The sequence below is a fragment of the Mya arenaria genome, chromosome 8 (assembly GCF_026914265.1).
Source record: "Mya arenaria isolate MELC-2E11 chromosome 8, ASM2691426v1".
NCBI lineage: Eukaryota > Metazoa > Mollusca > Bivalvia > Myida > Myidae > Mya > Mya arenaria.
In genome coordinates, this window is record NC_069129.1 from 52,314,408 (window position 1) to 52,384,335 (window position 69,928).

General features: G+C 34.3%; 5 protein-coding genes and 1 long non-coding RNA gene across 7 annotated transcripts in view; 5 read left to right on the forward strand and 1 right to left on the reverse strand.

Annotated features, from left to right (window-relative positions):
• The window catches only part of LOC128245001 (GPI ethanolamine phosphate transferase 1-like), a 28,569-nt gene extending 21,183 nt beyond the window's left edge, over positions 1–7,386 (reverse strand). Inside the window, exons 1-6 of the mRNA XM_052963186.1 lie at positions 7,301–7,386; positions 3,650–3,879; positions 2,775–2,896; positions 1,511–1,609; positions 913–1,019; positions 43–167 (exon numbers count right to left, since the gene is read on the reverse strand). Coding sequence (XP_052819146.1) covers positions 43–167; positions 913–1,019; positions 1,511–1,609; positions 2,775–2,896; positions 3,650–3,876 — 680 coding nt within the window. The 5' untranslated portion in view covers positions 3,877–3,879; positions 7,301–7,386. The remainder of the gene's footprint in view (positions 1–42; positions 168–912; positions 1,020–1,510; positions 1,610–2,774; positions 2,897–3,649; positions 3,880–7,300) is intronic.
• Positions 7,387–14,561: 7,175 nt separating this feature from the next.
• LOC128245146 (trypsin beta-like) lies at positions 14,562–17,832 on the forward strand. The gene is made up of 6 exons (XM_052963389.1): positions 14,562–14,619; positions 14,874–15,081; positions 15,411–15,504; positions 16,007–16,172; positions 16,451–16,599; positions 17,622–17,832. Exons 1-6 carry the CDS (start codon positions 14,580–14,582, stop codon positions 17,784–17,786), a joined length of 822 nt encoding a protein of 273 aa, XP_052819349.1. The 5' UTR covers positions 14,562–14,579; the 3' UTR covers positions 17,787–17,832.
• A 19,472-nt stretch (positions 17,833–37,304) lies between these two features.
• LOC128242460 (uncharacterized) lies at positions 37,305–38,389 on the forward strand. The gene is made up of 3 exons (XR_008262619.1): positions 37,305–37,439; positions 37,678–37,805; positions 37,987–38,389. It is a non-coding gene; the product is annotated as an uncharacterized LOC128242460 (long non-coding RNA).
• A 3,541-nt stretch (positions 38,390–41,930) lies between these two features.
• On the forward strand, positions 41,931–44,309 carry LOC128244703 (uncharacterized). Its single transcript, XM_052962745.1, has 2 exons — positions 41,931–42,317; positions 43,780–44,309. The coding sequence occupies exons 1-2, from the start codon at positions 42,105–42,107 to the stop codon at positions 44,194–44,196; spliced, it is 630 nt and encodes a 209-aa protein (XP_052818705.1). The 5' UTR covers positions 41,931–42,104; the 3' UTR covers positions 44,197–44,309.
• Positions 44,310–46,767: 2,458 nt separating this feature from the next.
• LOC128244915 (uncharacterized) lies at positions 46,768–56,202 on the forward strand. 2 transcript variants are annotated; one of them, XM_052963055.1, is made up of 5 exons: positions 46,768–46,965; positions 52,732–52,908; positions 53,585–53,692; positions 54,626–54,858; positions 55,225–56,202. In XM_052963055.1, the coding sequence occupies exons 2-5, from the start codon at positions 52,765–52,767 to the stop codon at positions 55,628–55,630; spliced, it is 891 nt and encodes a 296-aa protein (XP_052819015.1). In that variant the 5' UTR covers positions 46,768–46,965; positions 52,732–52,764; the 3' UTR covers positions 55,631–56,202. The 2 variants fall into 2 exon arrangements, with proteins under 2 accessions (XP_052819015.1, XP_052819016.1); XM_052963056.1 differs by lacking the exon at positions 53,585–53,692.
• Positions 56,203–68,199: 11,997 nt separating this feature from the next.
• The window catches only part of LOC128245019 (uncharacterized), a 10,180-nt gene continuing 8,451 nt past the window's right edge, over positions 68,200–69,928 (forward strand). The window contains exon 1 of the mRNA XM_052963214.1: positions 68,200–68,352. The gene's annotated coding sequence lies outside the window, so the exon portion shown is untranslated. The remainder of the gene's footprint in view (positions 68,353–69,928) is intronic.

A 69,928-nucleotide genomic window follows, 5' to 3' on the forward strand; every position in this document is an offset into this window, starting at 1 on the left:
GTGAAAAACATCTTACTGATATCAGAATCTAAATGCACCTACTCAGAGTGTGGTTTCATGGAATGTCCGTTGGTGTCCAGGCCAAGCAGGTGAAGGAAGAACACGACCTTATCCTTGTTAAGTCTAGCTGTCATATCTGGGTCCTTCATACTATCCCTCATAAACTCCTACAAATTAAAAACGGCAGATAAATAATTTTATAATAATAAATCAGATAAAATGTACAATTGCAGAACTCTTTATTTAAAAAGATTTCTCTGTAACTTTAAACCTATGTGTATTGAAGACATTATCCTGCTTAAAATCAGGTCAGATGGGTTCTTTTTTTTTTTAATTCATTTCGTTATTTAGGATATATTCATTATTTAATATAATAAAATCCTAACATAGAGTACCGGGTATGTTTGTACTAATTGTTGAAATAAAGTCCCGAAAAAGAGACATGATGTTGGTTTTTATTTGGCCATCACCACATACTAATGCCCTAAAAGTGTATAATTTAAAAAATAATTATTAACAAAGTTTATTGGCAATTGGCAATGTTGCCTTGAGCCATTTACAAACAGTATTATTTTAAGGCCAAGACATATCATTTACCTAACTATCCAGTACACAGGTATGTACATATAATAATGAAAACAAATTTTTTATCATTGAAAACTTAATTATACCAAAATCATGAGCAATATAAATAATCCTTACATGTATTTTACCCAACTAGATGGAGTTGTATAAAAAGGCACATAAGGAAAATGGCAATCCTGACTGCCTACAGATGGACCATTTGCATGTGAAATGTTGGTATCCACTGGTACACTTTTACATGCTGCTTCAAACTCATGTAATATTTACGAAATAAAAGTCACCGTATTGCCAAAGATGTGTGTATACTAGCAAGTGTCATTTGTGTACCTGAAACTCGTCAAATACCCAGGTGTCGAGTCCGGAACTGTCCCCACGTGCAAAATCCTCAAAGTGGGCAGGATAGCATTTTGTAAACACATGGTCTCCTGTCGCACCTTGACATTGCCATATTAATTGATTAAATCATAGTTTTGAAACAGATTCCTCTAAGAAGACTTATCTAACATTATTCGAAAAAAAAAAATTCTGTTGAAATAGAACTCCTAATCTTGGCTAATGACTTATTATTTATAACTGACATACAGGTAATGATGAATAGAAAACATTTTGCTAACTCAAGCTGAAATATTAAATATGGTTAATTCAAATATCACTCTTGAAAGCCTGGCAACTTATGCACTATACATCTACGTTAACTTGAATGTTATAAATATTACACAAAATAAAATGTTCTTCTGCAAAAAGCAACATTTTTATTCCCTTCAAGACTGTAGCATAGACAGGGCATATGATATTTACTGGCATACATTTGTAAACCTTACAATTAAACTCTAAATATGATATAGAAACTTTTAACTTAAGTAAATTTAAATAGGGAATAATAATATTGAAAAATCTGAGCTTCCTCCTTAGTTAAAAAGCTCACCTTTAGAGAACATCGGGAGAATATCGGGCGATCCCCAGGACCAAGTGTAGCGGCTCTCGTTAAACAGGGAATCAAACTCTACCGGGTTTTCCTTCCAGCCTGAAATACCACACAGGTGTTTAAACCATCACTGATAATTTGTGTAAGCATTGCAAAAACATGGGTTTACAATAAACTTTGGTGTAACAAATATGGATAGGGTTTAAGCTCAACAGTTATGGATTTGTGCTGCACCCTGTCCTTTTATTGTAGCACAACTCTGTCCTCATTGAAGTCAGCATGTACCAACTTCTGCCTTCATAGAATCAATACTTACTAATGAAAGTTTTATTTTGTTTTTAATCAAACTAATGTCATTATAAATGCATACAAACTTAACATATTTGCAATTGAAACCTAATAAAACTCCAAATAAATACATTTCTTAACTTCTGTCAAATTCGTAATGTTGAAGTGTACACAGCTCGAACAAATGTGCCCTATTTTTCCTTAGCTACCTGTACCTTTTTTTCTGCAGCACCCTGTCCTTTTTAAATCCTGGCTTAACCCTTACCGGACCAACATTTTATAATGAGGCCTTAATAAGCCAAATATTTTTTTTTAAAGTTTGTCAATTTCAGAGCATTTCATAATCAATTTGAAAATTTAGTAGGAAAATGCTAAAATATGACTGAAAGTACTAAAATTAAAAAAATAATGAAAGTACAGTTGGTTTATATAGAGAATATGTTAGATTGAAAGACAGCTGGAAGTCGGTTTCCTGAGAGTACAAAAACCCAGTACTGCATCCTTTTTGAAAGGCTACGTCAATGTTCCCCTGGTGGGGATCCAACTTACAACCTCTGGGTTGAAAGGCAGCCACCAATATCACTAGACTGCTTTCACCCACAAGGTCAATAATTGCCTATTAAGATTAATAGTAAGTTAAGCTTTGTAGTCAATTAACTAAAGAATCCACTTCAACAGTGATCAAAATTAGCACAAGCCTGCACACCCAAAACCAGCCCAGGTTTGTTAAAAATAAGCACTTTGTCATAAGTCTATAAATTCAGACCTCGGGATTATATTATAATCTCATTATCAACTTAGAGTATTTACACTTATTCAAGAAAATCTTAATTGTGATGACTGCATCAACAGACAAAGATGTCATTCCAAATTGTTTGCTATTGAAAATAATGAGACATACATGAAACATGTGTTCATTCAAATAATTAAAAACTTTCCTTCAATGACTTCCAACTGTGAGTAAAAAGAATCCAACCTTTAGCGACTGCACTGACGTCTTCGTAGAAGCCTGCAATGAGAGCCACATGACCTGGCCTAGACTCAGTCGGCACTCGCGTGTGTGATACCCCCCATGATCCTGACTTCTCAATCATACTCCTGCAAATACATTCCATTTAAGCATTAGGTGTTATTCTAGTACCATAACTTCAGCTCTTAAAATTTGAAAGCTATATTTAATTGCATTTAGAAAGGAATCAAAGGCTTAATTAGCAACAAAGTATTACTCTTATTTAATTATGAGAAAGCCTTTTTGAGAACTAAGGTCTTTATCTGAATACATTAAGGGGAATATAACAAGGATACAGTCTTCTCAATAATAACCAGATACTGGTCAAATGGACTATTCAATGGCAAATGGGCTGGTTCAATTTTAGAAATATAAGTGCATTTTAAGTAAAAATAAGTATTAACTGGTCAGTTACTTTACTATTTCAGATGGTTCAAAACCCCATATAAAACAAAGGGATTAATACATATGTCGGTGGTTCATTTCACTACTATTCCCCAGTCCTATACTCATTGTTTTTCCTGTAGACTGATTATTCCTAAACAATTGCAGAGTTGGAATCCACACTTTTTACGTAAAAAAAATGTGCATGAAGAAATGCTTTGGACCCTCAGATTTTTGCACAGGACCCAAGCTTGTGAAATATGTAAGGTTGAGGAATGCAAGCCAGCATATCTCAAAATGAACCACTGTTATGGTTAGATAATTATGATTTGTTTTTACCAACAACTGCACTTTGTGAGTCTTCCTACTCTTGCAATTTTCTTTAAATGATATGCATTTATAGATGACCTACATGTAGTTCAATTCACACTTCATGTAAATGTGTAAATACTGTTTACCTTAGATAAGGAATCCTTGTGTTTCCATCTTTGTCCAGCTCAAACATCTTATCAGCTCTGAGGCCGTCAGCAGAGAACAGCACCAGTCTTTTAGCCAGGGGTGGGGTTGTGGAGTGGTGGGGGGTCATCCCGTGAACAACGGGGGATGTGAAATAGATGTCAAAGATGGAGTAGAAAAATATTGTGTGGATGACAATACCCACAACAAGCACCTGCCATGTCCTCATGATCTAAAAATTATGTAAAAATGTCTGATAAGAATTACATGATGAAACGCAAGAATATCTTAAGACTGGTTACTGGACTTACCGAAATACGATTATTTACCGAAAGACGGATAAAATTACCGAAAGACGCATGAAAGTTACCGAAAGACGCCTTCTAATGCATTTAATTTATTGTTTTATATTAATATTATACAAATACATTTAACCAAACCACATTTTAGAGAAAAATATTTAAATAGAATGATGTAATAGGCAGTTGAAAATTCAGTGTTCGAGATCGAATTCCGCGTGCGGACTCGCCAACCGAAAGACAGATAAAAGCTTCCAAAATAAACAATTATTTCAATTAATGATGATCTCCTAATATTCATATAACTAAAACACTCATAAAAATGAAAAAGTTAATGAACATATTTACTTATTGTTCATTTGAATAAAGGCAATAAGTCAGTGAAATAGTTGTCTCCCTTCACCAACCGAAAGACGATTTAACGCAGATAAAAATAACTTATTAGTTGTTGTATTATGAAAATGATTATGAATTTGGATTCAAATAATAGCATTTATATTCTTATGGAAATGTTAGATCAATAAACAGCATTTGAAAGTATTTTGGAATATATTTGAAACATTACCTTTGAAATAGGTCGAAAATGTCGCTAAAATCATTTTCTTTTAAACAACTTAGATCTACAGTATAGTTTAGGGCTTTCAAATTATAATATTGTTTTATATGAAAATTGAAAAAAGAAGTTTTTAAACAGCGAAGTTCTCATATTCAGGTAAATTAGCTTACTTACGGACAATATTAACCAGACCACACCAAATACACAAAATCAGGCGATGTTTAAAACAACATAATTATCACCCGGTATATGACACCCCACAAAGTAGCGGCACGTTTTTTGGGGGACAGTTTGGTATAATTGGAAGTGTGTTAATTTGGGTAAACCCTTTACGTGTTGAGTAAAAACCATAATAATTACGCATTAAAGGACCGCAGTACGTGTACATTTATTATTTTGTGATTTTCACACAAATTGACGGCTTCATTTGAATTACGATTCATAAATAACAATCGCGAGTATTAAAGAAGTCCAAATTAATAGAACTTTTCACTCTGAAATCATTAATGATGGATGAGTTTCCTTGTGCTATATGTGCTGTTGACTGTAGTAGTGATCAATGCATACATTGTTCTAATTGTAGAAATTGGGGTCATGCTTAATGTTCTGAATTGTCCGAGCAAGACCTTAAGTATACTATACTTCTTCTAAACAAGACCCAACCTACAAAAAGAGGGTGACATGGTTAGGTGAGGGGGGGATAAGCAGCTCACTGGCAGTAGTTGAATACTTAGGTAAGTTCCCAGGTCTAGCTCCCTACACAAATTCTAAAGACCCCAAGTCTGAGTATCTGCATACCCCAGACTTTGTTCTTGAGGAGGTCAAAGCAACAAAAGGTCAAGAGAAACCCCACCAACTGTATAACAAACTCAAGAACAAGTATGATGAGGTCACCCGTCCGTCTGGTCTGCAACAAATCTATGACATTAACAGACGCCAAACAAAAGCTGTCACAGTATGTGACGAATGCCCCCGATTGTGACATTGACCTATGAACAAGGTCAGTACATGAAAAGTCGATCTTGCCTTTACATGTCAAATACATATGGCAAGTTATTTTAAATTGCCTCTGAACATAAAAAATACAACCCATAGTTGACAACCGACACTGCTATGTCCTTATATATGCAGCATTCCATTGTGAATAAACACCCAAGTGTGACCATGACCTTTGAGATAGGGACACGGGTCTGTCATGCGACAAGTCGTCTTGGTATGTGGAACACATGTGGCAAGTTATTTTAAAATCTGTCCATACAAGGGAAAGTTACAGCCCGGACACGACAACTTATACTCTATGTCCTTATATGCAGCACTCTGTTGTGAATAAAGACTAAGTGTGACCTTGACCTTAGAGGTAGGGACACGGGTCTTGCACGCGACATATTGTCTTGGTATGTGGAACACATGTGGCAAGTTATTTTAAAATCTGTCCATATAAGGGAAAGTTACAGCCCGGACACGAGTTATTGAGCCGGACACACGGACGGACGGACGGACGGTGCGATTTTAATATGCTCACCTTCGGGGGCATAAAAAGCAATGAGAATACTCTATCAGGTCACCCCACCAAGGTTGCAGACCAATTTCAAGTGCTGGACAACTTAGTTTCCCAAGGGGTCACCCATTTGTAATGTCCATAGTTAGAATTAGTTCCGGCCCGCCCGTCATCATCTTGTACACTGACGAACAGATGACTGACTTAAACAATCTATGTATGTCTGGACAAACATTCCTTTACATTGACAAGACCTTCATGCTTTGTAAAATGCACGTGACAGTTACTTGTTACAAGCAACTGTCCGTCAATCGCCGAGACGCACTGGTGATCCCCCAATTTTCTTAGGCCCCATGTTCATACACGACCACAGTGATTATGAAACATACAGTCAACTTTTCCATCACCTGAAGCTCAAGTTAGGCGTCAGTTCCGACAAATAAATCGTATTTCGGTTGATGATGGGAGATAACTCTATTTGACTAAAAAAGGGAAATTCTTTTATAAAATGCATTAGAAGGCGTCTTTCGGTAACTTTCATGCGTCTTTCGGTAATTTTATCCGTCTTTCGGTAAATAATCATATTTCGGTAAGTCCAGTAACCCTCTTAAGAAACAGCTTTAATTTATAAATACTTGTTCCAATATTGTACCTCTTTAAATGCTATGCTTTTATTTCCAGGTCACCAGGTCTTTATGTTTTGATAGATATGTTAATAAAATAGTTATGTATGTTGGAAAAATGCTCAGTGAGCTTATGTTTCTTGTTAGCATATACCTGACTTTAAATAAAGATTTTTGTATCTTGACTGTTGTAAATAACAATCACCATATATCTAAACAGTAAAATACCATTTCCAAATGTCAGTACGATGTGATAAAGTACAGGTCATTTTGATTCAACAAGCCTAAATTCTGACATTATTACTTCGCTCATGAAATTTTAACAAGGCTGGCTAGATACAATCCATAATTCATACACTGAGCAAGCCTGCCATTTCACCAGTGCAAGGCTTGTAGGCCTATGAAAACTTTGACCACTGTCAGTGACTCAAGTTTGACATGAGACGGAGTGTGTGACTCCCTCTGAATAGTGGGTGTTAAAACTGACGTGAATCATCTCTATTTGATTCAACCAACTATAAAAATACCAATGCATATAATGTTAAGAATTGTCAATTTATGATAGCCGGTACATGTATGTGTTATCCATCGTATATCAGGATTGCATATATCTTAATAATTATTTGACAGTAGTAGTAGACGGACAGGATATAGAAAATATAGTATTATCGACATACAATTATATGCTTTTCGCAAAATATCGCCGATTAAAACTGAAGTATGTCCTTAGTTTCTTGTACACTGGTGATTTGTTATTTGTTCGTGTGTGTACGAAACTGCGAGTAGATACAATATTTATAACAGACGTTTTCATTGGTTGATGAAGATGCCTTTTATTTAGTGAAAACGGACAAATGAATCCGGTCAAGCAGTAAAAAAAATGTCCCTGCAATATATAAAAATTGAAAATACATTTGTATAATTAACAGGGCGCGGATCCAGCATTCGATGTAAGAGGGGGGCGTAACTAAGGGGCATAACTTTTTTTAGAAGTTTTATCAATTTCTAGTCGGAAATAGGGGGGTGCGGGGTGATACAGGAATCCAGTGGATTTCACGTGAAATCCACTCAAAACGTGAAATCCACTCAGAACTCAGTTATTTTAATTAATAATTTAAAAAAATATATTAACACTAGAAAGTGCCTCATGAAAGGTTTATATTTCAAATTTTATTGAAATTGGTCAAAAAAAAGAAGTTAGAGCAATTTTTCATTTTTTTCCAAAATTAGATCGGAAATCCAGATTCCGATAAGTGAAATCCACTCATAACTCATTAATTTTAATAAATAATTTTCTGTTTTTGTATATTTATTAGAAAGTGCCTCATAAAGGGTTTATATTTCAAATTTTATTGAAATTGGTCAAAAAATGAAGAAGTTAGAGCAATTTTTCGAAAATAGATCGGAAATCGAGGTGAAATCCAGTTTTCGAGAAGTGAAATCCACTCATAACTCATTAATTTTAATAAATAATTTTCTGTTTTTGTATATTTATTAGAAAGTGCCTCATAAAGGGTTTATATTTCAAATTTTATTGAAATTGGTCAAAAAATAAAGAAGTTAGAGCAATTTTTCATTTTTTTCCAAAAATAGATCGGAAATCGGGGTGAAATCCAGATTCCGATAAGTGAAATCCACTCATAACTCATTAATTTTAATAAGTAATTTTCTGTTTTTGTATATTTATTAGAAAGTGCCTCATAAAGGGTTTATATTTCAAATTTTATTGAAATTGGTCAAAAATGAAGAAGTTAGAGCAATTTTTCGAAAATAGATAGGAAATTGAGGTGAAATCCAGTTTTCGAGAAGTGAAATCCACTCATAACTCATTAATTTTAATAAATATTTTTTTGTTTTTGTATATTTATTAGAAAGTGCCACATAAAGGGTTTATATTTCAAATTTTATTGAAATTGGTCAAAAAGTGAAGAAGTAAGAGCAATTTTTCGAAAATAGATCGGAAATCGAGGTGAAATCCAGTTTTCGAAAAGTGAAATCCACTCTTAACTCAGTTTTATTAATAAGTAATTTTTATTTTTTGTATACATTTTGGAAAGTGCCTCATGAAGGGTATATATTTCAAATTTTATTGAAATATATCAAGAAATGAAAAAGTTAACGCAATTTTTCGGAAATCGAAGTGAAATCCACATTTTGACAAGTGAAATCCACTTTTTCAGACGTGAAATCCACTCACAACTCATTTATTTTTAACAAATTAATTTTTCTGTAGAACAAATAATTGAAAGGGCTTCATAATGGGTTTATATTTCAAATTTTATCCAAATTGATCCAAAAATAAGAAAGTTGTAGACCTAATTTGAAAAAAAGGGCGGAAATCGAAGTGAAATCCACATTTTGACAAGTGAAATCCACTTTTTCAGACGTGAAATCCACTCAAAACTCATTTATTTTTAACAAGTAATTTTCCAAAAATAAGAAAGTTGTAGTCCTATTTTGAAAAAAGATCGGAAATCGAAGTGAAATCCACATTTTGACAAGTTAAATCCACTTTTTGAGACGTGAAATTTACTCATAACTCATTTATTGTTAAAAAATTATTTTTTTGTTGAACAAATAATTGAAAAGGCTACATAAAGGGTTTATATTTCAAATTTTATTCAAATTGATCCAAAAATAAGAAAGTTGAAGTTATATTCTGAGGGCGTTTTGTTGTGTATGCATAATTGTTTAATTTTTTTTCATGATAAACACAATATCCATACACATCCAGGCCATACCACGTGGAGGCGCTCTCAATCATGGCCCTTTTTACTTTCGAATTTTGAAAATATTAAAAATTTAATAAATAATCCGAAAATTGTTTTGTATTATTTTTTTATGCCAGACATTTATTTATGGTTATTTATACATGTACATTGGTTGATATACGTAATCCTAAAAAAATAAACAAACAAATACAACAGAACAAAGTTACACCAAGTGAAATCATATGTTTAACTTGGTTTACAATAATGAGAGATAATGAAAAGGTATGTTCACAACAGTTAACGAAAATAATTACACAAAATAAACAATAGCAAAATATGAAAAAATATACACAGGTAAACAGAAAGGGGAAACTTCAAAGACAAATTTCTAAGCAAAAAAGTTTCAACGCACAGAGAAAACGCATCAATAATCTTGTTCGAAAAAGTGTACAATGCATTGAAATGAAGGACATAAGAGTTCATAAGGACTACCAAAATGACATGGTGCACTACAACAACAAAGGACACATTAAATACTTTCACGCCATCAGGAAACATATTACGTAATTTCACAGATTAATACGAGCTAAAAGCAATTATTGTGATGTTAGTTATAAATATGCTTATTGTTGTAGTAATAGTAGTAGTAGTTCGCAAATGTGCTTATAAAAACACGTAGTTATTAATTTATTGTTGTTATATAGTTGTTATTTATGTTTTCAAATGTGCTTCATTCATTCATTTAAAGATGTAGTAATATCTATTCATGAGTGTTAATGTACTTTTAAACTTATTATGAAATATAGTTTTGAAATGAATAAATATTGCATTAACTCATATAAAACGTCTCCGTTTTCAATAATAAGCATATTATAAAATATGCTAAGTATATATTACACTTACCGATTCAGTGCTGCTGTGTAGTTGTACTCATCCCCGACACAAGCATACTTTATACAACTTGAGATGACGTTGGTCCCAAGACTTAAGCTCAAGCTTGCCCATTTGACAACATGTATACGATGGCACCACAACTTACAATTATCACAATAAATTGAGTCAAGTGCACATGCCTCAAGGCAGACACTACACGGAAAGGTTCCCATTTTATGAACAAATACAGCAGAAATATACAGAAACAATTAATTATCCTTTTAAATATCCAAATATAATAAAACATATCCAAATATAATAAAACAAAATACACAGAAACAATTTATTATCCGTTTAAATATCAAATAATACGTATATCCAACACTACATGTTCAATTTTAAATATATTTATCAAACTTCTTCATTTTTGGACCAATTCCATTTAAATTTTAAATATAAACCGATGAAAATGCCTTTTCAATTATTTGTTCAACAAAAATTTTTTTTTTTAAAAATAAATGAGTTATGAGTGGATTTCACGTCTGAAAAAGTGGATTTCACTTGTCAAAATGTGGATTTCACCTCGATTACCGATCTTTTTTTCAAAATAGGTCTACAACTTTCTTATTTTTGGATCAATTTGGATAAAATTTGAAATATAAACCCATTATGAAGCCCTTTCAATTATTTGTTCTACAGAAAAATTAATTTGTTAAAAATAAATGAGATGTGAGTGGATTTCACGTCTGAAAAAGTGGATTTCACTTGTCAAAATGTGGATTTCACTTCGATTTCCGAAAAATTGCGTTAACTTTTTCATTTCTTGATATATTTCAATAAAATTTGAAATATATACCCTTCATGAGGCACTTTCCAAAATGTATACAAAAAATAAAAATTACTAATTAATAAAACTGAGATAAGAGTGGATTTCACTTCTCGAAAACTGGATTTCACCTCGATTTCCGATCTATTTTTGAAAAATTGCTCTAACTTCTTCATTTTTTGACCAATTTCAATAAAATTTGAAATATAAACCCTTTATGTGGCACTTTCTAATAAATATACAAAAAACAGAAAATTATTTATTAAAATTAATGAGTTATGAGTGGATTTCACTTCTCGAAAACTGGATTTCACCTCGATTTCCGATCTATTTTCGAAAAATTGCTCTAACTTCTTCATTTTTGACCAATTTCAATAAAATTTGAAATATAAACCCTTTATGAGGCACTTTCTAATAAATATACAAAAACAGAAAATTACTTATTAAAATTAATGAGTTATGAGTGGATTTCACTTATCGGAATCTGGATTTCACCCCGATTTCCGATCTATTTTTGGAAAAAAATGAAAAATTGCTCTAACTTCTTTATTTTTTGACCAATTTCAATAAAATTTGAAATATAAACCCTTTATGAGGCACTTTCTAATAAATATACAAAAACAGAAAATTATTTATTAAAATTAATGAGTTATGAGTGGATTTCACTTCTCGAAAACTGGATTTCACCTCAGTTTCCTATCTATTTTCGAAAAATTGCTCTAACTTCTTCATTTTTTTGACCAATTTCAATAAAATTTGAAATATAAACCCTTTATGAGGCACTTTCTAATAAATTTACAAAAACAGAAAATTACTTATTAAAATTAATGAGTTATGAGTGGATTTCACTTATCGGAATCTGGATTTCACCTCGATTTCCGATCTATTTTTGGAAAAAAAATGAAAAATTGCTCTAACTTCTTTATTTTTTGACCAATTTCAATAAAATTTGAAATATAAACCCTTCATGGGGCACTTTCTAATATGTATACAAAAAAAATAAATTATTAATTAAAATAACTGAGTTCTGAGTGGATTTCACGTTTTGAGTGGATTTCACGTGAAATCCACTGGATTCCTGTATCACCCCGCACCTGAAATAGGGCATTTGGGGCGAACTTAACATTTTTTCTACTATAGTGTAATAAAAAGCTTGGACGACTTAAAAGGTGATGGGGTGCTGGATGAACCCCTCCAAGTTTCGCTAGTATTAACCCCTCTAAGTTAATTTATATGTATTGGAGAATGTTCCATTTGAATATTTAACGTTTAATTAATAAAAACATCTAATGAACAGTATGCTATAAATGTATCTTTTTGGAAGATCGTGTACTATTTTAGTGAATGCCATCTAAAAAAATCTTAGATGATGAACAGTTATTCATTCTTTTATTATCTAAAGACTAGGACCAATAATATAATCCTACGCCCAGCAAAAGAGGACATTGTCATTATAAGTTTTTCGCTCTGCTGGCTACAGACAGCTCGCTATTATATGTTATTATCGATTGTTTCCTATACTGAATGCTGTTTCAGAAATGCTAAGATATATAATGAATGAATTGTTATTTTAGTGTATGATTGTTAAATATCTGTCTAAAATATTGCGTTATTTAAAAAGTTTACTTCTTTATTACCCCCTCCCTACCCGTTGAATTTACTAAAGACTTAATTTCTTTTAAATGGTAACGTTAATTTTTTGATAGAACAACCATAGTATTTACGAAACGAACTTATTTTGGGTACTTTAGCAACATATCTTTCAATGGGTATTTCTCAGTTACCCTGTATTAGTGCAACAAATAAACACTAATGAAAATATATTTAATTGTATCTAGCATTACGGCTACACAAATGAACCAGTTGTTTAAAATGACATTTTTCACTTCATTATAATCATTCTAACAATGATAGGAACGCTACTTAATCGTATCATTAATGCTGTGACTTACATAAACATGGCATTTTTGAAGAAATAGTATTCATTATTTATGTAAGGTGAATAATTATTGCGCACATGATTGTTTAAATAGTTCAACATTATATGAATACATAGAAACAGACACCAAGAAATAACCATCAAACGAATCAAATGTGATTTGTAACTTTTTAAATCATAGTAATAAGTCAAAGAACGAAACTGACATGATGTCGGTTTTGGAGTAATTCTGCTTGCACTAAAGGCTTCGAGGGCTGTGTGAAAATTACATGTGTTCATCGGCGTGATTTATGATTTGTGCAGTGGAAACTCACTAAACCGGATCTCCACAAAACCGGAATCCTCGGGATACCGGACTTTTTTCATAGTCCCGGTTTTCCCCTTCTATTTTCAATGTAAAATAATCCCTACAAAACCGCAACCTCGGAATTCCAGAAACTGACAAAAAATCGAGAAAATTTGTTAGTTGTCAACGTAATTTTACCTCACATAACCGGACGTGTATTTGTTCAAACATGTCAAAATGATTTTGTGTATTAGGAATTCGCGAATCGCGTGTCACTTTGTCACTTTGTTTTGACAGCCGGTGCGTCGTTAAATATTGCACCTGTGATGTTGTGTTAACTCGATAATCAATAATGATGATTGCGCTGTGGATTGACTGCCACGCGATAATCAAACGATAATTAAACTTGTAAAAATAACATTGATTGAAACATTAATTTGTTTGTTGCAGAAAATTAAGAACTAGAAACGGTTATTAAGTGATCATTTTGGAGGGTTGTTTTATCTAAAGACTTCTATGATTGAATCAAATTAGAGCGGTGCGTTAATTAAACTATCAAACATACTTAACAAGCATTAAATTACGCGAGTTGTTTTATTTTAAGACTTGGAAAAAAAGATGATTATAAAAACGCAGAAATGTTTAATAATGTTTATCACTTTTGCATGTGCTTTAATCATGTCTCAACCTCCGTCTAAACGTAAAGGTTAACTCAGTTAATATTTTGAGTAAACTTACTCCGTACATCAAATCCTCACTAAACAGGAATCCTCACTAAACCGGAAATTTTGCCCAGTCCGAACCTTGTCCGGTTTAGTGAGTTTCCACTGTACAAACATTTTTTTCAGTGGTTTATAATACTGCGCCTTGTTCGTATTTAACGGTTGTTCTTGTTATTGCTATCGCCACATTTTAGTCTACTAACTAAAATTAAAAGAAATGTACCTGGTTAATTAAGTCGTTACCGATAAAACATTACTCAGGTTTACAATAAGTCAAACAAAAACACCAATGTGATCGTTTCGTTTGATTTTGTCTCTTATCGTGACTTTTTTTATTATTATTGCTTTATTTCTTTTGTTAAACGTCATAAATATTCTTTGAAGGGATTCTTTAAAACTGGCAATGGCCATATAACGGTTTAAATTCCATACACGGTCGTTCAAGGGCCATATATCAGCCATATCCATGTCCACTCATGACGCTTGACTACTGTCCAGCTGTCCTGTTTCCGACCGCCACTTGACACGCGACCGTCACCGACAGGGTATAAAAGTTCCGACCCGCTGGTAAGCATCATGTATTTGGACTTCTTGTGACCATGGCTGTTCTAAAACTGACTGTCTTCGCTGTACTGATTGGTGAGGTTTTTGTTTCATTTCAGGTTTTATCCAAGATTTGATAAATCGGTTGTGATAAACCGCGTATAGAAGATTTTAAAGATAAACAATTACATTTTTATATTTTAAGTTATTATATGTGTTGTATAAGGAATAAATCTATCTCGCCTTATTTAATATATTTTATTAAGCCAAATTCTAACAAGATTGTATTCGTATTTTGGGTATCAGTTAAAGCGCACTGGTTGTTATATTTCTTTGTCCACCCCTTACAGGAGCGGCGCTGGGTTCCACTCTGTATGTGAGCCGCCCTCTCTCCAAAGACGGTCCGTCGGGCGGATCGCGGATAATCAACGGGATGGAGGCTACCCCGGGAGAGTTCCCACACCAGGTTACACTCCTGAATAACGGCTACCACTCGTGTGGTGGATCCGTCATTGCCAACGACTGGGTCCTCACCGCCGCCCATTGCGTCGACGGACAGTGAGTAGAGTTGACTAACATCATCATTTAAAGTAAATTGTCCAAATCATTTGTTTTAAATACATTTTAGTAATAATAATATGCACCAGTTTAAGGAAGTTATATCATTTTGTTTCTTTATGAGAAGCAAAGGTGTAGAAATAGAGGTGGGGGGGGGGGGGGAGGGTGAAACGTGCGGGATGTAATGATCAAAGAATTATTGGCAATATCTTATATCTAATCATTAAATAAAGTTTGCCATTGTTTTTGATTGAAAAGCCAAAAGCAAAGCGGCGGAACTATAGGAAATCGAAAAAAAACAATGTCATGACTACCTGCGTTTATTCCAGGGCTTTGTCCTCCCTGGCCGTTGTGGTGGACCTACACGACTTCAACAACCCCGGCAGTAGCTACATCTGGTTCGATATTGCACAGATCATTATGGTAAGAGATACGTGTTCTAATCAAACGGAAATCTGAACCTTGAATTATTGAAGCCTGTGTTTGAGTCATGCAATGTTTTTTGTTTTTCAACTTGACATGAATGCGCTCGTAGTGTGTTCACTCATCGTAATATTGGCACACTTTGTTCTTTTATCGTAGCTATGGTTCAATTTGTTTTCGCATTGTTATAATGGTACACTTCCGTAAAATCTGTTCTCTCATCGTAGTATTGGTACAACTTGTTCTCTCATATTAATATTGGTACAATTTGTTTTCGAATCGTAATAATGTTACATTTTGTTTTTTCATCGTATTATTTGCTTCGCATTTTGTTTTCGCATCGCAATAATGGTACACTTTGTTCCGCCATTGTGTCTTTGGACAATTTTACTGAGTCTCCGTTTTAAAATACATACTATTTAAAAGCTAGTGAAATCTCATTAGCAACGCATGTTTCAATCGTAAAATGCGACCAGACATTTTTTGAACCGTTTTCTTCTAGCATAACAGTTACAACAAGGGGCCCGGTGGTTTCCCTAACGACATGGCTCTGCTGCGTCTGTCCAGATCCACACAGCCGGATATCACGAAAAACATCATCGAGTTGGCACCGGGAGGGACGTCGTTCGCCGGCGAGAGATGCACCATTTCCGGCTGGGGAACCACAGGTATAAACGCATTGAGTCTCCTTCGGGCTTGAGACGTTAATTTATTATACAAATTTATTTTATACTAGCCGTCTGAATTTGAATTTACGTGTTAAAAAAGTAATTTGATATACCATCATTAAAAGCTATTTTTTTTGCTTGAGTATATGATATTAAAACTAATTTACGTTCGAGCAGTGGTAACTATAAAAAAAATCATTCACTTCAATGTATAGTGTACTACAAGCATTTGTATTCGAAGCATTTGATTAAACGAGTAAGCTTTCTGCTTTCCGTAGAAACCGGAACCGGCGCGTCCATTCTGATGAAAACTGACGTCAACGTCCTCACGAAGGCGCAGTGCACTGTATACTGGGGCTCAAGCATCCTCGACCAGCACGTGTGCATCTGGGGTCAGGACACCGCTCAGGGATCTGGCTCGTGCAACGTAAGCTTTCCTTAAATTCCACCGGATGAAACATCATATAGGCGCAGTTGTTCTTGTAGCAACACTCTCTAAGACAAAGTCATGAATCGGGTAACCGGGATGTTTTCCCCTTTTTAATATATAGCTAAATTGTTTCATCTGTATTTATTTTTTCTCGCTGGAGATTCCATTTAGCTGGCTTACTAGTCAGCAGTGTCCAAATTATATAAATATCAGATCCCATGGGGGAATCATTTAATGTTAAACCATTTAAGTGATGTCAACTGCGACGTCAGTGGCTGATCTAGCGGGGAGAGAGGTAGGGCACAAGGGCCCGTGCGCCCCCCCCCCCAAAAAAAAAGGGCCGGCAAATGAACCCTTAAAACATCTAATTCAACCTTAAAGTTGCATTTTTACTGATACGATTGTTTTTATATATCGGAAAGGATGAATAAATATCGAAAACAATGGTTCTTATGAAGGATACCATGTTTTACTTTAAAGAAAGGTGTGGAAAACATGATATTTATACCTTACGAGACGGTTGTGGAACAGTGCTAATATTTTAGGGCCCACCAGTCATTTAATACCTGTGTGTTTTCTGCTATTAAATACACGGATAAATTCGTGTTATCAGTAATTAATACTTTTCATAAATGCATTATTAAGTAAGTAGTTAAAGGTTTCTCCCTCAATATCTATGTTTGATATACATGTTTATGTATTGATTTTAATCACGAGTATCACCTTAAATCGATACCTTGACAATTTAAACGCTGATATAAACGGATATTCAACATTATTACATACGCCCAGGCGCTTGATAAAGCAAGAAATTTATTTTGAAACTGCACGCGTGGGTAGTATAAAAACATCACAAACTGACTATAGGTAATTTCATTAAATCAAAGTCAAGTGAGATACAATAGTTTATTATAACAACTACCCAAGTGTTTTTCAAACACAAAAGGTTAACAGTGAGCTTCTTATGATATTACTCTGATTATAATCACTATTGGTATGTAATGATATACTTCTTGTAGGGGGACAGCGGCGGCCCGCTCGTCTGCCGGGGTTTCCTGGCCGGTGTCACATCATGGGGACGCAGTGGTTGTCACGACAACGGTTTCGTCACATCCCCCAGCGTCTACGCGAGTGTTAGCTACTTCCGGTCCTGGGTAAACAGCAACTGCGGCGGCTGCCTCTAGATGTGTTCTTGTATTTTATTATTTGAAATAAAACTCTACGCATTCACCTCTGTTGTTTTGAACCTGTAAACGAAGTGAATAGTAGCAGACTTATAGCTGCAGCCTTTGTATCTTATTCGACATTCTTTTTAAGATGACAAACGCTTACAACGTTTCATATAAGTAAACATATCTTTGACGGTCATCTTGTATGGCTGACATGGTTATCTTCAAGACTTGTATGGTTAACATGGTTATCTTGTATGGTTAACATGGTTATCTTGTATGGTTAACAAATGTATCTTGTATGATTAACATCGGTACTCCATCGCTCTTGGTTCCGTTTTCTGGTTTACTAGTACTTGTGTCCACTTGAGAAGCCATGTGAAGCGGGAGGCGGACAAAATACCCCCTCCCAAATACCTCCCGCTCATTTTTGTATAGGTGGACATAATCCCTACATCAATTTTTTACTCATACTAAAATCAGTGGGAGGGGTTTTGTCCGGGGGGATTTTGTCCTACGCACGACAGCTACCCCTGTAGGATCGAACCCACAACCTCTTGGGTGACAGGCGGTCATCAATACCACTAGACAACGCTCACCCACTTATGCCTATTACGAAACAGATCGAAAGTTGTGTGTTCAATTGTTTGTAATATTTCTACGCATAGATTCTGTTTTAAGCTATTATTGTTTTGGCGATTATTTTGTATCATTAACTTTTGAATGTCTCTACGATCACTTAGCGGTATTCAACTGACTTCATTCCAAAGTTTTTGATTTGAAACTGTTCGTGTTAAACTGGTTACAACTCTTCCTTCTTCATACTACATTTTTACTAAACATTTTTTTTTTCAATTAAACCATATGAAGCAAAGGACGAATAAAACCACGCCATGAAAGTTGCTGCTGCTGTTTTGTGATGATATTGTTATAAATAACACGCCGTGACAAAATATTCTATTTCTACCAATTTTGAATTGGCATAAAATTTCCACCTCCAATAATAATGATGATGATGATGAAAAAATGTTGGCTTTATTTAATTTGATACAAAAAATGTTGAAGTTTAAATTGTAACATTAAATGTTATTGTATTTGTTAACTGGATCAATACTTGTGACCATAAAGTGACACGTGCTGTAAAAACAATGGTGATAGGGGCCCATCTCTGTCGATTAAGGGCCTACCTCTGTCAGTTAAGGGACCATCAGCCCCAGGTGTGAATGGGCAATGTTGTCAATTAACTACCTGCCAATTAGGGCCTATGTCACACATTGCGCCACTAAGGCTGACACTTTGCCATATTTCAGAAAGTGTAAAAGAACATTTTCATTGGTTTAGCGGTAGAATGCAATTTTGAATATTTTTTGGTCACTTATTATTAATACATTTAAATGTTTGTTTGAATCATTCAATCAACAGTTTTGACTGTGACCTTTTCTGTGTTTCTAGCACCGGAATTACGTATAAAAGACAAGGTGAATTGTAAGTTACAATTATTATTATAAGGATTATTGATTATCATTGTTATTGATGTTTTAGTCATTAATGTCATTATTATTATTTTTATATTAATATTTAAACTGATTTTATTCAAATCGTATCTTTTGTTGCTTAGAAATAATCTGTTGGTAATAGCAAAGTTGAGTCGATAAGCATATTTAACTTCTTACGCTTTTGCAAGAGCCATTAAGAGCTATTAAGACCATTATTAAAACGGCGACTAAGAGCTACTCAGAAGTTTTGCAAGAGCTGCTAATGATTTTTTAAAAGAACCAAGAGCTGTTCATAGAGCTTCTAGCACTAAATTGAAGACAGGCTGTTTTATATGGTCCCTAATTTTGTTAGAATTTGACTGCCATGAATGAGATTTTAACAGCTACTCATAACTACTAAACGCAGTAATTGAACAAATTTTGAGAAAATTTAATAATTATCAAGGGAGGGAACTCTTTCTCAGCGCCGAATGTTTGATTGTCCGCCCTTCTTTATTTTGGCGCCTTTCTCACTTGTTCTCTAGTTTAATCCGGTTCGGACGTGTGTTTTCTATATTTTATTTATATTTGAAGTTATTTTTTTCATATGAAAAACAGTAATGGAAATACAAAGACACTAGGAGCTATTGTTAGAATTTGACCACATTATCTACACAATTTCATCTTTACAAAATAAGTTGGACAAATGTAATATCTATTATATACTGCGTATATACCCGTCAGGAAAATATAGTTTGTACAATGATTTTTCTTCAACCAGAAAGGACATACATGTAGTAGCAATTAGCCATTTATTATTTCTTGTAAGGTTTATATTTGTGTGTTGGTCCCTTAGTGTGTGTATACTACGTGATTAATCACCTCATAGATGCTACGTCGGAAGGCAATATTTTGTTTCAAATGAATAGTTTAATAACTTATTTATTAAATATAACAATTTATTTAAATGATACAAGGCGCAATCTACGCCGCATACAGAGGCCCGCCTTCGGTCTTTTACTCGATTCTGATTTAAAGTTTCTTAAAGAAATATCTTTTTCATGGATATCTATTTAATTATGCCATCAAAATAATTCAGATATTGCCATACGTTATTCCATTACATAATTATACTTAAAAGTGCGAATTAATTATCTCCCAGTAGTAGTTAAACGTTCTTAGTAGTTAGCACGCTGCAGACGACAATGTTAATTCACGACATGAATCGGATGTTATCAAACTGTTTTGTGTGTTCATTTTCGTTTCCATTCTGAAATCGAAAGTAGAATACTTTAAAAAGAAGAGGGATTTTCGATTCCGTATATGCTGCAACCACTTCATGGATCCAACTCCGATCACTACCATTAACAATCGTTGATTTCCTGTAGGCTTTTAGCCCCAATATCACAAAATACTGTTAAGACTAAATCTCTATCGTATCTCGAAAAACTGCATACCATACACGTAAATAAAATTTAAAATCTTTCTCTTTTTAAAAAGTAGATTCTCGTTAGTTAGGTTGATGAAAAACGGTGGTCAATATACTTTATTATACTTCATATTTTAATAATTACTCATGTACATTCTTTAGAATTATTCTAAGGCATATTAAGCCATGGGGCTTATCAACAAAACATATACAAGGATGCTCTTTTAAAATGAAAGAAGTTTCTATAACTTTGAATCATGCAGCACTCTCAGTGAAACACTCATATACATCAAATGAATAACAAAGTACATCAATTTTGATTGATAAACCTTTACCTACTAACAAAATAATGATTCTGATAACAAGGTTGTAAAAGTTGTCAACGTGTATTTATTAGCGGAATGCGCAAAAATATTAAATGATTGGTGAATGCTAAAAAAATACTGTGGTCAACTATCGTCTCATGGGGTAGAACTATCCTGTTTATGCTCATTTCGTTCAAATTAAACTTGGTATTCTTCATCAGAACCATTGTTTTCGACATTCATTCATCCTTCTTGGAATATTAAAACAATGGTAATGGTTGTGGTTTAGGGCAGTGGTTAGCCCACTCGCTTCTCACCTAGGCGACCCGGGTTCGATTCCCGGCCTGGGCGCATGTGAGTTTGGTTTGTGGTCACCAAGCTGGACAAGTAGGTTTTCTCCGGTTTCCCCCACAACACAAGACCACACTCTCGCGTAACATCGTGCCAACGAGAGTGATTAATATAATGTTGTAATAACTTGTTTCACAATCGTTGTAAAATAGATATGTTTAAACTAAAACAATTGTAATACTTGTGGTAAATCTTATTTGGGAGTAAGAGTGCATCTTTGAAATATATCTCTTTTTAAAAGTAAATTCTCTTGTAAATTATGTTGATGAAGAATGGCGATAAATATACCTTATTACACTTCATTATTTTTTAAATAATAACTCAAGTACATTATATAGAATTATTTTCTAAAGAATATTAAGCAATGGTTTCTTATCAACAAAATATAAACTAGAATGCTCTTTTGAAAATAAATATTTTTTTTTTATAAATTGAGTTGAGATTGAAAAATGACTCGTGTATTTTCGTGATTTTGTGACATCCTTTAACGAAAACAAAATTCTCCGGCGACTTATATGCCCTCCTATCGTCAGAAGTCATTGCACTTTTTCAGTATTTTCGTTGTAAAAATAAGACGGTGTTTTTTTTTGGCTTTTTTGTGCTATAAGACATGAAAAACCTAAAATTTCGGCAACCATTTACAGATTATACTGTATATTTATCGATCATTTATTCAAGACAGTGCTACTGGTAAAATTGCACTTTAAAGTTACAAACTGTTAGAATTTAATTAATAAGTTTCCCCGATAGTTTTTTTATTACCATTCTATTTACCATTACAGTCTGGTATTAAATGTCTGTAAGAATGCATCGCCTCCTTTTGTTTACCACTAATCCTTGTGTTTCCTAGTAATAAATATATGACACATCGACATCAGGACTAAATATATAAATATTTTACCATTCATACATACAGGATTAGAGAACAATACCAGGGAACGCTACGTAATATGAATGACATAGACACGTCCATCAGGTTTTGTTATATATATCTGTCTTAAAGGAAAATGCCGACAACAGTATAGAGGGGAATAAAGAGCTTTTATTTACTTACTAACTATAGCTCCAAACTACATATATTTGCGCGCATATCAAATGATAATGATATATAGACTGTTATAATCGCGCAAACAAAAGCATGCACATACAATTATACATACAGTAATTGTATGCATATAATGTTACAAATAAACAATGCATGAAAAAAGATATAATACATACGCATGTAAAGAAACGTAATGAGAAAAACATTAAGACAGTGTCCAAATCCAAAAGTTGGGGTAGGTCAGTAGTATAGAGTTAACGAGAGTCAATGTTTTTGAATGGCAGTTTGCACGGCCTGAATGCTATTATATCTGGTGCGAACGTGATAAGGTATCTTTGCGAAGCATATGCCCGTTTAGTGTTTGAAGAGCGCGTTACTTTAGTAAAAGGCAACAGCCTTATCCAGTTCCACCTCCCGTGGACTATTTAAAGAATAATAAAAACCCACTTTTGCCATGTAGTCATAAAGAAGAGTCATACCATTGTATTATGAAGGCGCGAAACATTGTCAGCCAGTGAGTTAAAACGGCCTGGATTATATACAGAATTCGAACTCGAATTCTAAAATTAAATATAGCCATGAGCCAGAAAACGCGCCTAAGATAATCCATCACAGTCGGGTTCCTACACGAACCTTTATTAATAATCATTCATGCTGTAATATTATAACAGTGCACATAAACCAGTTGGTAAGCCGAAACGAAAGTAAAAAGACAATGATAGTTTTGTAGCCTCTTTTCTCCATTAACACTCGCACGGCTTGTGTTATTTTTGTAAATATCTCTGGGGACCGTGAAGCCCCGAATGGAAGTATCAATCTCTGGGGACCGTGAAGCCCCGAATGGAAGTATCAATCTCTGGGGACCGTGAAGCCCCGAATGGAAGTATCAATCTCTGGGGACCGTGAAGCCCCGAATGGAAGTATCAATCTCTGGGGACCGTGAAGCCCCGAATGGAAGTATCAATCTCTGGGGACCGTGAAGCCCCGAATGGAAGTATCAACCACACAAGAAAAAATCTTGCTTTTGTGAAAACGTCATTTCAATCCAGTTGCCGGGTTATTTGAGGGGTGAATCGGAACACTTCGGTATGCACTTTGAAGATGTTGTTGAGTTTATATAGGTCTGCCCGCGCCCTATAATGGCTGCATTATGGCTTGACCCCGTCACATCCCCAAGTGTGACTTAAACAGAATTTTGAAGCCAAAAGGGGAGTTTTATCCCCATCGGTTGATGGGATATTCGTCAAAGGAGTAATTTTTTACCCAAAATGCCGCAAAACCTGCGATGAATGACATCTAGGGAGGTCCCACAGCTCTGAATATTGGATATGGTTTCATTTCTCTAGTCTTAAATTTGATATTGCATTGTATCTTAAAAAACATTTACGTGTAAGAAAGGTATTTATTTGAAGGATAGGCAAGACTCACGGTCAGTTCATTGACAAGAAAGTGTTGTGAGAACAGGACTTTTTGCCCACTATATGTATTAATATTTCTAATATATATATGAACTGACCACTTTGTTGTCGATGCCCGACTATTGCCTCACTATTTACTTATTGGAAATTCTTCAAGACCAGAGAGTGCGTTGACATTACTTGTTTTGCCTACATGTTTATTAAATGTACATGTACATATATAAAGAGGGTTATTATGGTTGTTTTAAAAATAATAATGATTAATAATATAGGTTTTTTTTTTTTTTGTTTTTTTTTTTTGTTTTTTTAAACGGCCTGCGCCCGATTTTTTCCATTTTAATATGTATGTGCGGGATAAAAAAATACATAATATACTTTCTATACCCAGTGCCTTCTCTTTTTTATCAATAGGTCGTAACCATGTATATTTTCAAAATTTCAATATCTTTAAGTGAATGAATGAATTAGGGCTAGGATCAAAAACTGCAATAAACCTGGACCAGAAGCGTTATATTACAACACCATCACCATAGCATGTAAAATCATCATGGACTTCTAATAGCACTATGGATGTAACGGTTTAAATCGGTAGAATTGTTAACTCAAAATGTCTCTATACAGTTTATACCGATATTGGTTTTCTTTCTTGACAACTTCGCCCGAAAAATAATTTGGTTTCGTTTTAGGTTATGGTGACTTGCATTTAATAATTTATGGTTAAATCGATGTATATCATCATACTCCTTAATACCTCATCCTTTCATGTGAAAACGAAAGAAGAAAAAAAAAGAAATGTTTTGTCACCATAATGTAGATTGAAAATCAGTAATTTATAGCTACTAAAAGTAGTAGAGATCCAATTTATACGCGTTCATCTCATAACTCCATGTATGAAATGTTTGTTTACCGGGCTTGATAATAATGGATAGTCGATTTGGTATTCATCGTTCCAGATAACCTGCTTAAATCCATAAATTCCATTCGTATGTTTCGGTAATTCCAAAAGGTAAAATATGTAAAACAATAAATATTCTATATACATTTGGCTGTTAGCTTAGTATTTCGTTCATCGTGTGAATCACTATCGTGTGTGTCGCTTAAGGTGCCGGTTATCATTTCGTTCCCTCTATGCTCATTCTTGTTCAATATAACATAATGTGTTTGTAGTTGTCAGGTAAACCTGCCATATTTGTTGTTTGTAATGAACGTATCTCTAAGCAAGGCGCCGGAGGGGATCGTGATGCCCCTCACTAAGATAAAGTTTTACTTATAGGGAATTATTTTCTAAGCTTCATTAGGATGTTTGAGCAGTCATTGTATTACCAACCTTTTGAAAAGGGCCCCAACAACAGGTGCACGGCGTATACAATGAATGTGCTTTATATTTTATTTAGAAAAAAAATAAAATTATTTATGCTTTCTGTTTCTTTTTGATGATAAAGCAGTCGTTGTATTACCACCCTTTTAAAAAAGGGCCCCAACAACAGGTACACGGCGTATACAATGAACGTGCTTTTTATTTTATTTTGTTTTATTTCTTAAGAAATTATTAATGTATGTTTTTTGCTTCCTTGGGATGTTAAAGCAGTCATTGTATTACCACCCTTTTAAAAAAGGGCCCCAACAACAGGTACACGGCGTATACAATGAACGTGCTTTTTATTTTATTTTGTTTTAAGATAAAGCTTAGCCATATAATAATAAGGTGTAACACGCTTAATTACATCATTGACTGGTACCTAAAATGGTTTCTATCTGCAAAGTAATTTACGGCAAATCCTGGCGGGCGACTACAATCGTTATAATTCTTACTTTCGAAGAAGCACGTTTGGGTATAGCTACGATAACGGCTTATCATCGACAATTTCGTTGTTTCCGTTTTCGAGTTCTGATACGATTTGGGCTTCCGTTTGCACGCGAAATTTAGTATTTGTGGCCGATGAGTAATTTTCCACTTCCACACTGCTTGACAGTTTATCACTGTCAACTATGTTAAATCCATATTTAATTCCCGAGAGTGAATATTCACGATCTTGGAATCATGTCGGCAGATGTTGTTTCCATGCTTCATATTTAAGTAATGTAGGTCGGCTTACAGGTTTTTTGTTGTCTTGACAAGCTGGGTACGGTGGCTGGTCTTCCGACTGGTGGTTGTAGCGGCATTTTCTTTCAAACGGGCATGAGCCTTTTGCCTTAAATATCTTGCAGTCTTCCCTCGACTCTGGCGATTGGTATGGCGGCTGTACGATTTGGAGCGTTTCGGTACTAACATTTGAAGCTCCATGTGAGGGGGAAAGGTTCCCCAGTTAAAGCGATGTTCAGCTTGTAGCTCCCTATAGTGATAGTGGAAGTCATAATTTAGAACGCTATTCCATTCAAAGGTGTCTGCAATTTCGAATATTTTCGTTGTATATGCCAGGTTAAATTCTACATCAGACCTGGTCAGTTCATTTGAAGCAATCAGATGATTACGGAGCCTCATGTTTGCAGCACCCCACTCGTACATTATAATCCCTCAGAAGGGGTGTTCGTCGTCCTTGTTTAGTACTATCGTTTCTTTATCGTAGGAACGGAGGATATACACTTGGCGTTTATTCTGTCTCCGCAGTTTATTTCGTTCCGACAGAAAATGTGTTATATGTACGGCCTTCTTTGACTGCGACTTCATGGTGAGATATCGGGTCCATGAAGTTTCATCTATCTCCAAGCTTTGCCTTTTGCGGGCCCGAGTTCGAGGATGTTGCCAATAACAACCGGCGCCTACCAGTGAAGCTTCGTTAGTCGATCTTTTGTCAATCTGGTTCTGAGTTTCATTTATCACAATGGAATGTGGAGTTTTCAATTTTTGGATTTCCTGTGCGATGTTCTTACCACATCCAAGAGGTAGTCCTAGACCTTTCAGATCAGATTCGTATAAAAGCACACGCAAATCCTTAGAGATAAGCTCTTCCTGTCGTAAAGCTTGCTTAACGTTTCTGGGCAAATGAATTGTTGCTGCCCAATTGTCAAAATTAAACTCGTTGAAAGAGTTGTCAATTTCCGCGTTTTCAATCATCTTTTAAACTGAATGTCACTTAGCATAACATTTTTAATCCTTCGGAATCAAAAAGAAAAAGAATGCAGTTACTGCAAGGCTTGAATTGAATGATAGTTAGACCGAGCGTGGGCTGATGAGCGGGATGAAACCACGTGACATGTGAATTAGTGCCCAGTCGGGGCCAAACATGAGAGCAGCGGCCGTGTTGGCCCTACCTCTTAATGCAATTAAGAATCTGAATTTTAACAAACTTCGCAGGAAGAATAAATAGTCGGCGACAGAAATGCCCGATTAAAACCTGCCTAGTTTTATCATGATCCTCACCGATGCATTATACCAGGCTTATATTTTATCACATTTGTTTTGTTTCCGGTTAAAAATAGCCTTCGCGAATTTTTCTGTACTTCACATGTTTAATATAACATTTCTCTATTTCTCTATTTTGATTGGCCCGAAAAATATCAGGCAGCATGATTGTGATTTAATTAACAAAGTCATTTCTTAACTGGCAATATTTTTGCAACCCACACGTATATATCTGATTTTGTATTTCTGATGAAGTTTTTAATTAAAAACAGTAGTTTATTATCTGCTAACGCTAACAGCCATTTTGTCTAGTATAAATGACTTCATATAGGTCTCGCAGTTGATACAGAAAATTTATATCCTCGTTAATGGTGATCTTAATATGCATTGATTCAAGCAACACAATGTGGTTTGTCACAAATGATTGAAGCATAATAATAATAATAATAATAATAATAATAATAATAATAATAATAATATCTTTATTTTAAGAAGGTGACATATTAAGATCATGTACAAAACTACAGAATCTTATTTTCGATATGGCCCTCTGAAACAGAATGAAAATATGGCAAATAATCATAAGACAAACATGAAGACGATGCATTATCACCTTTTGAAATATTTTTGGATAAGGTTACCTTAGCCATAACAAATCTTCTTAACACTTACTTCCAATCACAAAGCAGTTTCGATAGTACAAATCACCATGTTCCTTCCAGCACAGTAAACCCCAACTCATATACACTATCGTTATTGAAGTGACTCCACTTGGAGCTGAAGATTGTCTTCGTATTTTAAAAAAGCACTGAAGATTCTAGCCCTAACCTTATTTATGGATCAGGTGTTGTATTAAAGCTGGTCTCTCACAGATTGAACGTTTAGACAACTTTTTTTTTTTTGTCTTGGAACGAGCCAACTTTTGCGAAAATCCATGGAAACCATTTATGTTAGACTGTTGACAAAAACAAGATCGCAGATCTTAATAATTATGTTAAAAAATTGATGTTTTATGCATTTTTCTTAATATATATGCAAAAAGCTACAGGAACATGCTCAGTAGCAAAAAGTTTAAACATAAACCCGGTTTAGTGGCAATGGGCAACGCCAAAGACATATAACACAAATTCACAAACAAGAAACATAGAACATAAACCGGTAGTAACGGTTTAAACCATAAATCATTATTTTTCGAACGGAAATATGAAAATCTAAGATCTGATTTTTTTCTCAGCAATCTTATATTATTGGTTTGCAGATATCTACGCAAAAATTTGCTCTTTCCAAGACAATTTTATTTTTGTAAAAATGGTATATCTGTGAGAGTGCAGTCTTCCTGTAAATCTTTTGAATTACTCATTGCGTACAGCGCCAATTCGACCAGTGCAGTTTTTAAAAGTATGACCCTTACGGCGTCAGTATCCACGGAACTATATCCCTGCTGATCGTTCTTAGTTAAAGGTCATTTAACGTATTATTTATAAACGTGCTTTCATCTTCTTCATTCAAACAATGTTATAATAACTCATGTTAAATGTGGGTTTGTCTCAAAGATTCGACTAATGTCCGTGAATCATTGTTTCTGACAAGCCCTCGATGAAGGAAAATTAGGGCAGTATTGTGTGATATCACAAAAACTCGAGTCGTTTTCTGATCTGAGCGGGATTCATAAAGTTTCAGTTTAGATTATTCTTATTCAACCAAATATATTAATTTTAACTGTCGATACGACACTTAGAATTTACATAATCATATTGAGACTGCTAATACGTTGATCTTGAAAAAATATCTTTGTGCTAGGCAGTCACTAGTTACTAGTCACATCAACGACAGAAGCTCTGCTTATTTCATGTAAACAAAACAAACCCTATCATCCGAAAAAGCATATGAAAAACACGATCATCCAATTTGTCATTGTCTGGGACTGGCACGGAAACGACGTATAATTACTGGAGCAGCTCGTCTCGCATCATTTGAAAATTAATACGCTGTTTCATGTCTGAAGCAACTCGATCCGTTAAAACAAACTGTCCTCTCTCTAAATGAATACTTCTGTTACACTATCTTACCCTTCTAGTTTAATGCATTCATCGGTTGCAGAATCTACGACATATAGTCTCAGAAACTCTTCGCGGTTACGGAACTTTGCAAATTGATATTGCAAATCGCAACACTTCTCTCAGATATTTCCATCACATTCAATCTTTCCGTCATCCACAAGAGAACCGTTTAAACAATTATGATCATGAAGTACCAGCTCACTTTAACAATGGGTAAAGGGTCAACGACATCAATCATGCGCGCCTTCGAGTGCATTGCAGCTTTTTAGAGTGCGTGTATAATTTACGTCATAAATGCTCCACCGGAAGGAGTTATTTTGCTTCCAATTAATATTTCAATCAAAGATAACTTTACTACTTGTTCACCATATTAAATGAAACAATGCGCAGTCTAAGCCACTTATATAGCCACTATTCGGTCTTTTACTAGAGTTTGATTGAGAGTTTAGTTTCTTTGACAAATCGACGCCTGATGGAGCACTGCCAAATATTATTTTGGAAACTTGTTTGTCGAAGTGTTTGAGTAAACGAATCACGTTACCAAACTCCGGTAATAAAACAAAGGCGGGGCTTTAAAGCGGCATAGACTGCCCTTTGTCTTATTCAAAATTTAAAATGGTAAAGAAAAAGGCAAGATAACCATCATTCGAAGCAATGAATTGCGTTCCAGTATTACATTTATGACGTCATTTACCACGTAGTTTATACACACACTGGTTTTAGTTAAAATCTTATCCTATCGTAGAATGTCCCCAGTGAATATGTGGAGCAATAGAAGGCACGCAATACGTTTTGTTTCTATTATACACTAACCAAAGAAAAAAAATAGTGCTACACTCCACAATCAATTGTTTGGAAATTTACTATTTGCCAAATTTGGATTATCCCTCGATCACAAAAGTAAAAAAAAAACACGTTTATTTTGCCGTTGTCAAATTATACTCTAGATGCCTAATTAAATCACCAGAAACGCCTCAAAAGAGAATAGTAACTGTTCTCCGTTTTTCTTTGTACATGCTCAAGTAATAATTAATACAACTATGCTGGCTGGAATCGACTAGACTCAGTTTCAACCAGGTCCAGTATATAAGCGTGCTATTTTATCGTCAACCTCGTTAATATTCACCGCTACCCGGCCACACATCCCTTCAAAAACATACAGAAAAAATATATATAAATATATTTTTTTTATCAACAAAGCAGTAACATACGCTCCCCTTTCGGGAAAGAAATTGGTAACAAAGACCCCTGTCAATAAACTAATAATTTAATCCTCGAAGGAGGGCCAAATGTCAAAAGGTTGTCGCCATAAGTTACACCCCTTCTAATGCCAATACCTGGATCCGCCCCTGATTATAGTATCTTTCTGAATAGCAAATTTATTTTCAGAATATGCGTATAAAATTATCTGACTCAACATTTCGCTTTTTAGTTTATAAATCGTATTTCATCTTTGTCTGTGCATCATTTGCTGCGCATTATTATTTTGCGAACTATCGACAAATCGCGCAAACAATGGAAGTGGCCATACAACATACATCGATTAAAGACATCCCAACACCTTACTTTTAAGAAAATTTACCATTTTTAAAGTTAAATCTTTTATAGCTACAAGCGCCCCCAATTTCCCATATTGGGTCACTTCTTACCCAGATTTGCGCATATCGTGATGGCAATGTATTAGCAAACCTAAAAACATTGACCAAGACGAGAACACTAATGAGAAATGTTTTAATTATTCGTCAGTATCAGATTAATGACGTCCCTTTGGTACGAAATAAAGGCCAAATTACATCGTTTCGGAAGAAACTACTCATAGTTACATTTGTGACGATACTGTTATATAAGGTTTACAGTCTGTTCGTACCCTTGTCATTTCATACCCTCCGATGTTAAGTAATTTCGTTCCCTTTATCATTCCCGAGTCATACCGTTACCTTTATTTTATTTTGTATAACGGCATACAGGGAAAACATTAGATTTTAAGCTGAATGGTTTGTGGTTTTATATATAGGCCGAACTATGGTGGATCTCCTTGATCAACATTGTTTATACGCGTACACCGGATATTGTCACTTTACCAAATACAAAGTGGGTACATTTTATTTTCCTTATTATGTTTTTTTTACGTTTTTTAATGTACACAATGGAGTTTTTCCAAATTTATGAAGTTGGGGGTCGTAAAGGTTACAAATCAGTGTAATCTTGCTTTCAAATTGGTCGGTAAACTACATACAGAAAATTAATTTAGTGGAGTTTTGATTAGTGACCAAATATGTAACAATATCTGGTCACCGCGTGGACCAATTGTATCTCCCCTAAACAATCTTTGTAAAACAATGCCACCATACACATAATGAGGGAGGCTGTAATGATGTGTCCCATACATGTACATATGTTACCTACTAAAATCCAAATTAAAGGCCCAAATCTTAGAACATTTGGCCTTTAACAATTTAAATTTCCAAATTTGGTATTTTCTATTTCCAAATCTGGCCACGTAGTGAGCACAGCTAGGGTGTAAGGTGAAGGCTAATGTCTTTATCTACAATGTTACTTATCTATACCTATTTTAAAGAGTCACTGTGTGTGATATATAGCTTCCAAAGCCGCATAAAGACATGCATAGAGAGTCACATACCTCATGATCGAACATATTCTGGAGAAAACATGAAACATTTTAAACGTTGTTGTTTATTTACTTACTGATACGAGAAAAAAAAACAAGAAAAAAGGTACTTTGTAATACTTTGTAACTATTTTAATACACACATTGACATCCATTATATTTTCAGGAGGCTGAGTCATCATGTCAAACACTGGGCGTAATATCTTCGTTGTCAAAGGACGTAATCGTCTCATTCTACCGAAATACTTCCATGCGGATTCCAATTTGAACCCCACAAATGAGGAGTCTGATTTGTTTCACTTCCCCAAGGAAGACCACTCATCTCACTCTAAGGCAAGTGTATCAGACCTGAAAAAGTTCTGGGAGAACAAAAGTGCTAAACCGCTGATACCTAGTAGTCATACCTGGCAGAAATCACCCTGTCTCAGAAAAGTATGTCTGAAAAGCCGCCAGCGTCGTTTCCAACAGGATTTCACATCGGAGTCTTTAACTCCAGCTTCACCATTGGCGGGACAAAAAAGGAAACATAAAACCCCTCGCCGGCTGATGTCCTTGTGTCCTGAGAGATACAGCCAGTTGATGTCTCCATGCACAACTGCAAGCCCTAATAAACATTCTGACTCGCTGCTGACTGACAATTCCTGGGCAAGTGAAGAAAGTGAAACACCAGTCTCTGAAAAGCCTGTGAGATTAAGCTTGAATGGACTCAGTCCCTTTGTCGAAAGCATTTCTCTGGATGACTCTCATGACAAGAGCCTTCAGCCAGAGGTGAAATATATTGTGAAGGGTGTGGTTAAGGGATTCATGAACACAACTGATGATCAAAGCATTGTCATAGAGCATGAGAATGAATCTATACACACGGATAATGACGATGAAGTAAACCATGTGAAAGTAAGTGAGGATAAGCATGATGGCGATCTAGTTGAAGGCTCTGATCACGAGAAGTCGTTTAATTTAAGCCTGTTGTCAAATAGTGACATTGAAAATGACCAGAAAGAGGATGAGGACAAATTCTGGTCCGAACAAAATCGAGCTCTTGACACTCAAAATAAAATTGGGGATACAAAAGGGAAAATACTTGAACAACTTGGCTTGCTATCTTGTGCTACAGTGAACTGTTCCCTTAATGAACTAGATATTCAGTCACCAACAAAGAATGCTCCTGTGGAAATTGCATCTCAAGCTGACTATAAGCCTAGCTCAGATTTGTTATTACTTATTAAAATGAATGGCTTTGTGCATGAACAAAATGATGGAGTAGAAGGAAAGTGTGTCGGCAGTCGGTCAAGCGAGTTTGATCCCTGTGTGTCACCGGAATTGCATTGTAATGAGACTTCAATGAGCTCTAATCTATGGCCTCTAAAGGAAAATGTTACGTGGTCAGCCACTCTAGATAAATCACTACTGCTGAACTCAGAACATGATAGTGAGATGAAAGATGAAAATGATGTGGCCTTCCGAAAGTTGGGAAGACGTAGAAATCTGAAAAGACCGACGCGACTTCAGTTTGATGAAGATTTGAGCAAAGACAAAGATATCTATGTTCCCAGTCCTAAACTGCCAAAGACACCTTTGGCCCAGAGCCGTTTTGAATTCTCATCAGTGACACTTACCAGAAAAACTGACAGTGATGAAATTGAACTAAGCGAATGTGAAGATCGTGCAACACATGAATATGGTGCTTCTTCTGACATTGAAAATGAATGCCATAAAACACCTGGTCATGACAGTATACTTTGTACCGATTATGACACTGATTTTCTGAATGAGGCACTGAGTGATGGAAGTATTGATATGGACATGGACATTTTTTCCGACAACAACTTACTAGATGTTTCTCTTCTTGAAGGGCCATTGCCTGTCGACACTGAGCTCTTGCCATGGAACAGTACCGATCACGAAACCAATCAGATCCGGTCATTTAATCTTGGTACCCTGCCCAAAACCAATCAGACCCGCCCCTTGAGTCTTCACAGCGAGCCGAAAGTCCATCATACGAGTTCCTTCAGTTTAGGTAGCCAGCCCGAAACAAACCAAACCAATCAGGATGTGACCTCGACTCTGGATTACAAGCCTAAAACTGAGCTTGGATGTTGGAACCAGATTAGTAAATCATGTGACCACTCTGCGCCTTGGAGCTATGTTGAAATTCAGCAGCCAATGGATCTAAGCAGAAATCATAACCACTCTCAATTCCAACATGATGCCTGTGAATGCAATATTTTACCACAACCAGTACCCTCTATAGAGGACTATAGCCGGAACAGCCAGCCACAAGTTTCTGTTCTAGATACATCCTCTGTGTTGAAGGAATTTGGAATTGGCACTGATTTCTATGGATATCAACCTAGCCATGATTCTACCCATTATGCCTCAAAATACTACAACCCATGTTTCTTCAATTCCCCAGCAGGGCATAAGTACTTTGCCAAGCACCTAGCAAAGCGCGAGGAAATGCAACATGCTTGCAGATACATGGGTGGGACTGTTGCTGTGAATAAACCAGTCAATGTGGCAGTTGAGGTGAATGCTCCTGTCGTGCAATCAATTGCTAGTGCTGAAGTGCCAACTTCTGTTTTGAGTCATCATACCATTAGTGATGGTTTTAGGACTGACCATAAAAATGACAATCTAAAGGCCACTGATGTTATATCACAAATGGAATCCAATGTAAGACAAAGACTTGTCGATAAGAGACGATGTGAGGTAAGAGAAGAGACGGATCATCTTCCAGAGGTTCTCAAGGATGTTCACCCATACGTGATATCGGGATCACTGTCCAGCACTTATCTTATGGCGATCGCGAAAAAAACGGACCTCATCAATGAAATGTTCAACGACCCTCTTGACTCGAATGGTGAGATACGGGGCTGGATCGTGGAGAACTGCTACATAACCTCCCCGTCCGTGTTCGCTACCGATCTCCTGTTCCGTCTGTTCACTCTCGGCGAACTACACCAGCATAGCCTTACCTTCCTTGGACACTCAAAGCGATACAGAGCGATCAAACAGTGTGTGTTCAAGCAGTTTTCGCTGAACTCTAACTCTTGGCGTAAATGTGTGATCAGGATGAAGTCAGCAATTAACAGTCTGTTCAAGTATCGCGTCCCCCAGGTGCAGGAGTTTCTGATGTTGCATTCCGGACATTATTAAGTGCTAAAGAACATTAACACTGCGAGCACAACTGCAAATGGACGAGTGCTAAAACGCTAAAGAACGTGCTTCAAACTAACATTGAGTGGTGCTATTGTCTGTCGAAATATTTTGAATTTTTTTAATTACACTTCATCTGAAGATCTACTGTTCATTTCTTTCTGTAATTTAAGTACTTAAAGACATATCATTTGATATGCACACACATACAAATATTTTTTCGCTTATTTAATACATTTCGGCAACCCTTTGTTTTCTCCCACCTCAGATAAGTAGATCCAATAATTTAACCATGCTAGAAATACTTATCTTGCCCACGGGCGAAGATAAAATGCCCGTATTGAGCTCCTTTTTAATGGCCACCACATTGTAATTATCTCCCTTGTTTAAGACTGTCGTCTGTAGCATTATGGAAGCTTTGTCTTGTGGCAATATTCAGATCACAAATTAACTATTTCTCGCTTCTCGTCACCATAAAACAGTTTTCACGTACCTTTCAAGAAATAATGCTTCACTCTCCTTAGAACTATTTGAAGAGCGATTTGACAATAAACATAATTTAAATCAATGCGCGTATATCCATGACAACCACGAATTATCGCATACGCAATTATTTTCACTAGGCACAAAAGAGTTCCAGCAAAAATACATTTTTTACTTAATTGTGTTTAACTGAGGTGGGAGAAAAAGCACCTACCATTACCGGCCGTGTAAGATAGGTTCATCCCGACCCTCGAGCAGGGTGTTTTGCCGAATCTCGTTAAACCTCGTTTCCGCAAAACACCCTACGCTCGGGTCGGAATGAACCTATCTTACACTCTCGGCCATGGAAGATACTTATAATTTCTTTTATAAAGAGTGTTTTCTAGGCTCAATAGATTTTATGTTTGTTGATAAAGTTAACATATTTTTTATATAAAATTGTTTTAATAGTGTACTTTCTATTATTATAAGCATTATAAATATTTATTATTTTTTATTGTCATTCGAAGATTTATTTATAAGATTTGAAATGAATGTTTTGTATATACATGGATAATGCATATGTTTAAATCTATACTTATAATGTCCACCTGCTTAAATATTGTGTATTTGATCTCATTCAAAATTTTGATCTCAGAATGAGTTGGTCGCATGAATATTTATCTCGTTAGGACTATTGATCCCTCAAATTATTGCTTCCATTATTAATACCCTTATGAATACTGATTTTCATGTGGAATATAGAATTCATTAGGACAATTTATCTCTTTTGTTAAACAGTTTTTCTTTAAATGTTTTCAAGAAAACAGCAACATTACAACGGTCAATTGTGTAAGCTTAATTAATGAAGACTTATAATGTCAGCGTATTAAAACATTTTGGACGTTAACCTATATTCTGATGTGATGCATAACAATCCATTAATTCAATTTAAAATGTTATGCAAATGAAGTAAACATATACATGTACAGGGTATTTCATGAAAAAAAGTTGTTGCACTTTAATCATCACCTAAAATGTATAAAATTAGTACTAAAATTCCCCCCAAATTCATGATATAGGCTTACGAAGACAAACAAGGATATTGTTTTCAAAGCTCAAATTATTATCGCACACGAAAGCAAACGACCGAAACATCATGGAAATGAAACAAAATTGGTCAAATGTTTTCGTACGTGCGTACAGCTAATGTAGAATTTTCAATCCAAAAATAGAATTGTGGAGTCCGTATAGAGTTTTCAAAATGTTGCTATTTTTTCGTTTTTTTTGGCGATTTCCCTTCAACTCTAGCACTAACTATGTTATCAAAGAGTACAAGAAATGTACCAATTACATGTATTTATTAGGTTTATAGTAGCATTTTTGGCTGGGAGCTTTATACAAGAATATTTATTAATAGTTAGGAATAGAATTATTTTCATGTTTATGTAAATATTGTTTTGGCGATGGGTAGTTTAATGTTATTGCTGTTTGAGCTTGTTTATATATTTTAATTTATTCAAATGTAATAATTTAATATATATAAAATATATTTTTTTTACTTTTAATTATATGTATCTCCGTGTATATACATCCCATACCAGAGCATAATGAACATCACCATTATAAACATGGTTTTCCATTATAATAAACAGAGCGACTCTGCCTCCCGCCTGTCAGCTCGATTGACAAACAGCCAATCGTGTTAAACCTAGTAAATATGCTCCATTGACTTCAGCCAATGAGAACGCTTGTTTTATTCAATCGAGGCACGTGTTTGCACCATTGACTTTGTGTACATGTCATTGATGTAATAAAATTGTAAGGGATTAATATTTACACTTGCCGATGTTTGTATATGTCAATTAGTGCCAATTAGGATTTATACTTTATGACAATAGCGGTTTAAATGATGTGCACTGATGACAAATGAACTTAATTGGGTGTGATTATCGCGAAGTTAGCGAGAAGGGCAAGTGCGAATCACAGTTCCAGGTTTGTTTTTTTTATATTTCAGAAATGCTTCCATTATTATTTTTTCTTCGAACGGTTCACATCAATATTCTATATACGAGATATTTGGATTCTGTTGAATAGTAATCATGCTTTCTACGTGGCTTCTGCGGGATTCCCCAGGCCTGAAACATAAAGCTGACAGTGTTGAAAGTGATGACATGATCGACAGTTCAAATAAGAAATCATTCAAAAAGTCAAATTATCAAAATAATTTCAGTTGGTACAACGAAGATGCAGATAAAAATTGGCACTGCGAAGTTTGTAGAGGTGCTAAGTTGGACAACGCCTACGCCCGTGGACATGACCAACCAGCAAAAACAACCAATCATCAGAGACATGGCTTGTGTAAGTATTTATTAAAACAATAGAAGCATTGCTTAGTCCGCAGATAAATCAATTCAAAGTGGTATTAATTTTAAGGTGTCTGGCTTAATATATTTTAAAACATGTTGTAATATATGCCCAAATTATTTTAAATGACAGCTGAAAATGATGAGATACTGTGAAATATTTTGTGTATTTTCAGCAAATCAGCACAAGGCCGCCTTGGAAAAGACAGTTCTGAGTTCCCAGGAACCCATGAAGAAAATTGTACTGGCCAAACTGTCCAAGGATGACGAGCTCGGGGTCAAGCTCCTTAAGACTGCCTACCACCTGGCCAAGCGGGAGCTCCCCAAGGTGGAATTTCAGTACCACCTCCAGCTTGCCGGGGCCATAGGTGCTGATCTCGGCTGACCTTGAGACCTACATTGTGTAGACTGATCAAGTGTATAGTGCTTCTTGTTTTGAGAACTAGGATGTGATGATATATTGACTACTTTTTTGTTTTTTACAATTGATGTCATGTTGTTTGATTTCAGCTAGTTTTGTTTGTATTTATTAGCTTATTTTATTTATTTATCATGTATTTAAATTCAGATATATATTTATGTGTGCATGATATGTTTGCATGTAATAAAATGTTTGAAACTTGACTTTTTTTTAAAGATATATACAACAAATTAATTCCAACTAAAAACCAGCATGACTATTTTAAAACAATTTAAACACCTATTTAATTGCATAGAAAAGTTGTCCAGGGCACACCAGAACCCACCATTTGACATTTAAAATCTCAAAATTTTCCGACCTGCAAGAGGGGGAAACCCCCTCCCGCACCCTCCCCCGTTCACACTTCTCCCTAAAATTTCTGTCTAGGATGAGCCCTGATAATGAAATAATGTCGTTTAACCAGTGTGCTGTCTTCTTTAATATAATATTGGAATGTATTTACACTGAAAGTCATTTACTTAGCGCAGATTCCTAAATAAATAAATAAATAAATCTATACATGTACATACTCAATTCACATGTCCCCCGGAACAAAAGTTATTCTATATATTGATTTATTATGCTACAGAATGTTGCAATTAATTACTGGAAACACGTATTATCATATTTGTTATTCATCAATATCTAGATTTATAACCGAGAAGCTTCATATAGATTATTAAAATTTATCATATATTGCTTGTTAAAAAGGTATGACGCCTTTATAATACTGTAATAATCATAGAATCCGCCTATTTATAATACAAATTTAATTGTGATGAATTTCATTATTTGTTTGAATGCCATTTGTAGAAACATTATAACTAAATATATATAATATTACATTGAAGATCACCCAAAGCTTCAACAAGTTGGAATAATTTATGAATTGTAATAATAACAAAACTCTTAAAACACCCTCTCTTTTGTAAAACAATTTAAAATCATTTCAAATAACTCAGTCTCGTGAACATTCACGAACGTTCTTCTGTATAAACATAGGTAAGGTTTCTTTATGTGGTTGTACTGTATTTGTATACATTTGTTGATGTGTCGCTGATTGTTTCGAATTCTTCCGGATATTACACATCTGCAATGCAGGAGGCGCGACAAATGTACCAGTCTATAACAATTGATTTCAGTGATAAACTTGTTAATATATCTATACTCGTATATTTCGAATAAAAATAATTCAACGTTTTTTACAATGAATAAGCGAGTACTTTATGCATGTCAGACAGAAACATGCACCATTCCATTTAGAGTGTCTTTGTCTTATTTTTTTCTGAAATTGTAACTAATACCATATTTTGTCTGTATTTACCGAAATACAAGAGTACACTCTGTATAGAAAGACACCCTTTGAAATATGTTGTCGTCCATTGTTTTTAAACTTTATCCAGTTTTGACACTAAGTAAAGACTTGCTACATGTCTGATATCCTTACCATTCTCAATGTTTGATATCCAATTTTTGTATATGTTCTAGAGTGAAGGAACATGATTCCTGTGACAAATCTATCCCTTTCTTATAAAGTCAATTGTCAATCTTTTTAGATGTTTATCATTCGAGTGTATTTGGTGTACAACAGTATCTATCCACCAACAAATGTAATGACACTATTTTGCGCTACATTTCCTGCAAACTCTCCAATAGTGTTCACGTTTAAAAAACATTTACTGTGTTCAACCATCAAGCATAAGGAACGGCCGAAACAATGGTGCTTTCATAATCTTTGATAATTCTTCGGTCTCACTGCAGTCAACACATATTATTCAACCATTTCTTTATCTTTCCTAAAGGCGGAAACAGGATTTTTAAGTTGATGGGGACGTCAATTCGGGACGCCATCTTTTGACTTGAGCTCCTCCCTCATATTCGAAAAGTTTTTGGTTTAAATGTTTGCAGGTGGGTCGGGTGAATTTTAGCTATTTTGGATCCGAAAAGCGCCTTTTATGCGTATTTTATTGCTACATGTGTATTTTCTCTTTTACATTGAAAAAGTAAACATGTTGATCCGCTTGTGTTTCCCGTCGTCTTAACATGGTTTTAGTATCCTGCTGGCAAACTAAGCCCTACTGGTATCAAAATAAATTTATTCTTAATTGTCTGAAACAATGCTTGATATTAGTTATTTTTATGATGTTTACGAGGTTAAGAGTACAAATGTTAAATGTTACCACGTGCAATAAAGCTAAAACAAAGGTTAACTGTTTTATGTACGATTGCGTTATCTTTAATATCTTATGGTTGCTACAATTGAACAAATCGTGGCATCAATTGAATATGTCTCGAAAATCACTCCATTAAAGGAGCTCTTTATATAGTTTAGAAAACACATTAAATCAATAGATGCAATCGTATTGAATTTAAGCGTTGTTCAATTGTCCATGTATTTAATAATGTCATGGTTTACAATTAAGCTAAGTTAATACAATACTTTTTTTTCATTAATGGTATAAGAACTTTCTTCAAATCGGTTACAGAACAGAACATTAATTTTGACTTTATTCTTAACACAATCTCATTAAAATCATATCGTGACGTTCACTTCTTTTCATTACGGTATGTACACATAGCGTAACGTCGTGAAGCGTGTATTGGGGATCTGATTTTAATGAGATTGGTCTTAACAGCACATGGCCACACACACTACAGAAATATGAAATACACACACAAATTAAATAAATGCATGCATATTAGTTACATTTTAACGCGTTTTCATGGTTTTAAATGTTTTTATTTATTTATTTATGTTTGAATACGTAAAAACGTCAACCAAGCTACCCATATATTTAGCATGTACAATGACTGATTATTAAAATTTAATTAGTCTCAAAATAATGCGTTCCCTTAGAAAAAATAAGTAAGTTTTCTCTTCAAATGATTTGGAGAGCCCTCGTATTCAGTTAATAAGGGCATCTAATGAGTTGTTGCAAAACAACACAATGATGACAACAAATGTTTAAAGAAACTTCTAGTTGATTTGAAGAACTCGATTTATTTAGATAGGTTTATTAATATTTGAAGAGATCTCTAATTAATAAAGTTAAGATATTGTTTAATATTTCAGTTTACATAGATTTGGAGTTCAATACTTTTTAAACATTTAAACCTCAAATCTGTCTTGATTTAAACATGTTTGAAATACAGCAATGCTACATTATAAATGAGAAAACCTATAAATCAACAAAGTTAAGTGAGAGCACATGTTGAATTATGTATTAAATAAAATGTATTTACACTCTGTGCACTATTAAAACATTACGTATGTAAAATGAAAAATCGTAATAAAGTTAAATGAAGCGTAAATATCATAAACGTCAGCATTATCTGTTTATCTAGAAAACAGGATTTCTAGGAAAACGTTCCTTTATGCATTACTCAATCAATAAACGTAATAACGTTTAATTAAACGTAAGTATTTACAAACGTCAGTATCAACGTATCTGTTTATCTAGCAAACAGGATTTCTAGGAATACATTTCTTTATGCATTACTCAATCAATAAACGTAATAATGTTTAATTAAACGTAAGTATTTACAAACGTCAGTATCAACGTATATGTTTATCTAGCAAACAGGATTTCTAGGAATACATTTCTATATGGATTACTCAATCAATAAACGTAATAACGTTTAATTAAACGTAAATATTTACAAACGTCAGTTTTAACGTATCTGTTTATCTAGCAAACAGGATTTCTTTGAAAATATTTTGTAGCAAAATAGGTGTATATATTGAGTGGTTTTATGCATTTAAGCCAATACATCGTTGTGTCTCTTTTTCGTCCTTAATATTAATTACGAATTTAGAACTGCAGGATTGCGAAGATGCGTTACTTAAAATTAATTTTATGTGCGATATGCGTGCATGTTAGTTTGTGTGTACCAGCACCGGACATTACTGACTCTACATACCAAGTTTTGTCATCAAAGATTGACACCATCAATTTAGAATTGGCTCTATTAAGGAACGAACAAGTTCAAACTAAGCAAGAGCTTATTGAGGCAAAAACGGAGATTAGAAGAATTCAAGAAAATCAGGTACATATGAATTTTGTGTTTAAGGTGAAAATGTTCGTTTTAATTCATATTAAATAATGTTCTTGTATATCTATATACTAACTAGTGATATCCTGCTAATGATTTGTATTATCTGTGTATCCTTCTTTATTCATATTTTGACAAATTAGGCATCATTAACATTACAATAAAACAAATTTCGAAAGACATTTAATTTGAGAAGAAACACTCGACTGTCATATAAAATTATAAAATCACATCCGATGGATTAATCAACTGATGTTTGCTTGCACCCACGTACTAGACAACAGTGTGCTGTTGGAATTGACGTTGCAAAATACTTTCGACATACAATCCTTATACTTTTTTGCATCAATGCGCCCCCCTTTAAACAATGTTTCCAATTTCCGAAACGACCCTTTCTTTTTTTGACCCATTTGTTTTGAAATTCTAACGGAACGCATTTTTGTATTTCCTTTAGATATATCGTTTCTGGAATTTTTCGCACGGGAAATATGCGTTAACACAATGTTTTATAGAGTTCAATTACTTTAGTTTGTTGACAGACAAAATGACAACGGTAAAAATTGTGAAAATGATATTGATACACAGCCTTACAAAGCGAATACCTTAATTAATTAACATGCTTTCACAGAGGTTTATATGTAGTGATTCAAGGAAGACCGATTCATTATAAGTGAACTATCATTGTGTAAAATGAAACACATTTAGACAAAATATGTATATTTAAATTATTATTTTGATTGATATTTCTTAACACCCATTATAAGTTCTAATTTGAGGAAATTATCACTTAGACAGATAAAGCCAATGATCATACAAAGGAACAAAAATAATGTTTATCCAACAAAGACTTGGTGTGTGAGTGTGAGGATAAAATAAGCGTAAATTAAAACTTTTGCACATTAACATTTTTTTTCTGGTATACTTTACAGCACTGATATATCCAATTACATGTGCACACGCACGCACGCGCGCGAACGTGCACGCACACACACACGCACACGCACACATACACACACAATAGCAAGACTTAAAGATAATTACTGATATTTTCCCTATCTGAAAGAGTTTGTTTCAATAAGCGTGATTTCTATAATCAATCAATAGCATTCTTGAACAATATAATGGAAATATGCATATAATGCACAAACACAAACAAGACAACATGTAATGTACGTTCAGTGACATCAAACAAGAAATATCATCAATTAAACAGCAAGAACTCGTTTTCAAGAGGTATCAATCTGTAAAGCTATACACTACCCATCACTTCTCAACATATACACATATATTATCTTACTTTTTTAAGTGCATTTGTTTGTTGCTTGAATTTTTTTCTAGCATATACGTATTCGGATGTTAATAGGGTTTGATAAGTTTCTTTCTTTCTGCGTCTGAAAAGTTACAGTCAAATAAATAATTAAATTAATCATTTAATGTATTAAAACAATATTTACAGACAGACAGATACGTGATTCTACTGAGAGAGGATGTGACCCTTCTGAAATCAAAGTTGGTCAACGTCAACGCCGCACTAGAACAACGAATGACGAGTTTGAAAGAAACTGTCTCAGGAATCAACACTTCACTAGAGGAAAAATGCCAGTCTGGGGAGTTTGGACCTCACCACATTAACCCACGTCCGTCTTACCCTGTGACCTTGACCATCAACTTTCAGCCAGCCTTCAAGAGCAAGCCGGCTATCGTTTATGGACTGAAGGTCTTGGACTCTGCCCATAATGCAAATGTCCGTGTTAGCGGGTCAATTACGGAGATGACCAATGCGTATTTTAAATTTACGATCTCGGAATGGGCCAATACTGTTATGTATGGCGCCAAATTTTCGTGGATGGCATGTCCGAAAACAAACACATAACTTGATGATTGTGATGTACACTCATCCATTTATTATGCATTTTAACAACGTTTGTAATACATGTACTCAATTATGGAATCATTCTAAATAATACTGGTTTTTCTTATAACAGACATTTTAGTTGAATTATTTGATGCCTCCCTTATGCTTGTTTAAAGCGTGTGAATTTTTATAATCTAATGTTTTTTTTTTAAAGGTTGCAGCTTATGAATATGTGTTTACATTCAAACTAAGTGATATGACGAAAACCAGCATTCAGTGTATCTGACATCAACATAAGGTATATAAGCGAGAAAAGCTTACAGAAATGTTGTGATTGATAATGAAATACAGGTCGATATAGCTCAAATTTTTATTTGGGTTGTATTATCACATACTTTGTGACCAGGAAAATCTTGGTAAAATACCATATTAATAAACATTTCTCTTTCAAAATGATGCAAATTCTTTATAAAAATAACAATAAAAATCGCTTGATGTTTTATCTACTGTAGTATTGGACTTTAAGGCATTAAGGCACATGCTTACCTTAACCTAAGTTTAGATTATATGTAAAACTGAACGAATTGGTGTCGGATGACTGATATTGTTTACAAGTCCCACTTGTATTTATAGAAATATTTGATATGAGACGCCAACTATTTGTCTTTTAAACGTGTAACTGTAACATTTTGATTCTACAAACATATTCAAAACTATAGTGGAGGCAATGATGCTATTCCTAACTTACATAATGTTTCCGATGTGAAATTTCACAAGATTGCTCATTTGAATTGTACACTACCTTTATTCTAAATAAAATACTCAACATATACAATTAAATTCCATACTAACCTGAGTGCGAAAAGGACAAACTACTAACAGAAGACGCCAATGGCGCAACGCCCGATTTCTTTTTTCGACAATGCAATTTTGCAAACCTAAGATGCGAGTTTTGTTGACCGAAATCAGCTTGCAATCTAATGGTTTTTGCGTCACCTTATATGACCCTCTATTCTAGTCTTGTTACGAGCCAGGCGTAACGAGAAAAACAAAGCCAGCAACAAACTTTACAAAATTTATTATGTTAAAGTTAGAATGTTGAAGTACAATTTAAAAATCTGTTTTACACTTCCAAATAGCTTAAACAATTACAATCCTGGTTTATGTCCTTTTTCCAATTTTGAAGTCCAAAAAGCTGAATATATTTGAGCACTTATAATTTAAATAGTCCACACAGTAAACTCCCCAAAGAATAATCCAAATGTAAATCTGTATTTTAAAATTTATTAATGTCACTAAAGATAACCAAAGATCCCCCTCTAACTGTGCTATACCTTATAAATATATAGTCAAAGATCTTTCTAGAATAATCTTCTTCTAGAATATACTTGATAAGTTTGTTCCATTCCAGAAGTTTCCATACTATTCTATAACTTTCTTAAAGTATCCACAATGTTCCAGAATGTTTCAAATGTAAATACATGTTTAATTTGTAACAATAAACATCATTCCAAATACAAAGCAAGTGCATAATACATAAATAAGCCGCCTACATAATAGTCTGCAAAGCAAGCGATGACCTTATCTTCGTTATTCATGCATAATTCGCTGTTCCGACTCTGCAATGTCATCAGTTTCACCATTGTGAACTTTATTGAAAACAGCGCTGTAGGGCCAACACGACGCGAGTAATGATCCGTCATAATGATTGTAAATAGCATACATAATGCGGTATGTACCTTTGATTGAAATTTAGTTTTCAGGTTTTCCATTTGTGTTCAAGTCTCTAAATATAGTTATTCCGCACGCATCGCTGGCTAAAATTTCTCCACAATGATCCAAGTTAATGAGTCAATTTTCAAGTAGGATTCAAAACGAAAAACTTATGCAGACCAGATCTGGTAGCGTAAACATGACCCAAATATGCCATTGTCAATTGCAACGATCCCTCTCAAAGGACTTGGATGATATTAGCTTGAGTCATTTAACAATTTTCCAGTTTTGTTCCGAAAATCGTCTGAACCAACGCACGCTATATAAGTTATACTTTCAAGTTCGCAGGCTACTCAAACCTGAGTATTTTACTTTTCCGTTGTGGGCCAAGAGCAATATTTCTAATGGTATCTCATTTCCTATCATGAGAATAAACTACAAATGTGTACTCAGCTCCAAAATTATCCCTATCAAATTTCTAGATTGTCGTCCATTATTTTCAAACCCCTTTTACCCAGCTTGCCGCCTAGGTAAGACTTGCCACATGTCTAGTATCGTTACCATTATCAACGTCTAATATCAACTAAAATATTTGTTTCAGTGCGGCGGATCATGATCCCAGTGACAAAACTCTTCGACCAGCATATTCTCGCCCTATACGGTCAATGGTTTACATGATCTCATTTAAGACTGTGTTTATTGCAGAGCCTCTTGATTTAAGCATGCTGATATCAAATTCAGTCACTCTTAATTGTGAATGATATGAGTTGTTTCCATGATGTAAACGAGGTTAAAACGTTATCAAATGTTATCGTAGTACGTGCAGTTTACTGATTATTTAAACTTGATATGGCAGGAGTGTGTGGGAAAGATTAATTTTATTTGCGATATGTGATCAGCTTGTTTTGTGTTAACCAACATCGGACATTACTGAGTAGATATAATTAAAAAGTTTTGTCATCAAAGATTGACACCATCAATTTGAAATTGGCTGTAGTAAGAAACGAACAATTGTTAAATAAGCAAGATTTCAATCAGGCGTAAACTGAGATAAGAAGAATAGAAGAACGTAAGGTAAACATTTATTTGTATTAATCTGCGATTATTCATAATTTAATATTAAACAAATTTGTTGTATACTTTAAAAACAAATTAGCGATAATATGACTAAAATGACATTACCAAATTCAATTAATGTTATGCCAAAAGTAAGAAAAGTTTAGTTGGAACACTAAACTGTCATCTGGAATTATAAAAACACATTCAATGGTTAATATAACTGATATTTATTCTCAACCACGTTCTAGACATTGGTGTGCTGTTACGGTTCATAACGCATGATTCATTCGTCATACAATTATTCTGTGTTGCGTAAAGATAGTATTATTGATGGGCCCTGTAGTTGGTCTTTTGGCACATGTTGAGTTTTTTAATGTTATCGGCTATTTCTTTTCATACACGTATATTCGTTCTTTTTCTTCATATTTAGTAATTAATCTGTTATCGAGTACACTGGATAAATAGGCGCTGACAATGTCATGTCATGTTGAATTTTTGCACATTTCAACATTTGCACGAATTCTGTTTCTTTTTCAATTTTGATGTGTTTTGAAAACATTTTAAGTACTAAAATCCTCTGCAAGCTTTCTATATAGACGCATTCTGCATAACAATTTGGTCAAAAAGTGATACAACATGTTAGTTTTTTACATTTGCAAGATGTTTGTCCCTTTTTGGAGTTTGATATGTTTTATGAGCCCTTTAAGTACTTAAATCCACTTGAATACTCATTGCATTTCCGCAAATAATCCGGGATAACAAGTCTATATAAGGTTGTTGCATAGAGCCTACTGAAAACTCCATTTTTGCTTCGATTCATGTTTAGTTATCGCGGGGTTCCAACTTTGAAACACGATGAAAAGTTGAATGGCGAGTTTGTGTCACGGAACCCGTTAGATAGTGTCTCATATTTTACCGAATCCACAACAAACATATATCGACTCCATCAAAATGATGATGGACATCATTTTTGGGACACACACATTCATTAATCTTTATAGGCTTAATGTAATGAATACTAAAATTTCATATAACGATGAATAAACATGGAAACTACGCATGACCATAGTGGTGCATGAGCCTAAATAAATTACTTTCATAGCATACTCTGCATAATCTGTAAGCAAACGTAATTTGACTGGTGTCTAGGTTTATCTCATTGATATCACGTATTAAATTGCGAACGAATCTTAAATGTCAGTATATATGACGATATAGTAAACTTTCAGATTTGGGACGTATATTCAAATATTGTTACATTTTCTTTAAATCATCCCTAGAAACTGGTCGCCATGTAACTATCATCCGTCCCAATTTTATTATATTTAGAGTTTTCGAGGTACGAATATAAACGGTAAGACTATGCCAGCTTTAACTAAATCAACAACAACGGAAACTAAAGCTGCCTTTTTCCCGATGGGCTTTACCATTATGCTTAATAAGTATTTTTTATATTTGGAATTTACGTACATGTATGACTTTTCTGAATTACTGAATGGATTATTCGTTTGACAAAAAAAACGCCAGCTGAAGCAAAAACGGAAATCAGCACTGTTCCAGCCGAAAACGAGCCTTACACAAGAAAACTCGCTCAAAAAAATCAACCACATTAAATGATTTTACTGTCTTTAAGGAAATTCACACATCTCTTCTTATTTTAGTTGTTTGGTCAAAATTGAGAGAAATCCTTTTAGAGTGAGAAAGGTTCTTGTGTAATTACTCAGAATTTATCCGTGTTACTCAATTGTTGTTTACATAAATGATTGCCATAAAGGCATAATTCAATTAAAATGAAGATATTCAAGAGTTAACACCTTTCATTTTACATTATACACATGTAACCGGGTATACGATTTGTATATAGCGGAACTGTCTCGCTATAGAGCTAGCTTTTATAGCGACGCGGTAGAGTGTCCGCCTGTAGAGCGAAAGGTGGTGGGTTCGACACCCGACAGGTGAAAATAGCAGGGACTTTAAAACATGGGGTTAAACAAGATATGGTCTATCAGAAGAAATGTTCTCAGTAACAATCTTCTGAACATCATATCGTGTTAGATCCCATATTTCGTGTATTTAGGTATAGTGGTAAGTATCCCCGCAAGTCACACGGGAGACCGGGATTCGATTCCCCGTCGGGGAGCCATTAGTAGTAGGTGTGAAACAACGACGAAACCACTCAACCTCGGAGTTCGAATATTTATTGATAACGTTGTCGAATGAAACCTAAAACATGTAATAAAACATATAAAAGATTATGCATATTACAAATGAATACACAAAATACAATGACAATGGACAGTGATCGGTAAATTTATCAAGGGAGACTTCGCGGTTTAATACATAAAACATTCTAAGAAGTATGAGTAATAAACTTACCAGGCACTTCTAAATAATAATATGAATAAACTTAAATATTTCAGCTCAAAGATAGGAGCGAATATTAAATAAATGAGTAACAACTGTTACATTTTCCGTCTTGAATTGCGTCTATGACGATTCAGAATGGAATGATTTATGTGTTTTTGTAAATAAGGGCGTGAGCAATGAAGCGGGACAAGGGGAAAAAGGCATTATGAACCAATCAATCACCCTCATAAATATAAACAAACTCGCATAACCAGTATTTACGATCTGACGCACTCGGACATCGACAGACATTGACGGACGGTAACGCAAAAAGGACAATAACCACGTAGCACGACACTAATCACGACGAGACAACAAATACACAAACAATACAAGGCAATATACGATATAGAAGCATACCAAGCACACATACGGATTAAATACTGAAAGATGCACCTTGCTACACACATGAATTATCCAAAATACGCAGTTGAGTAAGTTTATTTCAATAGAACAGAATAATACCTGGACCAGCCCAGTATTTATAAAAAAAATAAGTAATTACTCAAATTGGAACCAAGTACAGTTTTTGTTTAGTGAGTGAAACATTGTTAAATTATTTTAAAGCCCTTTTTACGAATGGTTCTAATTTATTATCAGAGTTTAAAAAAAAAAGATTTCTTGATGTTTTCAGCTACAGCTTAAAAGAAACACGACAAAAAATAACTGTATTTGAAAGTAAAATACAGTTACCAAACTTTAGTCGCAAAAGCATATTATTTAACAGTTTGTGGCATACATTCAACTAATTGAATATTACTTACAATCCAAAACATGTTAATTAACTGAAATGTGTACCGCAGGAAGTATCTTGCATGTGACAATTGAAGTTAGTTTTGAAAGTTCGGAAAATGAGCCGATTACAGTTGAGATGATATTAAAATTTAGGTATCAAACGGATCTAAGATTGATGTAGCCAGTAACTTTTCATACAAGTTTGGTCATTAATAAAATGAGACTTTTGGCCCGAAATCAATAACCTCGATTTCGAGTAAAACGTGCGCAAAGTTGAAGCGTTAACATTAGAAAATGTTGAAGCGCATATCGTGAAAAAACCCATTGGACCTTGTTTTCACCCTATATTATTCAGTCAAATATACATCTGAAAATGTAGTGTTAATATAAATAGTAGTTTTTTTTTAATCTATGATTTTTTTGTATAATTGATTAATTTCCGTGCAAACTCCCATGAATATCATGTATTATTTTTAACCGAAACTTTAGGGATATAAGTAGACCAAAATCAAAGGCATTTTAAACATATCAGGATATTGTAAGTTTTAATTTTTAATTATTTATTTAATGCAATAGATTTTTGTCAAACGGATAGAAATTGATTAAAGAAAAATAACGCGGAAGTGAAATTAACACTCTGACAAATGTACCCAGAAACAAAATACAATCTCATGAAGTTCACGTAAATCGAAATGATTTACTGGAATAACGACGACGACGATGATGATGATGATGATGATGATGATGATGATGATGATGATTATGATGATGATGATGATGGTGGTGGTGGTGGTGGTTTTGGCGATGATAATGCTGATGATGATGATCATGATGATGATAATTATGATTACATTAAATTACATTAAAATATTAATGTAAATGTAGAATTAGAACTCATTACTATTGAAAGCCAGGACAAATATTGGTGACCTGTACCTGTAAGCGCCTTTTAAGAATGCATGACTACAAGTATTAGAAAATTTGTATCGAAATTTGGCACCCGAGCTACAAACAGTTAAAGAATTGCATTTCAGTAAGTGGCATAATTTTAGAACTATAAGAACAACAACATATTTCAGCTTTGACTATGCCGAGCAATTCTTCTACCCATACTATGCACAGCAAGTTCATGTTCCAGTAAACAATTTTAAGTGATACATTGTGTTATTAGCATACGCGTGATAGGAGAGTGCTACACCCTGTCCTATGTTTGTAGCACTCCTCTGCCAAAATGGAGACCCCTAAATGATTATAATTACATACAAACTTAAATCTGTCAGTTGAAGCCTAAAATTATTTGAATTGAACACATTTATAATATTTTTTGTCAAACTTTTTATATTTAAGTTCTTCACAGCCTGAAACAATGAACATTAGCACACTTTCCATTTTTCTATACAATCTTCCTTTTTTAAAACATTGATAAACCCTATAAAGATTTTAAACTTTAACATTTGTCTTTTAATAAACATCGGGAACACAATTTGTCAGATAATTTGTCGCCATTTGTATACTTCATGCATTGTGAATGCTAAGTTGCTAAGTAGTAAGTTTGTTATAAATTATTTCCGTTTTTGTAAATATACAATAGTGTCAATGATGTAGTATTGTTATGCTTTTATCAATAAGATGTTTGTTTACCTCAACTTCATGTTTTTATGAGCAATGAATTATTATACAAAAATCAAATCTGAGATATATTTGTAAAGTTGGTGTTAATATACATTTTGGAACCTGTTGCCAAGATAAGAAAAGGGAGTCCAAAGGACGCAGTTGTCTTTTAGTATAATCATTTTGTTTTTCTCCCTTCTTGACTGGTACATTGAATCTGACCAAAATTATACAGAACCAATTGTCAAGAGTGGGAAGGTAACCTTAATATTCTTGGATATGTGAACATATTTTAAAAGGATATTTGTTAAAGTTATTCATATTGTGTGTAGGTAGAACCTTTAAATATCAGATGTGACCTTGATCATTGAGGAATGACCCGTGTCAAGGTCACTGCAGATTGTCTTAAATGAAGACAACATTTGTACCAAGTAATATGGTAATCCACCAATGCATAAGTAAATTATAGCGCGGACACAATGCTGTACTATGACCTTTAAATATCAGATGTGACCTTGACCATTGAGGTATGGACCCATGTCAAGGTCACTGCAAGTCGTCTAAATTGAGGATAACATTTGTACGAAGTAATATGGTAATCCATCAATGCATAAGTAAGTTGTAGCGCGGACAGAGCATGTGTACTCTGCCCTTTAAATGTCTCGTGTGACCTTAAACTTTGAGATATGGACCCGGTTAAAATCACTGCACATCGTCTAAATGAGGACACCATTTGTACCACATAAAATGGTAATTCATCAATGCATAAGTAAGTTATAGCCCGGACCCGAAATGTTACGGACACACAAACAGACAGACGGACGGACGGACAGGCGAAATGCAAGAGTTTATCATGTTTATGCTAGGCGAGTTCTTTGAAAAACATTTTGCAATTTATACAGCGGAATATTTTTCAATATTTAGTTTGATAGGATTGGTGGTTGAATTCATTTGAATTCATTGCGTCATTTCTCAATACTTTAGATTAACTTTAAATGTACAATTAAGTTTATTTGTTTCCCATTTCAGGTTCAATCTGTATTTTGTGTACAAACACCCAGTATGACTGACGAAATGTACCACTCTTTGTCATCGAAGATTGACACGATGAATTTTGAAATGGCTCTTATAAGGAAAGAACAATTGCAAACTAAACAAGAACTTCGTGAGGCGAAAGATGAGATTGCAAAACTACGAGGACTTCAAGTACGCATGTCCTGTGTTAACACAGCATTAAAAATTTCCTTATGTCTTAATAGTTCGCTATATAATTATAAAAATAACTTAGCAGTAGTGCGGCTATGAGAGTTTATATGTCAAAACGGTGTTATATGCTATACCCCTCTTGAAACACCCAATTTTCAAATCGATAGAGGCATCAATCAGTGTTTCTCTCCTTTGAAGAGCTCTCTAATTCACTGACAACAAATAAGTTGCTAGCAATGCTTTTGTAATGATACAGTTCCTCAGAATCCAGATCTCAGCAATTGATATAAATATATAAAATGCCTAAGTTTATACATATTTTAGGATTTTATACTTTTTATTTTTTAAATATAAATATGTCTTGGTTTGAAATTAATTTGAATACTTATATTTTAATGAGAACATATTTTAATCAACAGCGTCAAAATTAGCCTTGCAGTTTTTCTAGTAATAATAATTTCTTGAAAAATACTTCTATAGCGAAGTTTATTTATTTAGATGTTTAAATCACCACAGTGTCCCTTTTCAATCTTTAGATTAATTTAGAATTTAGCACTGTAGGATTGTGAAGTAGCGTTACTAATAATTATTTTTATGTGCGATATGAGTGCAAAATGTTGTCTGTGTAGCACCCTCGGATATTACTAAGTCTTTAAACCAAGTTTTGTCATCAAAGGTTGACACCATCAATTTAGAATTGGCTGAAGTAAGACACGAACAAGGGCAAACGAAGCAAGATCTTATTCAGGCCAAAACGGAGATTAAAACAATACGAGAACATCAGGTACATATGTATTGGGTTTACTGTGAAATTATTTTAAAATGATGGTTTTATTTCCATTGAGGAAATTTGTCGTATACTTTCAAAACAAAACACCTAGCGATAAAATGGCATTGAGTAGTACTTGTACATCCTTTGGAATTCATATGTTGACAAATAAAACATCATAAACATTACATTTGAAAGCAGTTATTTTGAAAATTATTTTTAGAAGGAACAAAGAACTGTCATCGGAAATAATAAATAATAAAAAAAATATTCAATGGTTTAATGAGCTAATGTATTCTTGCATTCATATTCTAGACTTAAGTAGGCTACAACAGTTCACATGTGACAAAAACAAATAAATGTTGAATAAATTGTGTAACATCCATGAGCCCGTGTTAGTAGAGTTTCCAAACCAAAACTATTTTTTTGTTGCACATGACAAGTCTTTAATGTCACCGGACATTTGTTTTTTTCTTTCCGTGAATTATTTCATCTTTTGTGTACAATGTATATCTTGTTTTGATGGAGCAGTTCGTTGACACAGACAAAATGACGACGGTTGTAAGAGTGAAAGTGATATATTATATAAGTGTGGACGAGTTTTACTTTGTTTGTGTATGTAGTGCTTATATTAATTTACGCTTGAAATATTTAAATAAAAATACTATGTAAGACCTAGTATGATAAAATTTGTTGATTTGTTACAGTCAAATAATAAGAAAGTTCAGCTAAGATTGTGTAAATATATATTTGAAGCATAAGAAATGAATACTGGGATCAACCCTTTACACCAAAACTAGCAAATGTAATGATTTTCGGAAATTTAAATTATATTTCTCCGAACAGCAGACGTCCTCCCTTCCTTGAACGACTTATTTACAATCAATGAGTCTATGACAAACATATCGTAATGGTGAGCAGAATACTATAAACAGCATGTGTTTACAGAACTTCGACGAGTCAGACACCAAAGCAGCCGACGATCTTACTGACGCACAGGGGGACGCAAGCACAAGTAGTGTCATAAACTCCATTCAGAAGGAATTCCAGAACGAGAAAGCGCAAACCAAAAATGTCCTGGATCAAATGAAAACTGATGTAGCGCTAATAAGATCGGATTTAAACACCGTAATGGCAACAGTTAAAAACGATATAAAGAAAGTAAATGACACATTGGCAAGGTAAGTTTATGATGGCTAAGTGACATTGATGTATGCAGAAAGCTAAGGGAAACAACTCGTTGTTTTAGAATTACAAAATAGATTGGCATAGTAACGGGTGAATTTCACTATCTTGATAGTATGTAAATAAGACGCAATCAATCCCTTTATTGAGCTGTTCCGAGAGTTTGTATTCTTTACTACTTTCTTGTCAGTGTATAACGATTGATTATATTGCAGATTTTCAGACGAACGAATTTTATTTAAAATAAAACACACTCGATATTTGCGTATATGCTTGAAAAGAAAATAGTAACTTCTTGTTTTATAACATTCTGGCATATATATTTACACAATGCATTTTTTGCTTTTCACTAAACAATCAAGGGCTGAATCGATTCACGCGAGCTACAATTCTCTAAGTGCCGCCCAGCGACATACAGACGATACCATGTCACTACTAGAAAAGGGCGTGCAATCTCTGAAGCTTTCTGTCTCAGGAATCAACGCTTCACTTGAGGAAAAATGTCAGTCTGGGGAGTTCGGACCTAACAATTTTAGGCCGCGTCCAACCTTTCCTTGGTTAATTACCATCCACTTCCAGCCAGCCTTTAGAAGGACGCCAGCTATCGTTTATGGACTGCGGTTCTTGGACGTTTCCAACGAAGCAAATGTGCGTGTTAGAGGGGAGATAATGGAGTTGACCAACACATATTTTAAGTTTAAGATAGATGAATGGGACAATACTGTTTTGTACGGCGCCAAGTTTTCTTGGATGGCATGTCCAAAATAACCCATTAAAATTTACGGCTGTTGCGCTTTAGTCTAATATAAAAGATGCTTTTATATATGGACAAATATATCAAAGCTATCATTGTCGTTGACAGTCCAGGATATCAGCTACCTGCTATGCATGCTCGTATACTAATCAGAACAGAGTGCGGTGCTTTGAATTTAGACATGCTGACTTATCTTATTGAGAATATTTGACAATGTTTGTGAGCTTATATCTATATTGATTTTGCACTTATATCGGCATGTAGCTGTATATGAAGTTTAGGTTCAGTTATTGATTTTCTTTTTATCTTTTTGGACATGTATTTGAATAATATATTGATTGGATTCTTACTCTTCACGTTTCCCAATTAGCTTAAAGATTTATTATTCCGATTGAAATATAATGGGAATATGAAAATTGCAGTTCGGATTTGCAGTGTGCAATCATGTCGTATAAAGAAGTGTCATTTATAAACTCAAAGGACAATAACAGAATAAACTACTACTATTAAAGCTTAATTCTGTAGTTTTCTTATTTCAAACCACTTATAAAAAAATGTATGTTGCAAGCCTTATGGGGATATTACCACAAGCAATTCCAAAGCAAGAACTGAAATGAGTGTGAATTTGTCTACTCTTTTGGAATCTTCCGCTCTAAGTATAAGATTTAGAGTGGAATCTTAATTTTCAATCAAACAATAGTTCTGTTTTTTTTATTCATTGAGTTCCGTTCTATGTTGACTACAAATAAATGTTCATTTTGCGAATTGAAATTTTTGCATTTTGATTTTTTCATTCCAAAACAAAATTCAAAATCTGACATTGTATTCTCATAGACATGCAAATTTGCTTCGTTTTCTTCACATACACGCTCATATATGTGTTATACTTGCTGGTGAAAGCTTATCCTTGAATATATAATGTGTTCATGATCTCTTATTGAATTGATAATAATAATGGAAACATGTCACCATTAAAGAGCAAAAGCGACACCTGACCAGAAAAGACCACGGCGATATCAATATAATAAAAGTTTCTTTACACTTATCGAATTTAGAAAAAAGACCTAGCCCAGCTATAAATTACATATCATTCACAGAAGCAAAAAAATGGCGGCAGTCAAGCCTTCCTTTTGAACTGAATTACAATAAAACGCAATTGTGATCGGAATAAATGCAATTATTTCAAGCAGCAACCGTTCAAACTGTTGGACATATGTTTTCTCTGCAATTCTGTAGGATAAAAATAGTGAAATAAATTATTTGACAGCACAATGCACATCAGGGACAACATTACAAGAGTTTGTTTAAAATGCATTTCTGCTTGCTTTAATGATTTACTTACTTTGTTGGAGTATGCTCCAAGAAAATATTGTGTTTGAGAACAACCGTCAAACAGCTTTCAATCTGATTATTTTTATTCCATCTTTATAAAGGATTTGAAATAATTTTCTTCTATAGATAGAAATATTTTCTATTAGAATTTTCGGTTTTTGGTATTGCATTTCATAATAGAATTATTGTAAATCCACACATTGACCGAACCTCAAAGGCAATAGTTTATTCAGTTTTGAAATGTTGAACAAATGATCATTTACCGCTACGAGTAAATAAAAGCAGGAAACTTACATAATAATTCATTAAAGTTATACTCACCGATGCAGGAGACGTCAATGTATCATTGTAAAGTCATTGACAATCAAAACAATTATTTAAATATCCGAAATCGGAAGTATAAAATGTCAGTCAAAACGTCCCAAGACCGGCAGAAAAAACGACATATTACAAAAAATGCTTGTAAAACTTTTTGCTCGTTTTATTTTGTTTCACATAATTAGATTAAACCCGAACTACAGTTGATAGATAATCTTTTCATGATTATTTTGGTACCATTTTCGGCAGTAAGTATAAATGTTTGCAGGAGTAATATCCATTGGAGTGAGGAGTGGTATTAGCATTTTGTATAAAAGGGAAGTGAAAAATACGATGTTACGTTGTAATTGCTACCACTAGTACAATTGTGTCGGTCCTTTATGTAATGAGAAATCGGGTCCTTTCATGTAACTCATCATACCCGGTATAATATAGTGTTCGATAGTATTTGTTTCTTTATTCGTTTTGGTTGTCAAACAATTCACATGAATCAAAATGCCAAATTAGTCAATGGCAAATAAGTATCATTTAATCAAGTTACCCGAGAGGAAATCATTTTATTAATTGTTCAAAATAAATTACATTGCGATACACGATGGGCATATTAATGTATCTCTTTTCGAACAATATTCAGCCCAATTTGTAGTATTAACATTTCTGGCAGCGTGGTGACTGTGTTTAAGTCAGACTGAAACGCAATCTTATTGCGAAGGTAATTCATCGCTGTCTTTATACTATAACTAAAGAACGATCTGGGTTATTTAATGTAGTCACTTCTTTTAAGTATTATGCCGGCAAATTCATCTATATTTAAATAGGCTTAATTCTCAGTAGTTTGAACCAATGTACGATATCAGTTGTTTCCATAATTATTAATAATGTTACCAAAATGGCTATATATTTTGAATAGAGTTGTAACAAATGCTAATTTTGCTATGCTGATACGTCTGTCTTGAATTTGTGATGTTTTGAAACATTGTTTTCGCTGAGAAAACATTTCATCTAAAGAAAGTCACGGCACAATTTAAATAATCTACGGTGTATGCTTGTAAATTTAAACACATTTTGTTTGTGTATTGGTGCTTTTTTGTTTATTGCATGTTACGTAGAGCTAAGGCCATACAACATCATTTCATGTTTAGCGTCCCCGGACGGATAGGTTTTCGGCTGTCTAAGCAAAAAAAAAATTTTTTTTTTCAACTCCGCCACGTAATCCATAAAAAATGCTTGATAGCGCTAAATAAAGTCGATCAAATCCGACAACGACTAAATAATTCGATCATAGTAGACGCTTTACGTTCTCAAGCGGTTTGTTACACTGAATACCACTCAGGTAGGTGTTTTTCTTGTGTTTTTTTCTTGAAGAGCCTGTGATATTTGTAAACCAACAATACTTGACCTCAGTGTATTCAACAAACTGCATGATATGCCCGGTAAGTTTTGTAATCATTACAACGTTCAACTGTTTGAAATTAAATTTTATAGCAATTTTTGTGGTGAATTAATCAATATTAAACTGTTCTTGCCATCTTTTAGACAAATGCTGCAGAATTACGGACATTACGGACCAGACATTACGGACCAGATTTAGGGACACTACGGACCAGATTTAGGGACATTACGGACCATATTAAGGGACATTACGGACCATCTTCAAAAACTTACGGATCACCTATGAAAACATTAATATTCACATTTACAAATATACATAAGTTGTATGTAAAATTATAAATCAATGTCCATAATTACCTCAAATATAATATATATTTTGTTCTTAAACAAACTGTGAGTAATGTTTAGTTCATGGTACGTAATGTCCCGAAATATGGCACATTATAAGATAAAAACATATTTCGTTCATTATTATTCACATAATTATAATAATTTATTAAAAAAACCATTGGTTTGTAACACCTATTGGAATCTCACAAGAATTAATATTGAACCATTGATCTATTCGAATTTCACGGGATTTTTCACAGTAACATTAAAGATAATTGTCATGTGTCATCATACTGAGCACTCATACACAAGTATTTATTAACAAATCAAAGACCAAGGAGTGAATACATTTAAAAAAAAAACGTTTATAAGATTAATAATCATGGTCCGTAAGTTTCTGAAGATGGTCCGTAATGTCCCTAAATCTGGTCCGTAATGTCCCTAAATCTGGTCCGTAATGTCCATGGTCCGTACTGTCCGTGACCCATGCTGCAGACCCCCACTGATGGGTGATCAGACGGATCTCCCAAACATCAAGATGACAGCAGAAACTACAAGTGATTTCGTCCTGTGTACAGATTGCCAAAGGCCAAGGTATTGTTTGCTCAATTTAGGCATTGGATGTAACTGACTGAAATAATGTACAGATTAACCTTTACTCCTTTAATCTTTAAAAAAGTTATGTTTGGAAGACCAGGGCTGGTACTACTCTGACCGGAATGAATCAGCAATTTTGTTTTTGATCTTTGTTCAATTCTGTTGAAGAAAAATTCAGAGAATTGAAAAGGTAAATTCAGTTGATTCACCGGTTGGTAGGTTAATTTTTTGGTATACACATTGAAAGGAAGCGGGTGCAAACGAGTATATTTTAGATGTCGTAAGGGATGAAAAAAAGGTTGTATACCTGAGGTTAGCGAATTTCCTTTTGTGATAAATCCGTTGACAGTTGCATTTGGCAAGAAAGGTAAGTCACGGTTAGTGCTTGATTGTCGCCATATAAACTCAGAGCTTTTCAAGTATAAATGTCTGTCAGTTGCTAAAGGAATGTTCTTTAAGGGAGATTACTTGTTTGCATTTGATATTCGCAGTGCTTATCACCATATCATGATTTTTCATGAACATAGAACTTTTCTAGGATTCTGTTGGAACGGAAAATACTACGTCTATAACGTGCTTGCTTACGGGATATCAACTGCAGGATTCATATTTACCAAAGTACTGAGAGTTCTGATTACAAAAGGGAGAAGTTTAGGCCATGAAATTGTTTTATTTCTTGATGACGGTCTAGGTGGTGCATCAACTTACGAGGATGCAGTTTCTGCATCAAACTTCTTTCATAGAGATCTAGTAAGTTTTGAGTTTTTGATTGCGGAGGACAAATGTCATTGGGAGCCATGTCAGTCTATAAAATGGCTTGGTTACGTTTGGAACACGTTAGAAGTACGTTTGTTGTAAGCATTGAACGTGTTGAGAGCATGCTGGATCTTTTGAGTGATTTGATTGCAAAAATCGCAAGTGGCAAGACAACTTTTTCAGTACGTTTAATCGCACGTCTTATTGGCCAGTTGATATCAATGCAAAGTGCTGTTGGTCCTTTTCTGCGTCTAAGGTCTAGGTCACTGTATCAATGTGTGCTAAGTCGTGCTAGTTGGAACGCTCCTGTCATAGTGAGTAGTGCGGCCTTTGACGAAATGTTGTTTTGGCAGTCAAATATAAAGAGATTAAATTGTGGCAAGTTAGAGCCCGATAACACGATCGAAGTGCCTGTTTTAAGCGATCAAGCAGTCGTCACTTGTGACGCCAGTGGAGCTTAGTTTGGTGGTTATATTGAAGGCATGGACGACAGCGTCGTGGTAGGTTGTTGGTCTGAAACTGAGAATGGTTAAAGCTCGACTTGGAGAGAGCTTGAGGCTGTATATAGAGTTTTACATAGCCCAGTTGGCTGCCTGGAAGGGCGTGAGATCATTGTTAATTCAGACAATAAAAATGTGCCAAGCATTTTGAAGGTTGGCTGTAAAAAGCCTTATTTGCATGATATTGCCTTGAATGTTGACAATGTATGTAACACGCACAATATTACACTCGTCCCAAAGTTGGTACTTCGGGAAAACAATACTGAAGCTGATTTTCTGAGTAGGTGTACTGATAGTGATGACAATTTGTTTTTAATGACTTAGAACGTGTATGGGGACCGTTTTGTGATCAGTTGGCATGCAGCTACAATGCTAAATATGCAAATTTTAATTCAAAGTACTGGTGTCTGGGTACTACGTCTGTTGACGCTTTCAGTGTACAATGGTAGGGAGAGAACAATTGGCTAGTTCCTCCACCGAGATTGATCAATGACTGCATTATTAAGATAAAGAAAGAACAGTGTAAAGCAACATTGTTAGTTCCTATGTGGAAATCTGCTCCGTTTTGGCCAATATGCCGGCGAAAAGGCCGGTATTGTACATGATTGTATTGTTTTTCAGCCTGGTCGTTTCACAAGGCTGGGACGCTGAAGGAACGGGATTTTTGACGGCAGGCCACTTAAGTTTGGATTTGTGGCTTTGAGATTTATGTAACTTATGTATGTTTATGTTTCGCAGGCCTTACCCTGAGAGAGGGTATTCAGAACGAGTTAAGCACCAGCGGATTGGATGGTGACGTATTCAGTGATCTGTCGCACAAGATGGCGAACATTTTGGCGGGTTTAAGGGGTGACAATACGAACATCAAGTATATGATTTATTTTAATAAGTGGAAGCATTTCATTACATCAAAGGGAGGTAACGCAATTCCAGCTTCACCAATTCACGTTGCCTTATATTTGACTGAATTAATCGACAAACGCATTTCTAGTTCTGTGATAAGTGCAACTGTGTACAGCATTAAATGGGCACATTCACTCAGGAGTTTACCGGATCCTACTGCTAATTCGTTTTTGACAAACCTGATCGAAACTGCAAAATGAACCCTTTCAGAACCGACAAAACGCAAGGATCCCATTTTAACTGATACATTAGTAAGTTTGTGTAACAATTATTCTAGCACTACAGATGTTTACATTCTACGTAATTTATGTATGATTGTTTTAGCGTTTAATGGAATTTTGCGTTTTGACGAATTGATTCATTTGCATTGTAACGATATAAAGTTTTACGATGATTATTTCACGATAGGGGAAGCAAGACTGACCAGTATCGCAGGGGTGATAAAGTAGATATTGCTATGGGTTCTAAAGCGGCTTGTCCATACACTTTGTTACAAAGGTATTTTAGCGCGGCAAATTTGTCTTTGTCTGGAAAATAGTTCGATAGATCGAAAGATAAATGCAAACTCATTTCAAAGAATAAGCCACTGAGTTACACGAGAACTCGTGAGTGTCTTTTGTTTAAATTGAGAGAAGTGGTTGGGGATTCGAGCATAGGTTTGCACGCTTTGCGTGCAGGTGGCGCCACGTGCGCGGCGAATGCCCGTGTTAATGATCGTTGTTTTGGAAACGTCACGGTCGCTGGAAGAGCGAAAATAGTAAGGACAGATATGTCTGTGACTCCTTGAAGAGGAGGTTGCAAGTGTCTAAATCTTTAGCTTTGTAGTTTTTTAAAGATTACTTTAAGAGTAATGATTCGAAATTCGTCATTTGTTTTTTTGCAAAACATATTATCTTTTTGATAAGCTATTCTTTCATCTCATTTTTCAAGCCCGCTCTTTTAGTATTCTAAACAACTCGTCTGGTATTGCACATTTGTGTTGTTTTTACGGTAAAAACGAAGTATAGCAAAGACATACATTTATTCGCGTTGTATCGAAATAATATTAACAAAGACAAAGCGTCCTTATTGATTACATTATTGTGCAATGTGTGGGATTCCAGCGTAGACATGTACTGCCTATTAAAAGTTATAGTTTCAGTTACTAGGTAAAGGTTAGAGTTTATCAAGTAGTTTCTTCGTGAAAAAGTAACCTAAAGAAGCGGCTTAGTGTAAACTCTTCCCAAATTGCATCAGCTTTAAAATTAAGCCGTGTTCCTGTCCAAGACCTGCCATCAATGCAAAATATTGTGACGTCATTTAAATCAGCGTTGACACTGAAATTGCGCCTTTGCATATGCAAACAGTTGGCGTGGCTATATGCGCATGCAGAATTATAGCAATTTACTTAATCCTGAAGAGTCGTCTCCAGAAATAAGTAACGATTCTTCACAAATAAGAAACGGATCTCAGTGTTAGAATCGTAGCGTTCATTTCCCTTCTATTTGTAATAGATACAGTACGAGTCTTTCTTCAAAAGTGTCCTCTTACAGACGTAAGAAACCGTTTCGCTAGGACAGACACCAATTCTGTCCGAGGCGAAGCCGATGATAAATGCGCTTCATTCCCTTGCTGAAATAATTGAATACTTCCTCCGTGTATGTTTCTTCGATGTCTTAGCATCACATCTTTTCTCGAAAAGTCACCTCGACATTCTGGACACTGCGCAGAGTACATATTAATCGGATTCTTCCTAGCCCACAAATTAGTCACATTAACTTAAAATAGGTCCTTAAACATATTTCTGCAACGCCTTTCAAGACCAGAATACACCAGGTCCATGTTGAACACAATCCGACCGCCACCCTCGGTTCCATAAACTTATATGTGCAAGCGATATAACCCGTTTAGTATATGTTTACGTTGAGATCCCACAATGTAATAAAGGCGTTTAAGGTTTTGCTACGCTGTCACAGTCGACAATAAAAATCTTTCTAGACGAACATGGTTGCAAGGTAAAAATATATATCGGCAAATAAAGTATTTCATTACTTAAAGCTTGAATCTGATTACATTTGTGGAAATGCCTGAATTTCCTTATATTAGATACGTGAGACAATTATTAGATAACTGATTTATTGAATAATGCTTAAAATAGAAATTAAGCCTAATGGACAGAAACCTTCGTCTGAGTGGATAACATTTAAAGCACTACCCATGCCTGATTTAAAGAAATCGGCTAGTTGTCTGCTAGGAATCTCTTGGCGTTACACATCGGGTAGCCCAAAACTCCCTCACCTTATGATGGCGGATAAAAGGGGTCAACCGAGTGCATTGTGACAGTTTATTAATCAACGTGTATTGATTTGTACAACCTGACAAAATAAAGTTTACCACATGCATATATTTGAATACTTTTATTTGCTTTGTATAAATAAAATTGTGCAAAAATGCAACAAGATGAAATGATTGAAACTTGCTCAATGAAGAATAAGATCCGACCGCCATCCTCGGTTTTATAAATTTAAAATAGCTTGCAATATAACCTTGTCAGTTTATGTCTATGTTAGGACCTCACAAATTGCACACCAGTGTTACGCTTTGCTAGGCTCTCACAGTCGATAAAATAGTATGTGTTCCAAGGCTGAAAAATGAGAACAATCATACAATTTACTTCACCACTCTGCTACACAAAAAAGTAAAGTCTGTAAATAATGGAAAGGGTGTTTGGCCATTGGCGGCTCTTGCGAAAAGGAAATATCCAAGATTGAGCCCATTGGCAATATGGCCGTCATAAATTGCCCTTTCAGCAAAAATAGCCTATATGGTTTTATAAGTTGCTTTCATTCTGTGTATGAATAGTTACAGTCAAATTATTAAATTAATCCCTGATGTATTAAAACAATATTTATAGACTAAAGGACACTTGCTGCTACTGAAAAAGGATGTGAACATTCTGAAATCTAAGATGGTCAAGGTCAACGCCGCACTAGAACAACAAATAACAAGTTTGAAAGAAACTGCCTCCAGAATCAACTCTTTTCTTGAGGAAAAATGCCAGTCTGGGGAGTTTGGACCTCACCTGTTTAATCCGCGTCCGGGTTACCCAGTGACCTTGACCATCAACTTCCTACCAGCCTTCAAGAACAAGCAAGCTATTGTTTATGGACTAAAGGTATTGGACTCTGCCTACAATGTAAATGTCCGTGTTAGCGGGACAATTACGGAAATGACAAATGCGTATTTTAAGTTTACGATCTCGGAATGGGCCAATACTGTTATGTATGGCGCCAAATATTCATGGATGGCATGTCCGAAAACAAACATATAACTTGATGATTATGTTGTACGCACTCATCAATATTTAAAGTACATTCAAACAAGAAATGAAATTCATCTTCTTTCTTTCTTTTTCAAATTTTATTCAACACATATACTAAAACAGCAATGTTATAATACATGAAATACACTAAATCATTATATTATGCCAAAATATACCGCAAAACTATTCAAGCATCTGTTTGAAACTTTATGCTTTTTATATTATGGGAATGGAATGAAAAAATCATTTTAAAGATATGCATGATATTTACATGTTCTCGTCTACTATCGCTGATGACATTGCAGTTTGGTGAGTCGGTCATCAACCACTTTACCCCGTATTTTATTAAAAGGCATTTGAAATGATCTGAAAAAAAATGTATTATTCTGTTGTCTGGTATGGCATAACTAATTTTATAAAATGAAATTCGAGCTATTTGTTTATCAAAGTAATGTTTCCAAAAGCGATGGACGTGAGGTTTGATAACCTTGCCTTTAATTAAATAGGATTATATGTCCTTGTTTGTCAGCTGTATAATGTGTTTAATTATTGACAGAATTTTTTTTATTTATTGACATTCTTGATTTTTTTTATATTTTGCTAGAGGTTATTCGTAACCAATTTTTGGGTAAAGCATGTTTTAAAATATTTTATTCTGATATCCAATTTTGCCTTTTTTTACATTTTTTAGCCTTATCCAAAGAGTGATTAAATCTCGATAAATAGCAGATAAATGATTTCATGCAATGCTTTTGCTATTTAAATTCATACAAAAAAACTAGAAATTCCTTACCAAACTTTTGCATAATAGTTTTAGGTATAACTTTCCAATGTGTTTTTTACTGAAATTAAAGATTTCACCCATTTTATTTTTACTGAATGAATGTATAAGATTCTAAATCTATCATATTTGAACCACCTTTTAATTTTGCAACAATATGGGTCCTTCGTTTTATTTTTTACATTTTTTTTATCCCAGAAAAAGCTAAATATGATTCTGTTTAATAGTTTTATCACATGATTCGGAACGACGAATGCATGGAAGGCATACATGAATTTTGGAATAAGTAGCGTTTTTATAATTTGTATTGTTAACTGTCTTTTTGACCAACTTTGTACTATCTCTGTGCATTTTTTCTACTTTATTATCCCAATTTAAAGATCCGCACTCTCTCGGGTTGAGACCAAAATAAATCCCAAGTGCTTGAATTGGTTTATTTGACCAGTTGATATTACCAGGTTTAATAGAATACTCATTCGCTTTTCCAATCCACATACCTTTCGTTTTACTTTAATTTAACCTTAGTCCGGACATATTACCATATTCTTCAAGTATTTGTAATGCATTTTCAATATCATGTGCAGAGTTTGCAAAAAGGGTTGTGTCATTTGCTAACTGTGATATCTTGAGTGGAACTGTTATATTGTTTACTGTGGCCTCAATACCATTTACAATGCAACTAGATCTGATTCTCAGGGCCATAATTTCTACAGCTAGAGTGAAAAGTAATGAAGAAAGTGGACATCCCTGGCGTATACATTTTTCAGGGAATATCGGAATTGATTTCCATCCATTTTTTAACATATGTAAGAAGCAATTTTTACAAGGTTTGGATCGAAATGATAAAGTCCGCGTGGAATCCAAAATGCTTTAGTGTATGAAATAGAAAATGCCATTCAATTGTATCATAATCCTTTCTAAAATCAAGAAATATGATCGCACTTTTGGATTTCAGCTCATCTGCATAATTTATTTTATCTTGTATAAGGTTTTACCCTCAAAAGCTACTTTTGATATAACTTTGTTTTTCTGAACTTACAATTTTGGATATAACTCGCTGAAGCCTTAGTGATAAATCCTTTGCTGCAATTTTGTAATCTACATTTAAAAGTGTAATTGGTCTCCAATTTTCTATATATGTAGGGTCTACTTTTTATAAAATAATGACAATATTCCTGATTTTTGTGTGTAGCTAAGGCTTTTTTTAACGAGTTCTTCATTTAGAACATAACATTCGAAAGGGCCTATTAATTTCCAAAACATTCTGTGGAATTCCACCGATAAGCCATCGGATCCGGGGGTTATGTTAATTTCCATTGACAAAAGAGCATTTCGCATTCCTCATTGAAAAAAGACCTTCACACAGTTTTGCCTCTTTCGCGTTTAGCTTATTTTCTAAAAGAGTATCGTAAATGCATATTTTTAAATCTTAAAATATTATTTTAATATCATTTTCATCTAATTTATCCGATTTATATAATTTGCTATAAAACTTTACTTCTTCATTCAGAATATCACTTTTTTCTACCTATAAATGGCCATCAACATTAAATTTTGGATTACTATAGTTTTTCGGTGTTTAAAGTCATAAGTATACCCCAGCTTTACAGTAATACTAGTAGTTTTCAGTTAGTCAAATGTTTATTCTACATTTATCAACATTGAACATTTACATGCTAAACACATAAATCATTTCACTTTCCCCTCTTACGTAAATTTCACTCTTGATTTTGTTATAGTTGACCGAAACCGGCTTACACTCTAATAGTTGTCTCGTCAACGTATATATCCTTCCATTCATAGTAATTCTGAACAGTTTTGAAAACAGCGTTGTTGTGCCAACACGACGCGAGTATTGATCCGTCATAACGATTGTAAATAGCATACATACTGTGATGTATACCTTTGATTGGAATTAAGATTCCAGGTTTTCCCTTGGCGTCCATCACAAGTCTCTAAAAACATTAGTTCTGCACGCATCGCTAGCTGAAATTTGTCCACAATTGTCCAAGTCAATTGTCAAGTCGGATTCAAAACGGAAAAATCTTTTGCAGATCAGGTGTGGTAGCGTAAACATGACCCAAACATGCCATTGCCAATTGCAACAATCCCCCTCAAAGGACATGGATGACATTAGCTTAAGTCAGTTAACAAAGAAGTATGCTGATATGACATATTTAATTGTCTGAAACAATTTTTGATATTAATTTAGTTGTTTTCATGATGTAAACGAGGTTAAGAGTATAAACGTTATCAAGTGTTATCGTGGTGTATGTAGTTAACCGATTGTTTAAACTTGATACGGCAGGAGTGTTAGGGAAAGATTAATTTTATTTGCGATATATAGTCAGTTTGGTTTGTTTTAACCAACATCGGACATTACTGACTCGATATAATTACCAAGTTTTGTCATCAAAGAATGACACCATCAATATGAAATTGGCTGTAGTAAGAAACGAATAAGTGTTTACTAAGCAAGATTTCAATCAGGCGAAAACTGAGAAAAGAAGAATAGAAGAACATAAGGTAAACATTCATTTGTTTAAACGTGAGATTAGTCATATATTAAAATTTGTTTTATACTTTAAAATACAAAATAGCGATATTATCACTAAAAACCGTTACAATGAAAGCTATGCCAAATATTATAAAAAATAGTTGGAACACTAAACTGTCTGAAATTATATAAACACATTCAATGGTGTAATGAACTGATATTTAATCTCACTCACGTTTTAGACATAAGTGTGCTATTACAGTTCACAACGCATGATACATTTCTCATACAATGATTATATGTTGCGTAAAAATGGTTACATTGATGTGCCCCTGTTGGTCGTTTTGCACATGATGAGTTTTTTGATGCCATCAAACATTTCTTTTCGGAACTTATATTTTCTTTTTATCGTTATATTAAGTGATAAACGATTATCGAGTACAATCGATAAATAGGCGCTGCCAATGTCATGCCGGCGACAACCAATAATGGTTGTCCAAAAATCGTTGTCGATTATGTTACCTTTTCCTTTAATTAATTTAGCAAGTTTTACATTAAAGATTCTTACTTTTCTTATTTCATCATTCTTCTGCCATACGCAGCCTACTCACAATTTGTGTCTGCATGACAACACTTAGCCAATATGATACTTAAAATAATAAATGTTAACCAAATTCATCATTGGTTTAATCCACTTGAGTCGTACATCCTCTCACATAACTCGTTCATCTATAATAATAACACTCAAAACAATACAAATAATTGGGAAGATAAAAACATCGATTTTAAAGGCGAACCACAAGTTACAAAGATACGATACGACAAAGCCGTATATTATACACATAGATACATTGTTGAACTAGATTTGAACGTTAAAATATTGAAGTAGTGGCTGTGTATGAAGTGAATACAATATTGCCGTTATAACATCATAAGTCTGTTAAATGATGAAAAACGCCAAGTCATCCTTGAAAAGATAATACATTTAAGCAAAACGTTTCTTCATATTAAAGGGATTCGGTCATGTTTGTAATATGCACTTTATACGACAAAATAATTGTATTCTTTGCAATTTCGGTATAAAATAGTACAGTAATTATATTTTAATAGTTTTTAGATGTATTGCCTTTAAAAAATTGTCTGAAACATATCCCTTCAAAAATACATGACTAATTCGGCAAAAAAGAAGGAATTAAAAAAATATAAAATTCACGTTTGTTCCTTGAAATCGGTTTCTTTTCGGAATTTGCTGTATTTAAAATATTTAAAACCACTTAATCCCCTCGAGTATACAATGCAATTATGCAAACTGTTTGTTTAGACTAATGTTGCATGGATATTGTTGCATGCATCATCAAAATATGACGCCTGTCAAAGGGGCGACCTAAATTGTTGACATATTGGTTGACCGAATAATATGTAACCAGAACCTTAACTATGTTTATTCACGAAAAGGGGCCAGTTATGGATATACTTGTAGTTTTCAGATTGGTATGGTGAATTAAGATAAGGTTGTTACCTTATGATGCGTATATTTGTTTAATCATTTACTTGTTGTTGTTGTGGATGTTTTTATTTTATTGTTGTTGATGTTGTTGTTGTTAT

Bases quoted from the DNA above. Each gene is read 5' to 3' on its own strand.
- LOC128244915 (XM_052963055.1), top strand. From the start codon at position 52,765: ATGACTGACGAAATGTACCACTCTTTGTCATCGAAGATTGACACGATG. The intron at 52,909-53,584 runs GTACGCATGTCC...TTGTCATCAAAG, and splicing joins CAAAACTACGAGGACTTCAA to GTTGACACCATCAATTTAGA. The intron at 54,859-55,224 runs GTAAGTTTATGA...TAAACAATCAAG, and splicing joins GTAAATGACACATTGGCAAG to GGCTGAATCGATTCACGCGA.
- LOC128245146 (XM_052963389.1), top strand. From the start codon at position 14,580: ATGGCTGTTCTAAAACTGACTGTCTTCGCTGTACTGATTG. The intron at 15,505-16,006 runs GTAAGAGATACG...GTTTTCTTCTAG, and splicing joins ATATTGCACAGATCATTATG to CATAACAGTTACAACAAGGG. The intron at 16,173-16,450 runs GTATAAACGCAT...TGCTTTCCGTAG, and splicing joins TTCCGGCTGGGGAACCACAG to AAACCGGAACCGGCGCGTCC.
- LOC128244703 (XM_052962745.1), top strand. From the start codon at position 42,105: ATGCGTTACTTAAAATTAATTTTATGTGCGATATGCGTGCATGTTAGT. The intron at 42,318-43,779 runs GTACATATGAAT...CAATATTTACAG, and splicing joins GAAGAATTCAAGAAAATCAG to ACAGACAGATACGTGATTCT.